A 72089-nucleotide genomic window follows, 5' to 3' on the forward strand; every position below is an offset into this window, starting at 1 on the left:
GATGCATACTGTGGAAAGAAGATCTTCTACACTTTCCACAATATGCATCAGATGAAGTGAGCTGTAGCTCACGAAAGCTTATGCTCAAATAAATGGGTTAGTCTCTAAGGTGCCACAAGTCCTCCTTTTCTTTCAACCTTAGAAAAGCGATACTTAGCATGTAATGTGGTTTCCTTCATTTCAGTTACCTAAATGAACCTGGGGGTTCAAAGTCATCCCAGCCCCCTGATGTGCATTAAATATTAATATTAATAAGTCAACTGCATTGTGTATTTGGAAAACAAACTTAGCACCAACTTCTGCCCTGATTGGGACTCAGTGGGGTTTTCCAGGGTATAAGTTAAGGCAGAAACTGGCTCTGTACAGGTTGCTTATTGGCTCCTCTTATTAGCCAATCACTGCACAGTTAACCCAGCTCTTACCCCAGCCCATCTATCATCCCCAGTAAAACCTCTGACCCAGGTTTGACGGTGTTGTAAGCATGGGCCACCTTGCCTGGCTGGAGCTGCAGGTTACAGCCTAGGCTCTGCTTTAACGTGGACTGGAACTTGGGTGAAATTACTTGAGTTCTGACAATCCTCTAAAGCCCTTCCCACAATTCCCCCCAAAGGACAGACAAGATCTACCACAATTGAGAGCATCTCAGCACAAAGAACCATAGGCTATGTCCTCAGAACATCGAGAGAGTGTAGAAATGGTGAGGACACAACAAAATGAGAAAGGCTTTGCAGTGAGGATGTTCACACACAGGATAACTCTGCAGTGAAGACAGACCCTCAGTCCCTAACCATACAACACCCCTTTACTTTATATAGATTCTTTTTGTGCTTGTCTTTTCCTTTTTATTTTCCGGATAGCTTCATCTCACTGCATCCTACATCTTGTTATGATACTGGATTTATATAGATAGGTATTTCTGTGGTTTCCTATCACCATAATATCATTGTGCCTCATGAACTTATCCTCAGAACATTGTGCCTCAGAACTTCCCTCAGGGTAAGGGAAGTTTTAGCTTCACCATTTTACAGATGGTTACACTAAGTGATTTGCCCATAGTCACACAGGAAGTCTGTGGCAGAGGCAGGAATTAAACCCACATCTCCTAAATCCCAATCCAGTGCCTTAACAACATTACCATTCTGTTTGTATGAACTGACCATCCTTTCACTAGGTGCTTTTGGGATATCATAGCATAGGTATATTATAGTTGAATCATTGTCAGCTAAAAGACCAATAACTTCTGCAATGCCTCAGGAAGATCGTACTGAAGATTACTTGTATTGTTTAATATTATTTGTTCTGTAGAATGAGGTTTGGGGCTCCATTGTCCTATACAAATACATAAGCTGACACTGTCCCTGTTGTGAAGAGTTTACAGTCTCAGACAAGATACAACATGTGAGTGTAACAAGTAATAGGTAGAAGGGAGAGGAAGGAGGATAAAGGGTAACAGTAATAAGAAAGGTTTCAGAGTAGCAGCCGTGTTAGTCTGTATGTAGCTCACGAAAGCTTATGCTTCAGTAATAAGAAAGTTTCTTTTCAGAGATTAGCTGTCTGCACAGGATTTGCAGAAAGCATGAGCATGCATGGCACAGACCTGATTCTAAAGAGTTTTGTTTGTCCAGTATGGGGGCAAAAACATATAATATGATCAAAGTGTCCAATCAAAACCTCTCAAATCTCTCAAGTTTTAATACAATACTTATCACTGGTATCTAAGTGCTGGACACAACTGAAAGGTTGTGCAAATCAAAAAAGTAAACCTCTCTCATGTCCTAACAAGACAGTGGGACTTGTACATTTTGCTAGAGTTAGTCAATTAAAAACTGATTAAAATAAGACTATCAAACACTCACAGTGAACAGCTCATGGCAAAGCTACAGCTCTTGGATTATTTAAAGAAACTGTCCAGTGAATAACATTTCATAAAATCATGATCTGTTTGTGGATCATTCCCGATCAGTCTAAGCAGTGAAATTCACCAGGTACATTATGTGTTAATTATTCACCCAGCTCTCAGTGTAAACTTTTTATTTTTAACAAATAGTTAAAACGCTCAAAAAGCTGATCACAGTCCAACAGTTTATACAGCCTCCTGCCTTGGTTTTTTTCCACTTCTTATTTCTAGCCACTGGTTTTTTGCAAATAAACCTTTCTGGCTCAGTAATTTAGCAAACCAGTGAAAATGTTACTTGCAATGAGATAACTGCTGCAAGGCATTCCAGTCAGCAGGAATGCATCCAGAAGATTCATGGCTGCAAAAATGCATAAACAGCAGCTATTCCCTACCAAAGTGGTTTTTATTGGGGAAGCTGCAGTCCGCCGATGATCTGAAAACGTTGATGTATTGGAGCAAGGAGCAGTGTGAAAACACCGTTAGGCTTCTGGAACTCTGGAGATAGTTAGACTGCTCATCTACATCATCGTTATGACAGGTGCTGGAAAGGGCTAGATTGTAAATTAGATGATCAGGTGGAGGGGAGGAGCTGTGTCTTTTTTAAACGGAGCGTTTTATTAACTTTAAATAAAAATTCATCCTGATCCTGAGAAACGTGAAACAACATTTCACCACTTCCAGCTCACGTTTCTGCCATGTCCCTTTGTGTCTTACCATCGAACGGGATGTGGAGCCTGCCCTCTTGCTGTGAATGGCTAAAAGCCAACGGGGTATGAGGGCCCATGGGCCTCAAACCTGACCCCATTGGTCCCCAGGCAGCGTGCAGGTCACACGTGCCACTGGAGAAGAGAACCAGTGAAGCTCCACCTCACAAAGGGCCCCGACCCCAAAGCTCCTGACTGGGGGCAGCATCCAGCAACCCCATTGGGCTCTATTTAAACCAGGAAGAAGCACAGGAAGTTGTCTGAACTTCTAGTGGAATCCCTGGCTGGCTGCTACCATGGGCCCCTTCTGCTTCCCTGACTCATGAGCCCTGCCTCCCCGCCAGCTCCTGTCCTCCTTATGCCAGACCCCCACCTGCTCCCAGGTCCTGCTTTCCTGCCTCACTCCAGGTCCCTGCTCCTAAGCCTTGCCCCTGACACAGTCCCCGGTTCTGACCCCTGGCTTGGTACCACACTCTAATCATTAGGCATGACTGCTCACACCCTGGTTATTCCACATGTCCATCACGTCCTTCTTGCCCTACTAATCGTGTTTCTCCTTTTCTTTTTTGTTTGCTGTGTCATCTTTAGAATTCATTAAGATGTTATAATTTATTTAGTTTTAAACCTTGAGTGAATTCCTTGCTTGTAAAAGGTACTGGCTTGAACTGCTCTGGATAACACAAGGTCCTCTCTCTCTATCTATTCATACAGTACTATTCTGCTCAGTTCATCCACCTGACTCCCACATTTGGACCTCAACTCTGTTTTGGAGGGGCCTCTTCTAGGCCTGAGAGGGGGTCTAGTCTCTATGCTCATTTCATCCTTAAGAATGGCCATGTTGGATCAGATCAATGGTCCATCACGCCCAGTATCCTGTCTTCTGACAGTGGCCAGTGCCCCATGCTTCAGAGGGAATGAAAAAAATAGGGCATTTATTGAGTGATCTATCCCCTGTCATCCAGTCCTAGTTTCTGGCAGTCAGGGATTTAGGGGATACAGAGCATGGGGTTGTGTCCCTGATCATCTTGGCTAATAGTATTGATGAACCTATCCTCTGTTAACTATCTAATTATCTTTTGAACCCAGTTCTACTTTTGGCCTTCACAACATCCCCTGGTATGGGTTCCACTGGTTGACTGTACTGCTTCCTTGTGTTTGTTTTAGGCCTACCAGTCAAGTAATAGCATTAGGATGGCAGATTTTTACTGTGCTTTAAACTAGTGGGAACTGCTCTGAAACCACCAAATTCACACTAGATAAATTGCCAAACATGAGACAGTGTCAGCTCTTGATCATTAATGACCTTGGTTGGATCTGAACCCTTGATCTAAACCTGTATAAATGCTTTTTCAGTCCTCAAGCCCTCCTGGTGCCCTATAGTTTCTATTGAGGCCTATATCATTCTCTGTATTTGTGTGTGTGACTTACCTGTAATATAATTAGCTTAAACTCTGATGCTGTTTGCATGTGACTTGCTTCATTGAAATTAGATCAAATAGGAGTTTGTCCTTATTTTTTTCATGCTGTGCACACAAAAAGTGTAATCTTTAAATTCCCCTGCCTCCAGCAAATCAATTTTAGAAACTGCTGAAGAAATTCACGTTTGCCCGCTAAATGGTCAGGAACTCAGCAGTTCTGTTTGCAGCAATACTGAAAGCTGCATATTGTAGAAGGAGCAAAAGTTACATTTTAAACTGATTGTGCTGTGTTATGGTGGCTGCTTAGACAGACCATGAATCTTAGACAGCAGCAGTGGCTTTAGAAAGAGGCAAAATAATACTGGTATCAGCAAAGTGCTGTTTTCCTTGCAAGTTGTTTTACAGATTTTTGGTAAATGTTATTCACTTTTGCTTCCTGATTTTAATAGTAGAGAATTGCACAAATATCAGAATTTCTATAATTTTCCTCTTTTTTATATATATCTGTTTCTTTATACTAATATCAGTATTTGTACTCTCTGCTCATCAGACTCTTCTTCTATTGAGTTACAATCTCTATACATTCTGTAGAGAGTGATATACAGTAATAACCCACACTGAGAGCCCCTCCCTTATGTGTCAATCTTTATTCTATTAACTCTCCCTACAGCAGTGTTGCCCTTTTGTGGGAGCTTTTTCCCAGCTTGCTTTTCTGTGAGCTGGCCCTTTAAATTTGGCAGAGGCAAACAACTGCTACCATAAATTGGCCATTTTGCAGCCAGCTCCTGCTTGGTATGGTTCTCTCTTCCAGCTAGTTAAATAGGCTCAATTCCTGATCTATTTTCACGGTCTTATTCCTAAAGGAGATAATACTTATTCTCAAAAAGAAAAGGAGGACTTGTGGCACCTTAGAGACTAACCAATTTATTTGAGCATGAGCTTTCATGAGCTACAGCTCACTTCATCGGATTCTGTAGCTCACGAAAGCTTATGCTCAAATAAATTGGTTAGTCTCTAAGGTGCCACAAGTCCTCCTTTTCTTTTTGCGAAAACAGATTAACACGGCTGCTACTCTGAAACCTACTTATTCTCAGTATATCACATATCCACAGACAACTAAATTCTGCCCTCAGATATCCACTGAACTCACAGAGTTCCCTAGAATTTGTGAGGACTATCAGAGGAAGGAATTTGGCCCCGTGTACTATCTATGCCACATGCTAGTCATTAAAATAATCACCAACGCCTGTGTTTCATGAACCAGGATGTAAATTCCAAGCCATTATAGAAACTGACTTTATGGTGCATTTGCAGAGGCCAAGCGTTTGTTACTCTGCACCAGAACTAGAGTGAGATCTTCTGAAACAGGAACTCCACGCTCTTCCTTCCTGTAGCAGGACCGGTCCTATTGGGAGATGTATTATAAGCAAAGCCACCTGTGCGCTGCAGACAGCTTGACCTTATTCTGAAGATTGATTTCTGCATTGTGTGTCATCCCAGTGCAGCAGACTGTTGATCCTCCAGCAGCTGCAGATAAAATACAAAAGGTGATTGCCTTCAGAGGAAGGATGCTCCAGTGCTTAGGGTACTAGCCTGGGACTCAGAAACTGAGGTACACCACAGACTTTCTGTGGGCCTCATGTTCTTCTGTGGTCTCTGTTCTCACAGTATCTTTAACCTCAGAACACCCGTGTGAGGTAGGAAAGTATTATCCCCATTTTACAGATGGGAAAATATCAAATTAAATAAGAAAATGAATCATTCACTAGAGCAACCCTTCTGCAAGTTGACTATTACATTCATTTTATTTTACACTACTCCAAAATTTTAATTTTCAACCTGCTGCAGAATATTGTATTGAAAATGCACAGCTGTCTTATAGAGAAGTTGTCAGGGGGAAGCTAGCATTTCTGTAGCTGGATAGGAAACAGGGTTTGTGAAACCTGCAGAAAAGGTATGGGGAGACAGCTAGGGTCAGTGAATGAAGCTCACTAGCTGGATGTTAAAATGATCAGCAGTGAAATGTTGACAGTGAAATTTACTTCATTAGATTTCAGAGTGAACACCCAGTTGAAATAACCGAAGGTAATTTGCACTTCCTTTAGGACTATCGTTCCAAGGTAGCTCCAGACCCAGACTAATCACACTGCACGGCTTTGCACTCTGGTCACATTTGAAAGGTTTCCTTTTGAGTGAAAACCAAATGTCAGCTCTGGCCAAAGCCATAGGTGTTAGCTAAGAACAGACAAACTCATAGCTGGAAATCAAATCAGTTCACCTGTATGTTAGTCTTGTTCAAAATAGTATGAGTCTTATAAGAAAGTATTTAGTGTTTAGATTCTGTGGAATGCTTGTGAGCTGCTACATGCATGAATTTCAGTTGCAATGACTGTATCCCATGCAATAAGGAAATATGTAAGTTTTCCTTTATAGCTTTAAAAATGTCTGCTCTGAACTTGTGAACCCAGGCACATGAATGGCTGGAGCAGGGAGGATGATTCAGGACACCTATCAAGATTAAACAGGCCATGAAGAAATATCACAATACAAAGGATTGGTGAATGGCCCTATCACACCTTGGAAATGCTACATGCAAGGAAGCTTGTCTCATAGACTGAAGGCCAAACAGGGTCACAAGAAAATTTGTCATCTCTTTGCTGTTTGAACTCTCACAGGGACAGAGTGAAGCCAGAGATCTCCAGAGGCTACCCCAGAATCCTCCCTGAAAGACGTTTTGAATTGACAGGTTTCAGAGTAACAGCCGTGTTAGTCTGTATTTGCAAAAAGAAAAGGAGTACTTGTGGCACCTTAGAGACTAACCAATTTATTTGAGCATAAGCTTTCATGAGCTACAGCTCACTTCATTGGATGCATACTGTGGAAAGTATAGAAGATCTTTTTATACACACAAACCATGAAAAAATGGGTGTTTACCACTACAAAAGGTTTTCTCTCCTCCCACCCCACTCTCCTGCTGGTAATAGCTTATGTAAAGTGATCACTCTCCTTACAATGTGTATGATAATCAAGTTGGGCCATTTCCAGCACAAATCCAGGTTTTCTTCCCCCCTCCCCCCATACACACAAACCCACTCTCCTGTTGGTAATAGCTTATCTAAAGTGATCACTCTCCTTACAATGTGTATGATAATCAAGGTGGGCCATTTCCAGCACAAATCCAGGGTTTAACAAGAACGTCTGAGGGGGGTGGGGGGGTAGGAAAAAACAAGGGGAAATAGGTTACCTTGCATAATGACTTAGCCACTCCCAGTCTCTATTCACGCCTAAGTTAATTGTATCCAATTTGCAAATGAATTCCAATTCAACAGTCTCTCGCTGGAGTCTGGTTTTGAAATTTTTTTGTTGTAATATCGCAACTTTCATGTCTGTAATCGCGTGACCAGAGAGATTGAAGTATTCTCCGACTGGTTTATGAATATTATAATTCTTGACATCTGATTTGTGTCCATTTATTGTTTTACGTAGAGACTGTCCAGTTTGACCAGTGTACATGGCAGAGGGGCATTGCTGGCACATGATGGCCTATATCACATTGGTGGATGTGCAGGTGAACGAGCCTCTGATAGTGTGGCTGATGTGATTAGGCCCTGTGATGGTGTCCCCTGAATAGATATGTGGGCACAGTTGGCAACGGGCTTTGTTGCAAGGATAGGTTCCTGGGTTAGTGGTTCTGTTGTGTGGTATGTGGTTGCTGGTGAGTATTTGCGTCAGGTTGGGGGGCTGTCTGTAGGCAGCCTGTGTCCCAAGATTTGTGAGAGTGTTGGGTCATCCTTCAGGATAGGTTGTAGATCCTTAATAATGTGTTGGAGGGGTTTTAGTTGGGGGCTGAAGGTGATGGCTAGTGTCGTTCTGTTATTTTCTTTGTTAGGTCTGTCCTGTAGTAGGTGACTTCTGGGAACTCTTCTGGCTCTATCAATCTGTTTCTTCACTTCTGCAGGTGGGTATTGTAGTTGTAAGAATGCTTGATAGAGATCTTGTAGGTGTTTGTCTCTGTCTGAGGGGTTGGAGCAAATGCGGTTGTATCGCAGAGCTTGGCTGTAGACAATGTAGACCTATTTCCCCTTGTTTTTTTCCTCTCCCCCCCCCCCCCCCCCCCCCGACGTTCTTGTTAAACCCTGGATTTGTGCTGGAAATGGCCCACCTTGATTATCATACACATTGTAAGGAGAGTGATCACTTTAGATAAGCTATTACCAACAAGAGAGTGGGTTTGTGTGGGGGGGGGAGGGGGGAAGAAAACTTGGATTTGTGCTGGAAATGGCCCAACTTGATTATCATACACATTGTAAGGAGAGTGATCACTTTACATAAGCTATTACCAGCAGGAGAGTGGGGTGGGGGGAGAGAAAACCTTTTGTAGTGGTAAACACCCATTTTTTCATGCTTTGTGTGTATAAAAACGTCTTCTGTATTTTCCACAGTATGCATCCGATGAAGTGAGCTGTAGCTCACGAAAGCTTATGCTCAAATAAATTGGTTAGTCTCTAAGGTGCCACAAGTACTCCTTTTTTTTTTTTTGAATTGACAGATCACTACAATTCTGTCACTTAGGAGTTAGATTGCAACTCATTTGTGTGTATATGTTTGCATGCTTTGACTTGTAAATAACTCTCTTATTTCTTTTTCCTAGTTAATAAACCTTAGATAGTTTATTACAGGACTAGTTATAGGCTTTGTCTTTGGTGTAATATATAGGGTACCAATTGATCTGGGGTAAGTGACTGGTCTCGGGACTTGAAGCAACCTGCATATTTTGTGATTTTTGGTGTAAGTAATAAATGGTCACTTACACCAAACTGCAGCTTGCCTGGGTGACAAGATAGACTAGAGAATCTAAGGGGACTATTTGTGACTCCATGGTAAGACTGTTACAGTGATCCAAGAGTTCACATTTGTCAGTGGTTTAGTGAATTCTAATAATCGAAAATACCACTAGTTTGGGGGGCGGGCTGGTGTCTGCCCTGAGCTCAGCACTCACAGTCTTGAGCCACTCCAGACAGCGTAACACACACATGGAGGAAAGAACTGAACAATATACAAGATATGCATTGAACTGGAATCCCCAGGTCAAGACGCCAGGGACAACTTAGAAACACATAATAGAAGCAGAACTGAAAGCATCAAAATGACACGGGAAGAAGGTAAGACTGGAGCAAAAGACAGCCAAAGATGGAAGGCAATGGGGAAGGCCCTATGTTCCACAGGCATAAATCAGTAAGTCAAATTTGCAACCCTTTGGGCTTAGAAATTTAGGGTCAGAAACTGAGATGGTGGAAGCTGGCATGGCCCTGCTCAGTGAAACTACACGGACTTATATCAGTTGAGGATCTGGTCTGTAATTTTTTTTTAATGGATGCTGGAGATCACTTCTGTTGCAAAGGTGGATTCTGCAAAAAAGTCTGTGGCTCCCACTTTTCAGTGTACATGGAACTCTCCTTACTTCAGGGTATAAACTGATCACTAGGTAGATTGGGAAGAAATGTTCTCATGGGATCGTACTGCACAATGTTCTCCCTTTAGTACCACGTGTGCATCACAAACAGCTGAAAAATACATTTCATACGTGAATGTTCTTTCCACCATGGGTTGGTGGCTCTCTGGAGATCTTTCATTACCAGAGCTGTAAATAATGCAAAGGTTCACAAATAGTTAACAACTCGTGCAAGCTTAGATTTGACACCTTTTCCCCAAGATTAAATAGGATACTTGCAGAGAAAGACAACTCACCAACTTCAAAGCTTCCTGTCTTAGTAAAAAGAAACAAATTGCTTCCCCAGTGACTTTTCTGAAGGGAGCAACTGAAGGATAAAACTGTGATATTTGCATTAATTCCTCTTTAAACATAAATCTTAGGAGATTTCTTTAAAATATTTTCACATTATTTAAAAAAACAGTAATATATTTGCTATGGGGATATTTTTCATTTTGTATTTACTTTTGGGCAGGCCATTCATTCTTATAAAAAAACAGCTGAATGTAGGTGATTAAGGATTACAAAGATTTTAGAAAGGATTTCCACCTAAATCCACCTTCTTCCTGACTTTCAGTAGGGCTAATTTCCAAGGTTTAGTGACATCTGCAGTACTGCCAACTTCAAGAGATGAAAAATCAAGAGATTTTTTTAAAAAAAAGATGATCTTGTGTTTTTCGGTCGGTCTCTTGATTTTTGACCTCCCCCTACCCATCCACAGGGTGTGGGCATGTGACAATTACTGTTGCCCACTCTCCCGTGTGTCCTGGATAAGGTGATTTTGGCCCGTGCTGCAGGAGTTCACTCCCATATTTGCACATCTCTTGCCCAGCAATTAATCCTGTCCCCCATCAGTTCCGTCCCCACCCAACCCCCCTCAATTCAGGTCCCCCTCGGTTCACCTTCCCAGCACTCACCCAATCTGCTCAGAACCCACCATCAATACAGTCCTCCCACCCCGACAGCACCCAGCCTCCTCACGTCAGTCCCCCTGCAGACCCCAATCTACCAACACCTCTGCTCCCCCTAGGGTTCTTCACCCTCCCCAAGTCTGGGGCGGGGGGGGGCTGCAATGGGGTCCCCTCTCCCACTTCCCAGGCTGGCAGGGGAAACCTGGCCACCTGGAGCTGACAGCAATTTCTAAGTCAAATTAAGCCTCACTCATGATCTCAGGATAGAACTCTCAAAAGTCAGGATTTTTTTTTCACCAGTCTCTTTCAGGCTCAACGGAAAGAGCAATCCAACTCCTTTACGTAGTCAAGTCAGCTGTAAACAAAGGAGGCTACCACACAGAGACTAGACAGGTCAAAGTTAAGCTGTGTGGACTGATGGGTTTCCCTGGTAACCAACCTAGGGGCTAGGATATTTGGTTGTGTGTGCTGAGGGAGAAAGCCTTGAGAAGAAGTTGTGAGCATTATCCTGAGAGGAAGCAGAGGGAAAGGGCTGCTTGAGCACAGAGTTCGCCGAGCGCTTCCCATGCAAGGAAACAGGACTTTGGCCCGAGTAACCTTGCAGGGTTGTATCCGTCAGGATGAGACAGGTATATTCTTGGCGTAATCTTGCACAGATACAAAGAACAAACACAAAGAGGCAACAGGGTCTCACTGGTTGGGATCAAAAACGCCTTCACCTTGGTACCATCCTGAGCACTTGGTGCTCGTGTTCTGATTTGAACGGTGATGGTACCCTCAATGGTAATATTTATCATTCTCTACACAGCGCCGCGGATGGATCAGCACTCATGGGTGGATGCATTGTTGAAGCGCCAGCCCTTCATTTTCTTTAAGACAATCATGAGACACCAGCTATCAGACAGAAATCAGACTGTATGTATGCTAGGATCAAACCGTTCAGCATGAGTCAAAGAGGCTGTTCATGTATATTAGGATCTCTGCATTGTACTCAGAGAAGGTGGCTTGGTGATTGCTTATTGTGAAGTGTCAGAAAACAAATAGTGCCTTGATCACTGAGCCCTGGTCTACACTGGGGTGGGGGTGCGAATTGATCTGAGTTACACAACTTCAGCTGTGTGAATAACGTAGCTGAAGTCAACGTACTTAGATCGACTTACCGTGGTGTCTTCTCTGCGGCGAGTCGACTGCCGCCGCTCCCCCCCGTCGACTCTGCCTGCGCCTCTCATGGCAGTGGAGTACAGGAGTCGACGGGAGAGCGCTCTGGGGTAGATTTATCGTGTCTGGGCCAGACACGATAAATTGATCCCTGCTGGATCAATCACTGTCCGCCAATCCGGTAAGTAGTGTAGACATACCCTGAGTAAAAGCCTTGAGTTCTCTATTGTCTTTCAGATTTCCTGTTTAGCCACTTTGATTCCTACCATGTGCAAATGTTTCCAGTATTAACTAGAGAAGAGTGATTTGTAGGCAGGGAACTGGAAACATTACATCAATTTAACTGGGCCATTTGGGGTTAGTGCAAAATGACAGAACAGCAGGAAGCAGTTAAAAGCTTCCCCTCAGCAATCAAAGCGTTGCAATTTTGTGACTTTCCTCCAATCAAGTGCTGTATTGACAAGAAACCATTTCTGATAATGATCTTTGAAAGACCTCTTGTTCTGGTCTTCTGGGGTAATTTGTTTTTCTCACTAGGGTGCCATAGCAGAAGCACGGGGAAAGCATGTTTCATGTGTTCACTCACTCGATGCAGCAAGACACACAGCACGGACCTGGTTTATTAGATTCCCCCCACCCTCAACTGTCCAAATCCATTTTTAAAATTTATTTTTATGTGCCCTTATTTGGTCCTAGACATATGATGTTGCTTTTTCTGCATGTATCTCCCATAAGTGATACACTTAACTCTCTGTACTGGGTCACAGAAAGTAGAGATGGAATAGACTTATGAATTCCTCATTTCTGCTATGCCATTCCCCCATCTCCCATGCATGGTTGTTCCCTGCTGTATATTTTTTTTTATTTTAGTTCTCTAGGTATTATTACTACAGGACTGTTTCCCAGATCAACTCGTGCTCATGTCAGCATTTCATTCCAAAATTCATTTCAACTAATCCAATTTTCAGGATTTTTTTTTTTTAAATCAGATTGAGTTACTGAACAAGGATGTTGCAGACACACTGTTGTTAAAACAGGGATCCCTTAATATCCACCCCACTTTCTTTTACCAACAAAGCAAAAACTTTGGATCATGAATGTCTGAGCTAGCTTTTCTCTTGGTGGAAGGTGGTAGGTATTTGCTATTAATCTCAGGGATGCTGGCATTCAGGATTTTCTTCACACACCACATTAATGGAAATCAATATTCACCCAATGATAGCACCAATTCATTCTGTAGCTTCAGACATGCAAAGAACTAGAAAGGGTTAAATAATCCAGTGTAATAATCTCTCACCTGATTATTAAGCACACCCCAATCAGCTTTCTAAAGCCACGTTTTTCAGGATGTGCCTTGTCATAATACACTGGAGCTGATGGCATCAGTGCTTAGCATGACCACAGAGCAAATGCAAAGGCCAGCATCTCCCTAGATGTTGGACGCTGATGCCCACTGCTAGGCCAGGCTGAGAACTGCAGATGCTATGTGTGTTAATGCAACATCTGTGCCAGGAAGAGCAAAGTGTATTATTTCTTGGCTGACAGAGACGGGAAACAGGAGCCAGCAGGGTGCATGAGACTGTGGCTGCTGAAATTGCCTACTCAGGGTCTGCTCCTGCATCATGTCACTGAGGCCTTCAAGTCCAGGATGCTGTTCCTATTGACTAAGGGAGGAAAAACTGTCCTGGCGTGGAAGGCAACAAACCAGCCAACCAGCACCCTCAAAAGAGGAACCAAAGCTGTTCCTGAAGAGTGAGGTGTAGAGCCCTCCCAGGCAGGGGAAGGACCATTATTTCAATGAGCTTCACCCTTCCAATTCTTGGGCCTTCTCAATGTCCTCATCAGATACCAGTCTCCAGGAGAGAGACTCAGAGACTGCAGTACCATCCTATGGGGTGGCCAGGTTGCACTTGGCTCTGCAGAGGGGTTTCTTTTTAAATTAAAACAAAATCCATCCCTGGGTGAAAGGAGGGCGGTGTCCTACCATTGAACGTCTGAGACGGAGGAAGGGAAAGGTTCCTCCTTCAGTTGCTGCTACATGACTCCACCCTGCCATCCTCTTCTGGGGACCTTCTTCACTGAGGGCCACAGTGGTTGTGTCTGGACAGGGAGGGTGGATGCTTGGAGTTGCAGTTGTTCTGCCAGCAGCAGCCTGACAAATTCAGGTTACAGCGTCTTTAAAATTATTTCCCAGCAGGCTGAATCTACTGGGCAACAATTCTGGCAAAGAGACCTGCTCAGTAAATCCACCCCACATGGTTTCAAAGAGCTCATTTGCCACATTTTGGGAAGGAGCAGCTAGGAGAGAGAGGGGGAGAGAATATGCTGTTTATTTTAAGAGGCAAAACCAATCTCCACGAAGGTCTCTGTGTCCCATCAAGCATGAGAAACAGGGCCAAAATGATCAATGGTCATGCCTTTGTAGTCTTTACCTTACGTCAGGTTATTGGCTCCTGAAACGCCTGAACGGCTCCTCTGAAGCCAGTGTTTTGTCTATTGTTTATTGTCTGTAACTGACAAGAGCTGCCGTTAACTGGTGGGATACATTTTTTCTTATTTCTCAGTTTCCTCCTCCTTCCAGCTCTCTGACCTTCCTTTCTCTCCAGCACTTTACCCAAAGCACTAATGTTGTTGGACACAAGTAATGCTGCTGGCTCTGTCCCCTGATAAAGAGAGTGCACCAGGTTGTTTCAGGAAGAGGGGAGGAGGAAACATAAATAAATAAAAAAAAGCACACATTGGCTCAACCTTGCATGCCAAGGGTCCCAATCCTGCAACCTTGCATCTTTGTAATGTGAGAATTGAACCCCTGAAGAATATCATTCAACACCCAGATGAACAAAAACTAATCTGAACCCCTTAATTATAGTTCCCTTTAAAAAAAAAAAAAAAACAAACAAACATTCTTTTAATTTACTAGAGTTTAAATTCCTGTGAGATGACATTTGGCTTTAGGCTGGGAGTGGATATTTTCCCCCCACATTTGAAAAAAACCTTGTAAATTCAGTTTACTGCATTGTAAAGTCCTAAAATCAAGGTGCTAGAGAGGAAGGCCCTGATCCTGAAAAGACAACTTTAAACATGTGTCACCCTGTTGAACCCATTGAGTTTATTCATGGGCTTAATGGTAAGGCATGCATAAGTCTTTGTAGGATCAGGGCCCTCACACCCTATAAAACTTTTGTCCTGGACAGTATTGTAAGAGAGAATCAATTGTGGATCAGTTCCTCAGCTGATGGAAACTGGTCCCAATGGAGCTATGCTGATTTTTTTTCTTTTTTTTACATGAGCTGAGGATTTGGCCTTGTGCCTAAGTGTACAAAGCTAAATTATTTTATTGAGGACTGTTGCATCTTTCAAACAAACGGCAAGAACTCTGCATCCAAGGACAGGCCCGGCTCTGTGGAAGTGAGGTGATGAGTAATCCCATAAAATTCACTTAGATAGCAGACATCTTATGTGGTTGGCTGGAGCCTGAGGAAATTAGTCCTATGTCTCATTTGCATAGTAAAATAAATGCGAATGAGCTCTGTAGGAGATAAGCGCTCTAGCCAGGAAAAAATCCTGACGGAAGCCCCAGAAAAGACATGTACTGAAGCGAAGCTTATTTTCTTTGTTTTTACAGTAGTGAAACATTAACAGAGCTGTGAGAGTCCTTTCTCTTCCACTGGACTGTTCATGGGAATCCGCCATACCAGTCTTCTCTGCCTGAGGTGACGATCTGGGAACATGAGGCCTATCTCACTAGGTTTTCATCACTACCTTCATTTAGAACCTCTCTTTCTGCTGCTTAAGTCCCGTAACACTGCCCCTGTACTACTGCTGTACCATATATGTGACTTTCAGCCTGCTGCTGAAATTAACCATGGGATGGTGTGAAGGGCCACGCCCTCACACTGGTATGGAGGAGACTAAGGAGCTTTTCTGGCCTGTTCACCCCTAACGAGGTGCATCGGCAACGCTTGGTCAGCCTGGAGTGGGAGGAGCGTAAAAGAAGAAACTTACCCCAGGAAGAGGCAGAGAAAACGAAGAAGGCTGCCCCACTCAAAAACTGCTTGTAATAGAGGCAATCCACACAAGGAGGAGACAGCCGCAGGCTCCCAAAACTGCCCTGAATGGTGGCAAAACAGTACCCCCCAGGAGGAGGGACAGAAGGAGAACCCCACAAATTCCACAAAGGGCCAGAGACTCTGATAGACTAAGCCCATAGGGCTAAATCCCCTGGGACTGCCTGAGAGACTGGCCATCTTTCCAGATTCTCCTCTCTTGCCAGGGGAGAAGCCAATCCTTTGCTGTGCGTTTGCCTCAGAGTTCCCCAAGTGCTGCCAACTGGGGGAGGGGGCAAAGAGGGTAAACAATGGACAATGGGACTGGGGTGGGGGAGGAGGATCCAGGAAGCCCCTGCTTCCCCTGCACCAGGTGGTGGATAAGACAACACAATAAGGAGTGTCCACCCTAAGGGGGACAAAATACCTTGTCCACAGCATTTCCTTGTGGCATTGCTGCTGAACTCATCCCCCTCTTCCAAGTTCTAGCTTGTTTAGTCTAAAAGCCAGCCCGTGCTCTTCTTGAACCGCTGGCTCTCCCAGAGCGGCAGCTGAAGTAGCTAGAAAGCTTTAAAGTTAGATCTAGAAAACACCACCGCAGCAAAACATAGGATCCCCTGATGGCCAACTACACTATTGCTGTCTCTAGCAACCAATTAAAAAGTGAATGTTAAAATATTGTTGTTAAAGGATTAATATAAATGCATTCCTGACGCTGTTGACAAACTAAACGGACTTTAAGAGATTCTTTTAAAAGGACTGAACCTTGGAGCAAAGTAGCTAAAGCCTTTCTATGTTTTTCCTTCACTTTGAACAGGTCTTTTGAGTGCATGAAGCTTTGCAATTCAAACATCTTCTAATGGGAAAATTACTATACCCAGGCTAAACCTTGTGTGCTATGAATTCTAAGTACTGCTTGTAAAAATGTACATAAAAACATATGCGAATATCACTGTGGTTTAGGATAAATTATTTCATGTTATTGTTTGCCATATGCCCTGGAGGGTTATTTTAAGATTTATTATGGGATTTCTATCCTATCACCTGTGTTATACAGGGAGCCAAACTAGATGATCACAGTGGTACCTTTTGTCTTTAGAATCTATGAAGTTTTGATGGACTTCTAGATAATCAGTTTACAATGTGGATTTTAAAATTTTCTATTCCCTCAGCAATGGTACTGATGTTATTGATGTTAACTGAATGCTGTGGGTGAAATCCTGGCCTCACTGAAGAAGAGGCAAAACTCCCATTGGCTGGGATTTCACATTATGTATTTATAAGGGGAAGTCTTGGGAAAAGGAGGTCCATCTGAGGCAGAAACAATGCAAGGAGAGAATACCTCTCTGGGCGAAAGGATAGCTTATTCTTCACACTCATTCAATGCCGAGTCTCAACAGAGAGGCTGAAGGTGCTGGTTTTCTGATGCAGTCAGTTAGTCCAGTTAAAACTGGACTGACACTAATTTATACTTTTTGTAGTTGATAACATAGATACCGTATGGTATGTGTCTCTAAGTACTGATGCAGTTAGCATAGAACAAGGCATAGACAGACCCTACTGGAAGAGCTTACAACACAGCTAATGGGATGCAATGGGATCACCAGCAGAGGAATAAATTTGAAATCATTTAGGGTTTTTTTTGTGGTTTTGCATCTCAATGTGCACATCGTATGTTTGTGGATTAACAGTAGTAAACGATTTTAGAAAACCCATCACAAGTGATACTAGATGGAATGTTTAAAATGTATTTTAGTTTGCATTTTAGGATCAAGTTAAGAATTCTCTCTTTTTCATGAGGGTGGACTTCTCCAGTTCTCTTTAAATGTCGCTTTCTTGAGTCTTTCCTAACCCTCTCTTTAGCTGGTTTGTTATTAGATCCAAAATTCACAGAAAGGATCATAGAAGGGTAGATTCATCTTCTTTGATGATTTTCTGTGAAGAAATATAATGAACTGATATTCAACTCTGTTGGGAAAGAAATGGTTGAATGAGAAGACTCAAATTTCCAACAGGGAACAACCTCTTTCCACTAAGCCTGCATCATAAATCTTTCTGAATTCTATCAGTGTATCCTGTTCCAGAATCTTAAGGACTGACAGCGACGGTCACTTTCAGTACCTACTATCTTTTAGAATAAACAGAATGACACACCAGCCCCCCCACCCAGCTTGGTAATAGTAATAGAAAATATTAAAATGCTAGTAGACAAGAAATTTCATAAAGCATATAAATTAATTCATTCACTCCATCTCATTAGCTTAATCGTCACTCTTAACAATGTAACTGATTAACATATTCATTGTTCTTCCTTGGTTTTGCCTCAGACTTTTACTTCTTTTGGGTTCAAAAGATCCCAGAATACCTAAGCTTAACAAATACTCTCGCACAATTATGTGGAACAATGGAAAACACTAAAAAGAATAGCCAAAGTAAGGATTTCACTATTTATTCCATGGATGCTTCAAAAGTATCACAGGAAACAACTATATAAGAACCAGTTTTATTTATGTGTTTAATGTGATTATACACATTCATGTGTCTAACAAGATCTGCACTGTTACATTAAAGATACAGTACAATAACATTCAACATGAGGTACTTCATATTTATATATCTGTCCTTCATAAATAATGCTGTAAGCCTAAGGTCAAGCATAACAGGCTGCTGTGACCTGAAATTAGCTGACTTTATTACAACAATTAAAAAAAAACAGTTCAGTGCAATAAGTATGTAGAAATTAGAACATTAAATACTATTTCATATCTGCTTAAAGCATATTACATGACAATGCCCTATCTTAGTTCCCCTTACTAGCAAAATCAATATACAAGTAGTAAAGACTGCCATAAAATTCCATTCACATAATGTTCTTTTTGCTGAAGTTGTATTTATGTTGCAGCTTGATACATTGGGTGCTTCCAAAATATAGATCAATATTTTCGAACTTGGATACCTCAAGTTAGTTGACCAGACCTAGATCCATATTTAGGCACCTAATTAAGTGGCCTGACGTACAAAAGTATTTGGCAACAGCAGATTCTATTTACTGCAATAGGCTTGCTGGTGTCAAGCACCTCTCAAAATCAAGCCACTTACTTAGGTGTCTATATTTACTGATCCAAGCTTAAATAGTTTGACCGTAGGCAACAACTTTAATTTATACCTAGAACAGATTAAGAGGAATTAAGCAAGAAGCAGAGCTTTCATTCCACTTTGTCAAAAATATTCAAGGGATAACAAGTAAAAAAAAAAAAAAGCTAATTTTCTACATATCACAGCTGTACATTAATTTGATCCCATAACTATCTGTTCCAGCCAGTCAGTTTAATAGATGCTAAGCCTTTATTTGTAGATAAATTAAAAGCACCAAAAAACTAGAGCCAATCAGAGACTGGCTTGTCCATACTAATAGAGTACACTTTTTGTCCCACTGTGAGGCACGTAAGTCTGTTCTAAACGAATCAGAATGCAGCTATTTAACAATGTTACAGCAAGTAACTGTCACTCTACCCCGTAGCATCATTCAGACAGGGCCATTATGTTCGTGTCAACCATTTCATATACAGTAACATGGCCAGTCTTTGCTTCAAAGTTTATTTTAAATAAATTCAACTACTGTTCAGATAATGTCTAAAAGTAGATGACTATTATCCCATGACAATCTTACATTCCTTCGTTGTCTCTTCAATAAATATTTCCCCAATCCATAAAATTATACTGCACGTATATTTTTGGTTGCAGAGAGATCTAAATATAATTAACTGGAGCTTTAAAAAAAAAACCCTTCAGTTTTCCAGGGAGCATACTGTCCAAATCTCGCTAACAGTCTGGTTTAGGTACATCTGTTATAAAAAGCATTCTCTATATATTCTGAGGGTATTTAATACTTCAGAAAGAACGTATTTGCTCATATATGTAAAATTGTAACCATTACAGTGAATAAAGAACATGGTACTTGCAGAATAGTCTTCCCCTCGCTCTTCTTTTCATCATCCACGGGACAGGGAAGAGACTGGCTTTGGCCTTTGAGTTTTTGATGCCTACTCCAATCCAGTTATCATTACTCCAGGTCATGTTTTGGCCACTGCAGAAACATACCAGCACTTTGAGATGGCCAGAGGCCAAGATTCCAACAGTCAAGAAGTAGGTGGAACAATAATATTAACTGATAAGTAACCATACGGGAAAAGGTTTCAGAGGAACAGCCGTGTTAGTCTGTATTTGCAAAAAGAAAAGGAGTACTTGTGGCACCTTAGAGACTAACCAATTTATTTGAGCATGAGCTTTCGTGAGCTACAGCTCACTTCATCAGATGTTTACCGTGGAAACTGCAGCAGACTTTATATACACACAGAAATCATGAAACAATACCTCCTCCCACCCCACTGTCCTGCTGGTAATAGCTTATCTAAAGTGATCAACAGGTGGGCCATTTCCAGCACAAATCCAGGTTTTCTCACCCTCCACCCCCCCACACAAATTCACTCTCCTGCTGGTGCTAGCCCATCCAAAGTGACAACTCTTAACATAATCAAGTCGGGCTATTTCCTGCATAGATCAAGGTTTTCTCACATCCCCCCCGCCCCCATACACACACAAACTCACTCTCCTGCTGGTAATAGCTCATCTAAACTGACCATTCTCCAGGTTTAAATCCAAGTTAAACCAGAGCATCGGGGGGGGGGGTAGGAAAAAACAAGAGGAAACAGGCTACCTTGCATAATGACTTAGCCACTCCCAGTCTCTATTTAAGCCTAAATTAATAGTATCCAATTTGCAAATGAATTCCAATTCAGCAGTTTCTCGCTGGAGTCTGGATTTGAAGTTTTTTTGTTTTAAGATAGCGACCTTCATGTCTGTGATTGCGTGACCAGAGAGATTGAAGTGTTCTCCGACTGGTTTATGAATGTTATAATTCTTGACATCTGATTTGTGTCCATTTATTCTTTTACGTAGAGACTGTCCAGTTTGACCAATGTACATGGCAGAGGGGCATTGCTGGCACATGATGGCATAGATCACATTGGTGGATGTGCAGGTGAACGAGCCTCTGATAGTGTGGCTGATGTTATTAGGCCCTGTGATGGTGTCCCCTGAATAGATATGTGGGCACAATTGGCAACGGGCTTTGTTGCAAGGATAAGTTCCTGGGTTAGTGGTTCTGTTGTGTATGTGGTTGTTGGTGAGTATTTGCTTCAGGTTGCGGGGCTGTCTGTAGGCAAGGACTGGCCTGTCTCCCAAGACTTGTGAGAGTGTTGGGTCATCCTTTAGGATAGGTTGTAGATCCTTAATAATGCGTTGGAGGGGTTTTAGTTGGGGGCTGAAGGTGACGGCTAGTGGCGTTCTGTTATTTTCTTTGTTAGGCCTGTCCTGTAGTAGGTAACTTCTGGGAACTCTTCTGGCTCTATCAATCTGTTTCTTTACTTCTGCAGGTGGGTATTGTAGTTGTAAGAAAGCTTGACAGAGATCTTGTAGGTGTTTGTCTCTGTCTGAGGGGTTGGAGCAAATGCGGTTGTATCGCAGAGCTTGGCTGTAGACGATGGATCGTGTGGTGTGGTCAGGGTGAAAGCTGGAGGCATGCAGGTAGGAATAGCGGTCAGTAGGTTTACGGTATAGGGTGGTGTTTATGTGGCCATTGTTTATTAGCACTGTAGTGTCCAGGAAGTGGATCTCTTGTGTGGACTGGACCAGGCTGAGGTTGGTGGTGGGATGGAAATTGTTGAAATCATGGTGGAATTCCTCAAGGGCTTCTTTTCCATGGGTCCAGATGATGAAGATGTCATCAATATAGCGCAAGTAGAGTAGGGGCTTTAGGGGACGAGAGCTGAGGAAGCGTTGTTCTAAATCAGCCATAAAAATGTTGGCATACTGTGGGGCCATGCGGGTACCCATAGCAGTGCCGCTGATCTGAAGGTATACATTGTCCCCAAATGTGAAATAGTTATGGGTTAAGATCTCTGTCAAGCTTTCTTACAACTACAATACCCACCTGCAGAAGTAAAGAAACAGATTGATAGAGCCAGAAGAGTTCCCAGAAGTTACCTACTACAGGACAGGCCTAACAAAGAAAATAACAGAACGCCACTAGCCGTCACCTTCAGCCCCCAACTAAAACCCCTCCAACGCATTATTAAGGATCTACAACCTATCCTAAAGGATGACCCAACACTCTCACAAGTCTTGGGAGACAGGCCAGTCCTTGCCTACAGACAGCCCCGCAACCTGAAGCAAATACTCACCAACAACCACATACACAACAGAACCACTAACCCAGGAACTTATCCTTGCAACAAAGCCCGTTGCCAATTGTGCCCACATATCTATTCAGGGGACACCATCACAGGGCCTAATAACATCAGCCACACTATCAGAGGCTCGTTCACCTGCACATCCACCAATGTGATCTATGCCATCATGTGCCAGCAATGCCCCTCTGCCATGTACATTGGTCAAACTGGACAGTCTCTACGTAAAAGAATAAATGGACACAAATCAGATGTCAAGAATTATAACATTCATAAACCAGTCGGAGAACACTTCAATCTCTCTGGTCACGCAATCACAGACATGAAGGTCGCTATCTTAAAACAAAAAAACTTCAAATCCAGACTCCAGCGAGAAACTGCTGAATTGGAATTCATTTGCAAATTGGATACTATTAATTTAGGCTTAAATAGAGACTGGGAGTGGCTAAGTCATTATGCAAGGTAGCCTGTTTCCTCTTGTTTTTTCCTACCCCCCCCCCCCCGATGCTCTGGTTTAACTTGGATTTAAACCTGGAGAATGGTCAGTTTAGATGAGCTATTACCAGCAGGAGAGTGAGTTTGTGTGTGTATGGGGGCGGGGGGGATGTGAGAAAACCTTGATCTATGCAGGAAATAGCCCGACTTGATTATGTTAAGAGTTGTCACTTTGGATGGGCTAGCACCAGCAGGAGAGTGAATTTGTGTGGGGGGGTGGAGGGTGAGAAAACCTGGATTTGTGCTGGAAATGGCCCACCTGTTGATCACTTTAGATAAGCTATTACCAGCAGGACAGTGGGGTGGGAGGAGGTATTGTTTCATGATTTCTGTGTGTATATAAAGTCTGCTGCAGTTTCCACGGTAAACATCTGATGAAGTGAGCTGTAGCTCACGAAAGCTCATGCTCAAATAAATTGGTTAGTCTCTAAGGTGCCACAAGTACTCCTTTTCTTTTTGCACATACGGGAAAAGCGGTTCCCTTGTAAAACTGATGATTACATTTAGTGTAGCACAGACATTAGTCTTTAGCCTGGCCAAAGACTCATTTGGTCCTCTATTTTAGCTTAAAATATGGAAAGCAAGTATAACCACTTCAGAGATATTATAAAGGAGAGACAAATTACCTCGGTAGTGTCCTCTTTGTAAGCAAATGTTCATAATCTAGTGACTAAGGATTTTCTTTTCCAAAGAGTGGATTTTATAAAGTTTAAATGGTACTTGGATCTTTAGTTACACCGATTTCCTTCCCTCTTAAACAGCAATGAGTCTGTAGTCCCTTCCTGCTAAAAATAGACAGGGCTACAGAAAGCTTGAAAAGTAATTCAGAAAAAAAAAATAGCTTTTGGACCACACAATCCTCCATTCCACATTTAAATTAAAACTAATTGCAACAGATTAGACATAAGTTTCCCCTCACTGTATTACATTTGGTGCTCACCACCAGACATAATCCACTCTTGGGAATTTCCTTGTTATCATCTATTTAATTATCTGCTGAGTCAGAGTGTGTGGCAATAATATAATAAAGCTCACATTCCAGAGAAAGAAAATGTAAATCAGGACTAGTACGTTACTCTGCAGTGATATTTATTTTCATTTTTACAGGGGGAACCCCCGCCCCCCTCCAAATGCTGTAGGACTATATTGGATAAAGAAATGTAAATTAACCTATCCTTTGTCTCATGCTGGATATCATCACCCAGCTATTTAGTAGTGGGCCAAATGAGAGCAATTTTAAAAGCATCTCAGTATAAGTATTGCAACATTTGGTTAAATGGGCAAATGCTTCAAAGCCACCTACACAGTTTGTGTGTACACAAGTATGTCCCAGTCTTAAGGGAACGAGTCAAAGGAGCTCAAGAGGGTGCTGATGGGAAAAGCTGCATGAGCCCAGTTCATCCTGGCTGCAAGTATGATCCTGCAACTGTATAAAGCAGTGTGTAGCTCCTTGAATGTTGCCTGCCAACCCTCACTCTCTTCTCTTTCAGCCATCCCCAATACAGCTGGCCACATACAGGACTGGCTTGCCTCTATGGGGCTTCCTGCTCACACACAAGCTTCTCTTCTCTTCTCTGCCTCATAACACTTGGCTCGGCTGTAACAATTAAAGCAGCCCAGCCTTGTGGAGCCCCTTCCCTGACTGAGCAGCACGGAGCCTTCTGGAGAGTTGGGGAGCAAAAAATAATGAGAAGCAGAGAGAAAAAGACATGAGACGGAAAGAGAAAATGGACCAAAAGAGGCAGCATCCAGTGTATTGGGGGGCACAGTCCGTAGGAGATATGAGGGAGAGCATCCATCTGCTGATCCATTGCAAGTAAGCGCATACCAACAAGACAGGCTGGGAATCATGGACGTAGGTATATCTGACTCAAACAAAGCTTTAGGAACTTCCTTGCTCTTAAGAGATTCCAGTTAAAGTTGAATATTACATTTAAATTTCATCACCAACAAGGCTACAAGTCCAGCAAGCAGTAACTATCCACAACTTTTAATTACATATTCTCTGTACTGATCACAGCTGCAGATAACAAGCTAAGCAGCAGTGGGTCTGAACCAGATGTGTACTTCAGGTCAAACTCTTCCTCTGGAAACATTTTTGCTCAGGCGTAAAATATGAGTTCTGGAATCTGCCCTCCCTGCACTCCCGTGCCATTAGTACTGTCTGAAGAGCACTGGAATTGAACAGTTACCTTCCCACACTGAACTTCAGTCATTCCTTCTTGTCCAAAATAGCTTAGTTCATTGCCATCCAGTATCACACTAGCTGTATAAAAGGTATCGGGCTCAATCTGCACTGGATACTCAAACCACACTGGGAAAGTGTTGCTCGATCCATCTGAGAAATACTTGCTCAAGTTCTGGCCTAGGATAACACCTTGGCGCTTAAGTTCGATCTTTGCACTGTATTCTGCTGATCCACAACTAGAACCATACAGCCCAAAGCCGGCAATGAAAACTCTCTTATCAACAGCAAACTGGATGCTGTCACATCGACCCCTGTAACGCCACTGGTTGCTGCGGTAGGCGCAAGACTGGAATCGGTGGCAACGCTGGGGGACAAGGCCTTTTCTGGCATTGCTCACAAACTCTAATTCTGGCTTTTTGGCAGCTGTATACCAAAGGAAGATATCATTGGTTTCATTGAGCGTCAGCACCCCAGACTGAGCAGCACCATTTGCAAAGTCGTCGAGTGCCATCGTAGGGATGCGAATCAGGTAGAGAGCTTTCCCTAGAACCTTGCGTTTATTTTCTATGCTAACAGGTAAATCTTGCCGTTGACACTCAACTTCAGCCCAGTTAAGTGCAGCTTCGAAAACAACAATTTCTTTGGCATTCAGCGTCTCCCTTCGGAGGATGCTTTCAAGCGTCTGAAAATCAATATCACAGAACCCCTCAGATTTCAAAGCCAGCTCTGCTTGGGCATCAATCACTTCCCAGCAGCGCTGGGTCAGGTCAGGTTCCTCAAATAAGCAGCTCTGGGATAGCAGCACACAGGCATTCTTTGCACTTAGGCTCGTCTCTAGGAAGTTGACACACGCTCGGGCAAGATGAGGAACGATGTACTTCTTGGCAGCATAAAGAGTGGCCAGCACGGTATCAGCAGCTAAGTCAATTTCATCACAATAGATGTATCTGAAATAAAATATGCACATGTAACACTGCTCTTTAGCAAAAAGACATTGACTGTCAATAACACATGAAAACTCGAAGCACAGGGCACTTGAATGGTGCAGTGCAGTCTTAAAACTAAGAAATACCTTCTGGAAAAATCAAATCCTGCTTCAAATTACACGATAAAGAAACTACAGGCCAAAGTCATCCATGGGTTAAACTCATCAAAGTCAGTGGGCTTATGCTAACGATGAATTGGGCCTTTCATTTGGGTCACAAAAAAACTGATAAAACTATGAAGTGCTACCCCTTCAGTCCCATTTTCTTCCAAGTTCAATAACAGCTGCTTTCAATAATGAGGTAGATAGTGCACTCTAAACAGTCAATCAGCAATTGCAATATGGTAGTGACTCTAATGTATCCATATCCTAGCAAACTTGGGTGAACAAATTCCAAATAAATGACTTGATTAATAAGATTTTTTCACCCCCAAAAAGGGTTCATGTCAATCAAGGTGCTTGAAGAAGGGTTGGTTTATATGGCTATAACAACAGTTAATACTGTCTAAGAACTTCAAGTGGGCATACATTGAACTTCCTTTTGTGGTGAACTATATGGTGACTTTATTCAGACACATGTGCAAAGGAAAAGAAAAGTGAAGTTTTCAGCAGTAACACACACTTCACATCAGACATGGGTGCCAAGACAAACTGGTTGAATATCTAGGCTCTCAGAAGTGTAACACTGTCTAAATACATCAAATACCATGCATCATCATGCCATAGCCTCTAAGAGTTGCAATCAATTGATGAAACCTCTTAAGACTAACTAACCTCAAATGGTAAAGGGAAGGATTTCATGTGTTTATTGATGCTACAACATGCTAGCTTCCCCAGAAAAAATGTATTCTCACACTTTCCTAGGGAAGAAAACTTGTTAAGACCCACTGCCATGTCAAAACAGAAGAGATTCAGCTAAAATCTGTTTACATGATAAAATTCCTGAGGTCCACTACTATTGGGGAAGTAATGAATTAGGCACTTTGTTTTTAATCTCTCACACATGAGGTCCGATCTATTCAGGGTAAATGCATTCTGTTAGAAACAATGTTAAACATAAGTTTGCCTTTATAGTGAACAAGGGAGTTATGTTTAAAAATATGCTTGTTGGTTGTGGCTGATGAAAGTCCTTGTCCACACTAAAGGGAAATTGCATTTCATGCTAATGAAAATGTGTTAGTTAACTGGTTTTCTAAAAAGATGCATTTTCCCAGGATATACAAGGCCTAGGAGAATAAATGATAAAATGACATTTACTGGATTAGTATCAACCCTGATCTCATTATGGCTGTTTTTGTTTTTACTGTAAATATGTATAAATCTTGTTTTGTTGTTTGGTTTTCATGAATCAGGATATGGCAGACTCAACCTGCCTGGGCAGATTTCCAGTTAATGATGGAAAACTAGTAATGTACAACATGTAACGGGGCAGAGAATTATGAACTCAATTATGAGTTCTAGAGAAATTGGGGTCAAATAAAAATTAGATACATTTTTCACAGTAATGTGCCTCTAAAAACTCTAAGTCACACTTGAAAAATTCTATTTAGAGTATATAAACACCAAGGTGATGCAATGAAATGTAGGAAGTAATGAAGAAAAATATTAATATAGGACTGAATCTTGCGACCTTTAGTTCTTGACTTCAATGAGACTACTTGCAGGAGTAAGAATTACTCATGCAAACATAAATTTCAGGTTTGCATCCCTAAGGGTCTATATATTTTCTTGTTTTTTCTACCATAGTCTCTCCAAATTTGTTCCATTTTATAATTCTCCTCCTCAATTTCCAACTTCTTCTCCTTTCTATTCTCCTTCTCTGCTTGTTAATACAAAAAAGTAGGGCAGCATCTGTTTTAAATTTAAACAGTACAAAAACTGCGAGTTTAATATTCATGGAAGTGGAGAACTAATATCACTGGTTTAAAGCAGCCATAGCACAGATAGGCTGTCTGTAGCATTCCACATTTCTCATCCTGTCAACACATCTCTATCCTGATCTGCAACTGCAGATATTCCAGTCCTAGCCTATTCCTCAGCAAAGTACGTTACAGCTGTATAAATTGTGTGATGTGCACAGGCTGAGATTAGAATGAGACCGTGAGTCTAATTTTAATTTATTATTTGAATCCTGGTCTTCAGTGTTAAAGACACTAACTGAGTGTGCCAACCAGGATATGCATTTAACAACATGTAATTGTTTTGCATTTGTAAAACTACAGTGAACAGCTAATCGATTTTGCTGGGGGCATAATTACTACATGCCAATAATAGACACTACTGAAGATTCTGCATCTAATAATAGGTTTACTGGTGTTTGTCTTCCATGTGTCCACTACAAAATTAACCAACTAAACACTATTAACAACTAATACACTAATCTGTATTTGTGTGTATCACATAATAAGAGTTCGTCTTAGAAAAAGATGAGTATTTCTAACTCTTTCTTTTCTTACAAAAGATTACACTGTACTCCTCCTGATTGTTGAAAAGGGGACCTGGTGAGAAGAGGGCTCAACTAAATGCTCCTCTCATTCCTGCTTTGCACGGACAGGTGCAAATTCTCTTCTACTCTTCTTCCTGTAGCCTAAGTGTTTTGGGTCTTCAGTCTCAGGCTGCTGCTTGGAAACGTTTTGAACATCAGTAGAGATACTAGAGCTTTCTCCAGATTCAGGGAGACAGCGCCACATCAAATTCTCATTTGGAAGGTAATCTGCACGACCATAATAACTAGATCTTTTTTTTTTTTAATGAAAGCTTGGATTCTGAAGAAGTTGATGATGGAGTCCTCCCACTGTTCAGAGAAAGTTTCCTAATTTGCTATTGTCAAGAGAATTCATCAGGCATTGGATTTCGGTATTAAAGTTCTCGTTTTTTGTTGTACAGTTTGCCCCGCTGTACAAATCTCTTCAAGCAGATTTCAAAATCCATTTGTTCTTTAAATGATAGGGTTAATGTAGCAGTAATAAAATTATGTAGAAAAGGTTGGTGTTCCAATAGAAAAGAAAAATTCAAGTACCTTATATTCGCCCCTTGCAGAGAGAAAGTCTAACTACATCTCATTCTGTAAAGTTAAAGTATTAGCTGTATGAAAAACATGTTTTAAATAGCAATGTGGAAAATAAAGATTGTAATGTATCTATTCACATGTGGTGGTATATCATAACTTTGTCTCAATTCCATATTAAAATTGCTGAGTGACCTTTGAGCTTCATGGAGAAGCTTTTGTCAACATGCAGCCCAAATATTTCTGATGTGTTCCTGCTGACAAATTGAAAAGTCTGCATCTGCATGCAACTTTGTTACATTTCAATGGTATGATAGATATAGTGTTCAAAGTAATTGTTTGCAATCACAAGCTAATTGAGGCAATCCATGAAGTATATTTATAAAGTTGGTAACTAGCAATTTCACGAGTGCATGCAACAAAACCAGTAGCATATTAAAAAGGCCTGGATATTGATCTCAATTAAAATGAGAAACAACAGGGTCCAGAAGTAACCAATGACAGTGTTAAATACTGGAGGAAAAACCTCCAAATTATAGAGTTTGATTTTCAAATGGAAATTACATCATGCAAAGTTTATAGTCACAGTCCAAGGATAATTCAGCAGGGGAACAATTAGTATTTCATTCCGTTCCCTTTCATCCAGTGAAAAAGCAACCAAGTTCTGATTCACGCTGACAGAAAGAAACCAGATATAGAGGGAAGGAATAAGTTCATTTAAACAGCCCTTTTATTTTTAATAGTTTCCAAATGCCCCAATAATAAATAAAATAAAGAAAGCTTTTACTTTTCAGGGCTGCATTCAGTAACTCAGAGGTGTTTTGAACAGACAAGAACTCTGTACAGTAAGCGTACAAAAGAGCTAACACAATGTCAGTGTATGAACCCAGAAATTCCAATTTTTTACTTTTCACTATACTTTAACAAAAAAACCTATTTTACGCTGAGAGCTGACAATTCTTTTTAGTAACTCCCTTCCTTTGTGTAGCAAGTGTAGGGACAAATCAAATCAATAGGCATTACGATATACAATGTGCTCACAGATCTCCTGTCAGTCATTATTTATACAACTGCCTGTATTAGCCTAACGTTTCCACGTCTAGAAATAGAGGGTGGGAGAAGAGTTCAGTGAAAATAAAAGTTTTAAACAACAAAAATATAGCTGAAGGCATACTTTTGAACAATTACTTCATTTCTAGTTTTATGCCTCTGTTTAGACGGCTATCCGGTATTTTAACTGTGACACTATTGCTGTGCATACACAGCATAAACAAATACATTTCCAGCAGAAGAATGATGCTTACTTCAGCATAGCGAGAAAAGCAGCAGGCTCAACATCTGGTATACGAATTTCATCTTTGTCCTCAGCAAGCTCTCCGTAAAACATTGCATGGAATACAGAGCTCCCAACAGCTAAGACATACTGTTGAGAAAGGGAAATCTTATTTCATGCTATAAACTGCAAGCATTGCCAACAAAAACAACGAGAGACAGCCACTACCACTACGAGGATACTAGCTTCATGGGCACAGAAATTCAATACTATTATGTGAGAACGAAGACAAACTTACTAACAAAATTACATGTTTTCCTACCATTTACCTCGTACAATTAGATGTTTTATCTTCAAAGAAACAAGTGAATTCCTGAACTTTATTACTTCTAGAAAATCTTCACAATGCTAACCATAAAAAGTTACAAAAAACAGTCTTCCCAACTTTACATAAAGCCTCTTTTGTCACAACACAATGTTTAATTGGAAATACAAAGAAAAGTAAAGTATTTCACGGGACAAAGGCATTTCAAAATTTATGACTGTCACAAAGAATTGGAGTCTCCCACAGTAAGTTACAATGTTACAGTTGAAGTTACTCTTCCTATTCCCACATCTGAACTGATAATGCAGCTGTTGCTTACTTTGTGTCCTGGCAACCGCTGGGTCCCACCTGGTGGCCCAACCACAAAATGAACATCTGCCATCAAGTCATTGTTGAACATCACTGCATTTCTACAGACAGAGGCAAAGTTGTTAATTTATGTAATCTGGCATCCGATTCCCACCCCAGACCCATGAGATCAAACTGCTTAACATCTTAAAGTAGCATTTCAGTAACAAACCCGCTAAAGAACAAGAGAACAAACAAAAAAACATGTCACACAATTTGCGATCACTTTGCACATGATCACACACAAATATACCAGGGGAAAACAGATCCAAGAAAAACTTGTGAAAACTTTTCAAAAAGTGAACATTAAAATCAAGAACATGTATTACTAAAACAAACAAACATGTAAGTCTGCATGCAAATACCTATCAGTTTAAAGTACTGCAGCTTACAACAACATTTGTACTACTTCAGGAAAACAGCTGCACTGTCCGGAAAGAGATACGAAAATTTTTCCATGACCAAATACTTGCTTTGGGGAAAGGAGTAGCATGTTTTATTCAATGTGTATAAATGAGAAACTAAATTTAACATTGCAAACCCCTTTCGCTACAATTCAACGCTTCATTTAAACATTAAAAATAAATTCTCCTCAACTTACCTCTCTCGGATGGTGGGATAAAGCCCTTGCCAATTGGGGGCAGGGATAGTGTTGTTGTTGTTGAGGTTTTGTTGGTGGTATTGCTGGACAGCAGTTGTATTAGGGTTGGCTGGTTTCTTTCTGGGAAAAATATCAGCAGCCATCTTCTTCTTCTTTTTGGTCTTCAAGGTAATGATTTCATAGCAAACTGGAGGCAACTTACTGCTGCTGCTGCTGCTGCTGCTATTTCCTTTCTTAGAGCTTTTCTTGGACCTGTTCTTGACTGTCTCTGGAAGCATCAAGAAGAAGGTGAGACATTTCATGTTCTTTCCCTTGTCATCTACCATGAGTATCCTTGTTTGTATAGCTAGATAGCCTAACTAGGTAAGAACATGAAGAAAATTTAAGTGGGAGGCAAGCTGTTAAATAAAAAAGCAGCAAAGCTGAGATTTTGCTTCTTTTCCAGCAAGACAAGGTGACCTTTTCAGTGTACTGAGTAAGAAATTGGCTTTAAGTTTGATCCAGGATTTGACTTGTTAAATACATCTCCATCATGACTCCCAGTTTTATTTACTTGCAAGCTCTTTTCCAGATTCCCTGAAACTGAATCACCTCAAAGTGCTACACTGTGCAAAGAGAGTATGCATCTAGCTATCGCACTGGCTTTTTGAATTAGGCTAGCAAGATGTGCCGTAGCACTGCTAGGCTGTTCAGCTGGCTGAACTTGTGTGTTGAATGGATCTGAACAGAGTAGGTATTACAGCCCTGCAGATGGAGTCAGACAGCCAGTGTTTTGAGCCAATAGCTGAAGTCACCGATAACGATTGGACCCAGCAGCACAGTGACACCTATTGTAATGTGCATAGCTCTAATATTAAAGGGAAAGCATTTCATGTGTAGTCTATGTAATAAGGGAAATTGCACAGTTACATCAGGGCATGACTAGACAGGAATGTATAAATTCTATGTATCTTTTAGTTGTCCTTGATGGTACTCAGATTTTCACAATTATAAGAAGAGCCCCACATTAAGTAAAAAGATGAATAGCTTTCTATTTAAATATTTCTGTTCGAGAGACACTTTGTGAAGTAGTGAATATTCCATGGAGCTCTACTATGTATTTCTGTTGAATTCTCCCAACCCATTATTACAAAAATATAATGGTTAATCAGAGAATGATATTAATATCAGAAGTAAATTAAAGCAAATTAATTTGCAGCATAAAAGAGAAAGATGAAGTTAAACAGTGCCTTTTGGTACAGTTTATACTCTGGTCCAACATGAATAGAGAGGAGGTCACAGCTTTAGCTTTAACTCACTATGTTTTTGCTAACATAAGAGTCTTTGATACCAGTCCCAAATCACTGAGCAGAACTAATTAAGCCAAGTTACACCAGACATGGTTGCACTGCATCAGAAGAAAACTTCTAGATGTGCAAATCAGATTCAAACAGTATCCATACATTTAATCATTGTTTCAAAGCTTTAGATAAAAAACTTTGCCTTATCTAAGGAGTCTGTCAAAATCATAGTTTTAGGTGTGAATAAATGCAGATTTCATTAATAAACACATTCTGAAATAACAGGAGAATTACATAACTAAGCCTACCTAAGCCAACCAGTTTTATTATGAAAGAATTGTACTTTTCAGCTACCGACTTGCTCAACAATCTAAATGTAGAGTTGGGCGGCCTTAGTGTTGAGCTGAGCATCATGAAAGTTGACAGACATAACTAAAATTGTTTTTTTCCCCCAAACAGAAGGATCCCAAAATATCACATTAAGCTATTTATTTTTTAAATGATCCACTACTCATAGACAATTTCACTATTTTCTTCACGATTTTTTAGAAAATTAAATCTAGTGATTTTTAGGCCAAACCAGTTTCCCAAGACAATAGTACAGCTGTGGAAGAGGGAGCTAAAAAATAGAAAGTGAGATCCTGGCCCCATTGTAGTCAATGGAAGTTTTACCATTGGACTTCAATGGGGCCAGGATTTCACTCAAGGTATTTAATGGAACCTGGTTACAACCCCAATTCTTGGAGTCATCACCATGATTCTATAACAAACATGTTCAAAATGTCTTTAATTCCCATTAATTACAAGAACTAGCTGCAGGTTGTTCATTGACTGTATGTTCTCCCTGTCCCACTCCCTTCTCCAAAAGAGTATAGGCTGCATTAATAGAATGGCTCTGTGTTTGCCTTAGGCCAACAACAGGATTGCATCCCAGCAAAATGACAGAAATGTAGCAAACTCATGGAAAGTATCACAGATGCTAAGCCTTTTCTCTTTAGTAGGATAATACTACTACTTCACACTTACATAGTGTCTTGCATCTTAAAAGCACTGTACAAACATTGAGAAACAGGTTACGCAACCTCAAATGACAGATATATCCTAGCAATATGGTTATAGTCTGCCACAGATGGAAGATTGTCAACAGAAAGATTGGGGGGGGGTGGAGTTGATCGTCTAGGTCATGTTAGTCGTCAATGAAAAAAAAATACACTCTGCAGAAATTTCTCACTATAACCCAGATTTAGGGAATTTATAACACGGGATAAGGGGCAGTGACTTTTGCAAAATTTGAGATTTTTTTTTTTTTAAACAAAATCTTCTAGCCTTTCTGGTTGTGAAGATAACCGTCTGGATGTGCACTGTTTTCTTCCAAAGTCTCCCTGGGAAAGACATTTCACAGGAAGAAGGTTTCAAGCTTTTACAGATACAACTAAATGAATGTTCTAGCAAATATTGCAATGATCTGGTCTTCAATGTATCAGTCTGGCAGAAAGGGAAAGAGAAAATAACATGCATGGGAGTCAGAAGATCTATAGAGGAGATTAGGTGTGAAAAGGTCCCTTTTATAAAACAATATTCAAATACACTATAATTGAAAAAAAAAAAACACCCATGAAAATCCTAATTTATTTGCCAAAGGTAATCCAGAAGTTATGCCCAGAATTATTTCCAGTACATTTCCAGCGGCCCTGTCTTGTAACTGTTTATGTATTTCTTAAGGCAAATAGAACAGGCAGATCTAATGAACTCAGTCTTGGAAAAAGAAACATTAAACGCAAACTGGCCGGAGTCAACCATACTTCAAACTTCTGGAAAATATAATGCATGTATAGTAAGTCTAGGTGCAGTCCTATGCCACACTTTCTTGGGAAAAGAGGAAGAAGAAAGAGCTGATGTATATTCAATCTAAATAAATAAACTATCAGACAAAACCCTATTAAACAAGAAGATAATATCTAGATAATAGCAGAAAGCCCTATCACAATATATAGAAAATATGCCTACTTTGACTACTTTCCTGCCATACAGCAAAAGCCGTCATGTGGTGGCTGGAAGAACTGATGGTACAATAGAGACCAAGAGCTATGACAGATTATGGAGCTATGACATTTCTTTGTTTTTCCAGCTGCCATAAAACTGGTTTTATTTACTTAAGCATATAAAAGTCACATGAGGGTCACTCTTGTGTAAGATAGGAAACCATAGCAAAGTTATGAACAAGAGTACGTGATCTAGGAACAGGAAAAACTAACATTTAATTTTGGGATTTGCAACCATTGGCCTCCAATGCCAGTGGAACAGAACAATTCCAGTCTGTCCAAGTACAGAAATACGATCTGTGCACAAATTACTAAGGTAAACATCATTAGCATTCTGTATAACGCTAACTGTTCTTTCCCTCTTCTGGGGCTGTTTTAAACCATGTTCTTCTGCAAAGCTGTACTTTTCTAGCCCACATACATGTTAGTAACCTCACAAAGTAGTACTTTGACCATAATTAATACAAGTTACCTCTCAACTGCTCACTGTTGAAAGACTAGTGGAGATCATCACAACAAATCAAGAAGTCTGCCTCTGGTGACAACATCAAGCAAACAAACTGATTATCTTCCACACTCTTCTCTGCAGAATCTAAGATGGTTTTCTAATGTTCTAATAGCTTTTCTTTCTTCGTTAATTCCCTATTTTGTATTACCAGAGTGGAACATTTGTTTTAAAAACAGATTTATCTTCGTTTCGGGAGCAAAGCATTATAACTAGATATAATTTTAAAGTTAAAATATGTAGGAAATTCACACTTAATTCTTCAAGCACAGGCAGGCAGAGTCCAAAACACCAGATGTTAGAAATAAGGAAGAAAACGTTTCAAGACTGAGATATTGCGCATTACACAATTCCCTTACAAACTGTTAAAGGAGAGTTATAAATCTATGGATATCAGCTTCTGGTCACAAGTCAAAAAACTAAAGGCTATTTTAAATTCAAATTTAAGTAATATATGTGCAATGCTTTTTTTAAAATTAGCTTTTTAAGATTATAAAGTGCCTTGTGATTATTGAGAAGGATGCCAGAGGGGCGTACTACGCTGCAAATGTTAATACAACTTTAACTATGTTGGTGCCATTATAATGACATCATTCAAAAGTCTACACATGCTATTAAAAAAATATTTTCAGGGACTGATGGCATTTTTCCCGAAAATCTGTCATGCTGTGGTAGCAGTGATAACTAAGATTTCTAAATCACCCTCTCTTATTAGGCTGTAGTTTTATCTCTGTTTTAATAAGCAGGACCCTGAATCAGAAGTAAAAACAATATTTCATCAGATTTCGCAGCTCTCTATCACCACAAGATCATGGTCACGGGAAGATAATTCTAAGTGAGTAATGAGAAAATTCATACTTCTCTTTTGTAAAGTAGCCAAGCATCTCCTCATTTGGTGAAGTAATTATTGCTATGCATTATTAAAATTATTTGTTCAAATTCTACATTTCCCCTCACAGACAGCATGCCCACATTAAAAGGTGCATCTTGATCTATACCGTGAATGAATACTCAACATCAGTGCTTAACAAAATCTGCCCACTGCTACTTTTCGCACAATGCTGAATTTAAGCTTTGATTTTAAAACAATGTGTAAAATTTGCCAAAGTACCTAAGTGGCTTAGGATCCTAAAATCCATTGATTTTGTCTATACGACAGCAGCTGCAGCGGCATGGTTATGGCACTGCATCTGTGCCACTGCAGTGAAGACCCTTCTTACATCTACGGAAGGGGGTTTTCCCACTGATGCAGTTAACCCGCCTCTCCCAGAGGTGGTAGTTAGATCAGCAGAAGAACTCTTCTATCCACCGAGCTGCATATTTATGTTGACCTAACTACAGCACTCAGGCAATATGCTTCACAGTCCTGAATGATGTACCCAGGCTGATCTCATTTTTAAGTGTAGACCAGACAATAGACTCCTGAACCACGTATCCAGTTACCTTTCCCACCCTTTTTATCGTGAAGACCACGTTTGAAGATACCTCCTGCAGTGTCACCTTTTTGAATCTGAAGAGAGAGATGCTTGACTTCCCCCAAGTAGCAAATTGTCAAAAACCTTTCAATTCCACAGTTCTGAACGGCCGCATGGAAACTGTCCAGAATCACGCAATTTCAGTCTGGTGTTGTACTGGAGAAGTGGCTCTGAAGCTGTATTCACAAAGGACCCTCCAGAAAGAGAGGCTACAGAAAAGGCAGAGTAGTGAAGATTTCTGACACCAGCCAGGAATGTGGGGTAAAATAGCAGAGACCATTCCTATCTTAGAAAGGTCAAAAAGTTGGGGGAAAGGTAAAGTAGCACAGGAAAATGAATGGCAATATCAGACCAGCACAATGGTCCATCTAGTGCAGTAGTTCATCTTATGGGGGCCAATACTAATAATATATCTACTGGGAAAAATTCTTCCTAACTCTAGTTAGCAGCTGTCTTATGTCATCAAGTAGGAGAGCTGATACCCCCTTATAAATTCTATCCTGGCTAGTCTAATTGCAGAAGATATCTTCTCTGAATCCTCCTAAGATCTTTTCTTCAGTAGTAGCCTGTTGAACTCACTGCTCAGCGTAACACAAAGTTGTGCTAAAAAATTATCAGTTTTCAATTAGTTGCCCTTGATTTTCCCATTTTTTTGTCCTCTTGTACATGTATAGGGAGGGTGTGTGATATATTTCTCCATGCCGTCTCTTACAGGTCTCCTCACTAAACCAGGGTTAATATTTTTAACCTGCCCTCATACAAAACTTTTCCCAAGCCTCTAGTATTTTTCACCACCCTTCTCTGGATCTTCTCTCAGATATCCTTTTTGAGATGGAGTGACCAAAACAGAACACAATATTTAAAATGAGGGAATAGCATCGATTTCTATAATGACAGGATATTTTAAGTATCTTCTGGTTTGATTTCAATCAGATTTGAAATGCGATGCAAGTGTAAGGTAATAAAATGGGGGGCATATGAGTTTATCAGTTTAATCACATACCTACTAGTCAGAGGCTGATATGAGTCCCCAGTAGGTTCAAGGGACATGATGAATCTGGTAGGGATGGTAACACCCAGGTGGAGGAGAAGTCATTGTAATGCACCCCCTCCCGATGCTTTCTATATTAGCTTCCGGCTAGCAGGTTTAAAGTTCTCTAGCTAGTAGTCCCCTACATTTTCAAAGCCCCTCTGTACATGTTAAAGAAGACCATTACAAATGGAGGGCTGGATTGTGCAACTACGGTTGACTTCACTGGGAATTACTCCTATTCAGTGGCTGCATAATCGAGCCCAGAATGTGACATCGCGCCCCCCCCCCTTTTTTTTGTAGCTTTTTTTTTTAGTTGTAGCTGACAGTACACAGTGGAGCAATTGTTTTACCATTAAATTAAGAGCTATGGACCCATTATAGGTATTATGCTTCGAATCAGACCAGATAGTTGACTACCTAGCCACATTAAATCTACACGATGAATGTTTAAAGCTAGCCTTGTGTGCTGATTTTAATAGAATTTGCTGCATGAATGTAGTCTGTCTGGACCATAGCTATAATGAGCAAGGTTTCTGATATCATGTGCTACAGGGATGCGGTCCTCAAAGTTGAAAATACTGTTAAGACTTCTTAGCCCACAAACATTTTGTTCCATCTGCATGTTGTAAATGGCATAGAAGAATATTAAAAGTTTTATCGCTACGCCACGTACAGTTTTCCAGTGTGTTGATACATATCATCTACTGCCAGTCAGCCTGGGGAAGATAGGTAAGGAATATCCCAAATACAGTATTTAGAATTCAATCTATAAACACTAGTTTGTTTCTTAATGGATCCAGGCAAAAATGAGTGACTAAAGACTACAGTTAATCTTAGACAAATTCTTGGATGAGTAAATCTGCAACTACACAACCTCATGATGAAAATTTACTTCAAGGTCTATAGAAGCTATAAAAAAAGATACAGTAATTTAAAATACTTAATTTCCAAATTGAGCAGAAAAAAATAATTCCTCTTTATGCATCCCCAACCCCCTCAGTCACTGGAGTGTAAAGATTTTGGTTTCATTTAACCTCAAATTTTGCATAGTACCTTGAAAAACTGTAATTTTCCTCCACCAAATCTGTTGGGTCAAAAAGTAAGTTCTCTTCCTTAGTGATCGTCATTTTTGTTTCTAAAAACAGACCTGATAACATTCAACCCTTTTTGTAGTAAGTGACAAACAGATCAACTTTAATTCTATCCTGCCTCTTACAAAACGGATGTATAAAAGAGAGACTGGATAGCTCAGGAAATTGGTAATGAGATACAGAGCTTTTCATCTCTAGGTCACAAATTCTAAATTGACAGAGGTCAGTAGTAATCAAAAGTCATTAGCATTTAATGATTATTCAGTGCCCTATAAGAAAGGAGCTAGTGATCACAGCGTACTTCAGTAACTCCACCATTACAATTAGCACCCTTTCTAGAGTCTCAGTGGAGAGGCTGAGTACTGAATGTCTATTCAGACTGAACTTCCCTTCTTTTCTTAAAGATAGGTCTCATCAACACAGTTTTATATTGATTTAGCAATTTCAGTTAGCGGTGTGATTTTTTTTAAACAAAATAGTTACATGTATATAATTCAAATAAAGGTGCCTTATACTGATATAGCTTATCCCTTCCCAATGGGAATAGCTACACAACTCTAAGGCAGCTTTATATCAACATAATGGTGTCCAGGAGATCGTTCCACTTTAACTATACTGATATAGCTAAAGTATTGCAATGTTTGCACGTAGAGTAGATCTGTAGTTTCATCAGGTTTCAGCAGGGTTAAGGTGCACTGGCAGAGTAGATTGGGGAAGCTCACATTACCATTGCCTGCATTGTACCTGTTCTGTGGATGGAAGACATCAACTCCCTGGACTGTCAGTTTGCCAGCCCTTACAATTGGTAAAGAAAAACATAAAGGGAACCTTCAAAAAAGTCCTGTGTTAGGTCCTGTAATGTAAATGTAATTGTTCCGTCATGGGTAAACTAGATAATGTTAATTTTGTTTTAAATTACAATTCCCGAAACATTACTACAAATAAAAAGTGCAGTTTAAAAACCTAAATCAAATCAGTAACTTGGCAGACTTGTGTTTATAGTGGGAGATTATACCTGGCAGCATTCAGTGAAAGACATTTTAAATGAGTTTAAAACCAGAAAAAATTGGCAATGTCTGTTATTTTCGATGAATTTTAAAAGGACAGAAAAGGAAAGCAAACATTAATCCAAACAAAAAAGAGCATGTAGCTCCATGGGCATAACCGTCAGTTCACAGCTGTTGCAATCAAAGTGTGATGGAAATTTTTTGTTTTGTTTTACTGACTCTTACTTTTCACAAAAATGAAGTTCAGGGTGCATAAATGGTCAGCTGGTAATATATATATATAGATATATAGATATATAGATATAGAATACTATATACACTTTTCATCTGAGGTGATAATTTCTGGTCACTGCCAACCTGAGCTGGATCTGAAACATTCAAGTTATTAGAGGTTTCAGAGTAACAGCCGTGTTAGTCTGTATTCGCAAAAAGAAAAGGAGGACTTGTGGCACCTTAGAGACTAACCAATTTATTTGAGCATGAGCTTTCGTGAGCTACAGGATGACCCAACACTCTCACAAATCTTGGGAGACAGGCCAGTCCTTGCCTACAGACAGCCCCGCAACCTGAAGCAAATACTCACCAACAACCACATACCACACAACAGAACCACTAACCCAGGAACCTATCCTTGCAACAAAGCCCGTTGCCAACTGTGCCCACATATCTATTCAGGGGACACCATCACAGGGCCTAATCACATCAGCCACACTATCAGAGGCTCGTTCACCTGCATATCCACCAATGTGATATACGCCATCATGTGCCAGCAATGCCCCTCTGCCATTTACATTGGTCAAACTGGACAGTCTCTACGTAAAAGAATAAATGGACACAAATCAGATGTCAAGAATTATAACATTCATAAACCAGTCGGAGAACACTTCAATCTCTCTGGTCAGGCAAACACAGACATGAAGGTCGCTATCTTAAAACAAAAAAACTTCAAATCCAGACTCCAGCGAGAAACTGCTGAATTGGAATTCATTTGCAAATTGGATACTATTAATTTAGGCTTAAATAGAGACTGGGAGTGGCTAAGTCATTATGCAAGGTAGCCTATTTCCCCTTGTTTTTTCCTACCCTCCCCCCCCCCAGACGTTCTGGTTAAACTTGGATTTAAACTTGGAGAGTGGTCAGTTTGGATGAGCTATTGCCAGCAGGAGAGTGAGTTTGTGTGTGTGTGTGTGTCCCCGGGGAAAAAGGGGGGGGGGGTGAGAAAGCCTGGATTTGTGCTGGACATGGCCCACCTTGATTACCATGCACATTGTAGGGAGAGTGGTCACTTTGGATGAGCTATTACCAGCAGGAGAGTGAGTTTGTGTGTGTGTTTTTTGGAGGGGGGTGAGGGGGTGAGAGAAGCTGGATTTGTGCAGGAAACGGCTCACCTTGATTGTCATGCACATTGTGAAGAGAGTTGTCCCTTTGGATAGGCTATTACCAGCAGGAGAGTGAGTTTGTGTGTGGGGGGGTGGAGGGTGAGAAAACCTGGATTTGTGCTGGAAATGGCTCAACTTGATGATCACTTTAGATAAGCTATTACCAGCAGGACAGTGGGGTGGGAGGAGGTATTGTTTCATGATCTCTGTGTGTATATAATGTCTGCTGCAGTTTCCACGGTATGCATCCGATGAAGTGAGCTGTAGCTCATGAAAGCTCATGCTCAAATAAATTGGTTAGTCTCTAAGGTGCCACAAGTACTCCTTTTCTTTTTATTCAAGTTATTAGAAACCTAAATTTAAATGGCCCTTGGTCACATCACAGTGAGCTGAATTAATCTTTGGCATCCAGGTGAAAGACTTAGTATCCTATTACCTGTTCATAATTTTAAAAGCTTCCCGCAAGAGCTTTGTTATGTGGATTTTTTGCTAATTCAAGTTCAGAATGAGAGTTCCAAAGGTGAGATGAAAATTAAGCAGTATTTTCCTTTGAAACTACTATTTTAGAAAGTTACATTTATTTTCCCATGATCTAAATATTTCAGTCACATTTTACCTAATAGATCAGTCATGCTCCAGTATTTTTATTTCAATATTTTCCCCTCCTTCTCACAATTTAGTGGCATGTGCTTCATTTTAATGAATTTTCACGATAAACAACAGAATTAGTTTTCTGAATACACTGTTTCAAACTAAAGATTTTTTAAAACCATTTTAGGGGTAGTTGTCCAGCAATGATTACCTAAATGCAGGTTTAATTTCCCTCCATGGTAACTCTGCCTAAGAGACCCCTGGAAATTCCATGGGCCTTGACTTCATAATGAGACAGAAATGGAAATAATGATAAGCTAGGAAGGAACAAATCCTTGTTTAAACAACTAATCAAACATGAGACGTTAAGCTATTTTAAGAGACCATGTGAGGTGAATGGATTTCTGTGTTAGCTTGAAATATTAGAAAGTTTTATCTAGTATGAAAAATCTTTATTTAAATTGTGAAATACTTTCCTCAAGTACAACTTCGTCTGACAGGACAGCAAGTGTAAAACAAGACAAGTAGTACTAAAAATGGAATGTATATTTCGTGCCTGGGTATACTTTTTTTAGCACACGTTAAGTGAATGGAGCAATTTTACTATAATCCTAATGATAGTAACACCCTTTTTTTTTTTTTTAAAGTGATGTTTCTTAGTAAGAGCTGAGCAAACTGGTTGATAGTGGCGGTGATTTTATAGCTATTCTAAATCCTTGAATTGCATTATATACAGAGGATTTTACAGAAGTGTTATACTCTGTGCTAAAGATTCACAAAATGAGTCAAAATTCAGCACTAGTTTAAATGGTCTCAGTTCCACTGAAATCAACTTGACACTGAAATCTACTGGTCTTTGTGCTTACACTGTTAGTTCTGCAATTGCAAAGAGTTACTTCAGTAACACTTATGAAATGCCTAATGTGACATTGTTACTGTGTATTTAATTATGTACACAAAACGGACACCACAATGATGGGCACCTTATACATTTGTTATGAATAATATGTGGCTGCCAACAACTCCACTCTGATGCTGCAGAATAGACTCTGTGCATCCTCCACCATACTATCATGTGGGCTAGGTGAGTCACTGGTTAACTGATATTCAGCCGACAGAGGAAAGATTTAGAAAGGGGTCCTGGCCCTGAAAACATTACAAACCCAAGGATAAGAGATTCATGGCTATTAGACAGAGAAAAGCAGTTGGCCCAGTGGACTGAAAACTTGCTTGGCTTTCACACCCTTGAAGAAAAAGTCTTTGGGTCAAAGTGGAAAGCACAAAACTGTCGTCTTCGGGAATAAGAAAAGGAGGACTTGTGGCACCTTAGAGACCAACAAATTTATTTGAGCAAAAGCTTTCGTGAGCTATATCCAATGAAGTGAGCTGTAGCTCACGAAAGCTTATGCTCAAATAAATTTGTTAGTCTCTAAGGTGCCACAAGTACTCCTTTTCTTTTTCAGATACAGACTAACATGGCTGCTACTCTGAAACCTGTCATAGGGAATGTAATGTTTTCAAACAAAATTACTCATATACATTTTTTTCCACCAATTGAGTGAATATTGGTCCAATGAACTGTCTGACCGGCGAGCCTCCTGGGTTATGCAGCTGTGTAGGCTGCTTCACTTTATGAAGGAGTACTTTCATCTCAGTATCAACTCCAAAATGTTTGCCATAGCATTTTGTGACTGCATGAGTGCTCTGTAATGGAGGATGTGCTCAGTAAATAATTAAAAATTCTACTGATTTGAAAGGTGATTCTATCATGCACTGAGGTAGAGGTAGTCCTTCAGAATGTGAAGTAGCCCACAAGGCCCATACAGACCGTTCATGGGTCAGCAGCACCCACTGTCCCCCTCACCGTTTAAAAAAAATATCGATAGCTTATTGGCTGGCAAAAACACCAGACTCCTTTGTTCTTCTTTCATAATAATTTCCATAGGCTACAGAGTTCCAGCAAGTGGAGGGTGAAGAAAGGAAGACAGGCCCAAAATACAGAGTTTGAAAAGACTGGAGCCAGGTGTACATGTGCCTAAACTTTTCTCCTCAGGTTTATAATAGGATGGTTTTGTGGTTAAGGCATTGGATTGGGGGATTCGTAGCTGGGTTCAATTCTGTGCTTTGCCATGGACTTTTTGAGTGACCATGGGCAAGTCCCTTAATCTCTTTGTACTTTGGTTCCTCATCTGTAAAGTGAGGATAATAATAATATTTTGTTCCTTCATCTCTACACTTTTAGCAGCATTAATGGTCTCTTAATATGTATATATTCAGTGCCTGCCACAATAGTGCTTCAATGCCAGCAGGAGCCCAAATCAGGGGTAGGCAACCTATGGCGTGCGAGCTGATTTTCAGTGGCGCTCACACTGCCCGGGTCCTGGCCACCGATCCGGGGGGGCTCTACATTTAATTTTAAATGAAGCTTCTTAAACATTTTAAAAACCTTATTTACTTTACATACAACAATAATTTAGTTATATATTATAGACTTACAGAAAGAGACCTTCTAAAACGTTAACATGTATTACTGGCACGTGAAACCTTTAAATTAGAGTGAATCAATGAAGACTCAGTACACCACTTCTGAAAAAAGAAAAGGAGGACTTGTGGCACCTTAGAGACTAACAAATTTATTTGAGCATAAGTTTTCGTGAACTACAGCTCACTTCATCGGATGCATTCACTTCTGAAAGGTTGCCAACCCCCGCTCTAGATGCTTCTGTAATACAAATAATAATATGCATGTTTGTTTGAGGGTTTTTTGGGTGGGGAGGGAGGAGTGTGTGGGGTTATTTTGATCTACCACAGAAAACTAGCTTTTGTCCTGAATAGATCACCTTGCTACAGAACCAGTATTACATTTACACAAGTTCACAAAACAGAAACAACCCAATTTCTCATAACAGAATATGAGCCTGTCACCACTAGATCTCCATCTTTAACTCGCCAAGAAGTAATTCCATGTCAACATCATCGATAGCTGTTTGGTGACATATCAGAAATGTTGGTTGTATGCAGGGTTTAATGGGCAAGTGTCCACACAATAAAAATCACCATCACAATTAGTATCTCTGCTGTCAGCCTCAGCAAATAAGCTGAGGAGTCAGAATTACGCTCACTTCTGCAGATGTTTCCTGCAGGTTGGAGTGGAGACATATTGGAAGAGCAACATAAGACAATGTAAAGTGCTTTTGGCTGTACTGAACTGCAGAGGATAAACAGAGGACTTCAACCTCCAAAGTTGTCTATTGCTCATCTTTCACAAACACAGCAACATTGAATGAAGTTAAAAGTTTTGAAACTAAAGAATTAATTTGGAGAATTCATTTCTATAATTAAACCAGAGATGTCATGTTTCAAGACAGAAACACCACTCTTCATAGAAAATAGTGAGACTAGTTCTTGTCTGCTTAAAACAAGCGCCTTGACATAGGTGGTGTGTAATGGAGGCCAGGGGAGGCTAAGCTTCCCCAAACCTTGTGCTGCCAGAGGTGGGGAAACAGTGGATTTGGGGGCCCTGAAGAATCTCCCCCTGCCATGGCCCCTGATCTGGAGAAGCTCTCGCTCCATGCCAAGCTCCAGGGTCACAGTAGGGACACAAAGCTTTTCTGGTCTAGGGACAGCGGGGCTGTGGGGGAGCCTCACGGGGAAGAGCCAGAGTGGGGGCAGGGCGGTGGATGGGGCGGGGCCGCGGGTGACAGGCCAAACAGGGGGGGGGCTCTGGGCTTGGCTCTCCAGCCAGGGCAGAGAGCTCCATCACAATCTCGGCCGATCTCTCAGCCCCCCCTTCTGCCCCCAGTGGGCCTGACTGAGCTTTCAGCCCTCCCATCCCCAGAGGGGGAGGGGTTGAGCACTGAGTGGGGGCGAGGTCTCAGCCAGAAGAAGCGGGCTGGGGCTAGCCTCCCTAAGGAGAAGCTTCACTTACCACCCATGCGCCCTGCATCTATGAGTCTCAAATTAAAAAAAGATGAAGTTAGGCCACATATAGCATTATATACAATTAGCCCACCAACACCACCTTTCTCTACAAAGCCCTAAATGTTAATGTTTGAGACTACACAACTGCTAATAAGGTATGGTAAGACTACTAACAGAGCAAACCAGCTCTGTCACTCAGACAGAATACCTCAATGTACATGGACAATATTTCTTATTTTGATTTAGATGCATTAACAATTAATATTTAAACACGCTTAAATATCAACATAATATCAAATCAAAGACTTCATCATTAGAGGAAAAACAGATCTTCATTTGTTCAACTCATCCCCACTCAGGAAACAGCCTGTTGTGAAGATCAACAACTTTGCTTCTTCCCATCCCTTTTGGTGAAACAGAGTTCAAATTCCAAAGTTACTGGCTCTCAAATTACTAAAAATGCCCAGCCCCCCCCCAACATACATATCTAAGGACTCTCAGCTGATTAGAACTTCTGGGGTAGCAGAACACATGAAGAAAAGTGGTCTTTAAGATAAACAGGATCCAAATCCCTTACTACAAACAGCATGAAAATTACTCTAAATTAACTTTTCTACTAAACTTGTAAATCAGTACCTTGGCTTGCCTTAGGTGCTCCAGTTGCGTTCTCTGCATTTTTCTTTTAAAAGGAACATGGTCCCAGGTCAAACAGTATTTTAAGTTACTATAGTTAGCATCACCATTTTGGAAACTTACAAATAATATTTGTTTTCCAAATCAAGGGTGTAACCTTGCAAACACTTACGTGCAGGAGTAACTTTATTCTCCTGAATTTATCTTCAAAAGGACTACCCTGCTGAGCAAAGTTACTTGTGTGTTCGCAGGATCAGGACACAAATTTATATTACTCCCACTTGTTATTTGACTGCAGAGTGATGAGCAAGTTAAAGTCGTTTATTTCTTGGTTCAGTCATACAGTATTGTGACAACAGCTACCTGAATTGTTGCCTAAAAAGTTGCACAGGTTTAGCTAAATGCAAGTTTTAAACCCATTAAATTAAACTGGGGCAAGCCCATCCAGACACTTCTATTTCAATTTAGTAAACTTAAATAAATCCCCCCCGCCCAGACGTTTGTATCAGTTTAGCTAAAGTGGTTTAAAAACTGGCCCAACTTTCTCAAGTAGACAAGGCCTCAGATTCTCCTTTGGGAGCTTTTGTCCACTTCCATTTCCTTCCACTTTTAAAGAGACCCAAAATACCTCCTGGAACACATTACAAAAAGAAGGCATTTAATTTTGGAATAACGCAATCTATAGCTAACCACTTACTTTCTTATTAGAGACATTGGCAACAAGCTTTTTTTAAAAACAAACAAACAAAAAAAACCCCAGGAATTCATTTGCCCAGGCCCCGCTGTGTGACATCTGAGGACTTCCACAACTCAGACGCGTTTTCATAAACAACCAGCACAAGAAGTTGTGACAACCCCCATCGCCACCCCCACCCGTTATTTGAGCTTTGCAAGAGGAGGTTTTGCTTTGCCCTTTGGCAGCTCCTTTCCAAGCATGCAGGAATGAAGCTGCAGGATCACAACACAGGGGGAAACTTCACCCAGCCCAGCCATTGCTGGGTGCAAGCAGGGGAAGAGGAGAATGCAGAACCAGCCCCCCACCCCCGACCCTTCCCCAGCAAGAAAACACCCCCCTCCAAATAGCCTTCCTACCCCAGCAACCACCTGGGCCTCAGCCAGCCCCCTCCCCACAACCAAGAACCCCCTCGCCCCCCTTAGCCCGCTCCCCGGGGCCCAGCCCCTTCTCCCCCCTCCCCGGCCCCTTCTCCCCCCTCCCCGGCCCCTTCTCCCGCACGGCGCCCGGGCGCTACCCTTGTCCTCCCCGCCGATGCCCGCGGGAGGGAGGGTCGCCGCGCGGCCCCGCTCCCTGCACTGACCTCTCTCTCTCTGCGGGGCGGCAAGTCGCAGGCAGGCGCCAGGGCACCTCGGCACCTCGGCGCGCGCCCGGCCCGGCGCTCGCTCTTGCGGCGCGCACGCGGGGCACGGTCACTCGGGCGCGAGCCCGCCGCCAGCCGCTTGCGCGGTGCCGGTCCGCTGGGGTGCGGGGTGGGAGGCAGGGATGTGGGCGGGGGGAGGAGAATCAGTGGCCGGGCGGGGGAGGGGGTCTGAGGCTGAAGGGAAGGGGGGGGTGCTGGCGGGGGGGAGGTGGGGGCGGTGCAGGGGGGGGCGTCTGTCTTGGGGGAGGGAGAGGAGGTGGTGGGTCTGTGGCTGGGAGAGGAGGAGGGAAGGGGTCACTGGTGGGGGAGGGAAGAAGGCCGGGGATGTGAGCTGGGGGGTCTGTATGGTGGAGGAGGGGGAGGATCTGTGGCTGGAGGAGGGGGTGATAGTGGGGGGAGGTGGGGGCTGTGCTGCAGGGGGAGGTGGAGGGTCTGTGGCTGGGAGAGGAGGAGGGAAGGGGGTCACTGGTGGGGGAGGGGAAGAAGGCCGGGGATGTGAGCTGGGGGGTCTGTATGGTGGAGGAGGGGGAGGATCTGTGGCTGGAGGAGGGGGTGATAGTGGGGGGAGGTGGGGGCTGTGCTGCAGGGGGAGGTGGTGGGTCTGTGGCTGGGAGAGGAGGAGGGAAGGGGTCACTGGTGGGGGAGGGAAGAAGGCGGGGGATGTGAGCTGGGGGGTCTGTATGGTGGAGGAGGGGGAGGATCTGTGGCTGGAGGAGGGGGTGATAGTGGGGGGAGGTGGGGGCTGTGCTGCAGGGGGAGGTGGCGGGTCTGTGGCTGGGAGAGGAGGAGGGAAGGGGGTCACTGGCGGGGGAGGGGAAGAAGGCGGGGGATGTGAGCTGGGGGGTCTGTATGGTGGAGGAGGGGGAGGATCTGTGGCTGGAGGAGGGGGTGATAGTGGGGGGAGGTGGGGGCTGTGCTGCAGGGGGAGGTGGCGGGTCTGTGGCTGGGAGAGGAGGAGGGAAGGGGTCACTGGCGGGGGAGGGGAAGAAGGCGGGGGATGTGAGCTGGGGGGTCTGTATGGTGGAGGAGGGGGAGGATCTGTGGCTGGAGGAGGGGGTGATAGTGGGGGGAGGTGGGGGCTGTGCTGCAGGGGGAGGTGGCGGGTCTGTGGCTGGGAGAGGAGGAGGGAAGGGGTCACTGGCGGGGGAGGGGAAGAAGGCGGGGGATGTGAGCTGGGGGGTCTGTATGGTGGAGGAGGGGGAGGATCTGTGGCTGGAGGAGGGGGTGATAGTGGGGGGAGGTGGGGGCTGTGCTGCAGGGGGAGGTGGAGGGTCTGTGGCTGGGAGAGGAGGAGGGAAGGGGTCACTGGTGGGGGAGGGAAGAAGGCGGGGGATGTGAGCTGGGGGGTCTGTATGGTGGAGGAGGGGGAGGATCTGTGGCTGGAGGAGGGGGTGATATTGGGGGAGGTGGGGGCTGTGCTGCAGGGGGAGGTGGCGGGGCTGTGGCTGGGAGAGGAGGAGGGAAGGGGTCACTGGTGGGGGAGGGGAAGAAGGCGGGGGATGTGAGCTGGGGGGTCTGTATGGTGGAGGAGGGGGAGGATCTGTGGCTGGAGGAGGGGGTGATATTGGGGGAGGTGGGGGCTGTGCTGCGGGGGGAGGTGGCGGGGCTGTGGCTGGGAGAGGAGGAGGGAAGGGGAGGATCTGTGGCTGGAGGAGGGGACAGGGCTGGGCTGGAGGGAAGGTAAGGTTGTGGCTTGGGGGTAGGAATAGGGGAAGGGGGGCTGAGGCAGGGGAGTGAATGAGTGATGGGAGGGTCTCTGGTCAGCAATGATGCTCTTAGATGTGAATATTGTGGGATGTCACTCCCCAGTCCCAGCTATCCATGCCCCTCTAGATCTGCAACTCCTGACAGGTTAATGGGGAAAGCGGATGGTTTTGAGGGGTTTATCGTTTAATTATACCTGGGATGATAAATGGAACCATCCTCTGCTCTGAGTGGGTAAGGGACCAAAGTCAGCATTTTTGCATTGGTCAATAGGAAGCAGCAATAATAGGAAAAAGCAGCATCTCAGTGTAGAGAAAAAGATTGTGCCAAGAAACACGAGAGATTCACTGGGGAAAAAAACCAAAAAAGTACCCATTGACTTTAGTGGCAGCAGAGTTAGGCCAACACTGAGAGCTTCTTGAAATCCTGCCAGTCAATCTTCCGTATGCCCAACTTGAAATCAGTGCATAAAATTGTGTGTGTAAGAAACTACAAGAATAACAGAAGTTGAATATCTCCACAATATATGATGGAGCTGACACAGAACAATTTAAAAACTTGAGTACCTCTGTGAAAATTATTGATCTTCCACGCTGGTCATTCAAATTGGTACTTTAGTGTCTAAAATGGATAGCTATGGAATTAAGTGTCAATATGAACACACAAGTGATAGAATTAAGGCATCTAATTGATCAGAAAGATTAGAGAGACATTAGGTTCTAAAGTCTGAAAACAAGGCCTGAATTTAAATATAGAATCGTAGCAATAAAAGGCTGGAAGGGATCTAAGTCAGGACCATGTACATCTGCACCTTCCCCAAGAGATGTTTATCCAACCTGTTCTTAAAAACCTCCAATGACAGGGATTCCACAACCTCCCTTGGAAGCCTATTCCAGTGTTTAACTGTTCCTATGGTTAGAAAGATATTCCTAATATCTAATCTAAATCTCCCTTACTGCAGATTAAGCTCTTTACTTCTTGTCTTGCCTTCAGTGGACATTCAGAACAATTCATCACAGGCTTGCTCTGTGCTATAGTTAGTCGACATACAGCACCTTACGTTGACCTAATTATGTCAGCGTACACAGTACAGCCTTGCTTCCACAAGTGGAGGTGCCCTACTACAGTGGCGTAATAACTCCACCTCCATGAGAGGCATAAGGCTTATGCTGATTTAGTTAGGGCGATGCAGTGTCTGTGTAGAAATTGTTACTTACATGGGCTGTTGGCTGTCATTCTTGTCAATCTCAAGACTCCATGTTGGAGCCATGAAATTGACAAGAAAGCCAGCCTATCCACCGGAGCAGGTGGAGGTGTGACAGGTTCCCCCCAGGGTGTCACCTGGAACTGGGGTACCACTGAGCCCCTCTGACTGATCAACCTGGGCTCCCTTTTACACTACCGTGACAAGCTGCCAAACCCTCTGCAGGCTAGAGCCCGCACTTTCACCAGCACACATATAGGTAAGGACACACCCAGCTGCAGTAACATGCAGATACTCTGACCAGCCCCTGCATGGGAAGGCTCCAGCTGGGGCACCTCCCAGTTCCTAAGGCACCCACCCCCCAATCTGGAGTGTAAACCCAAAATTATACCATCTTGCGCTGCACAGTGTAAGCTTATGAAATTCACCCCCTCCCTCAATGTGGAGACGAATATACAACACCTTCCTGCTCCAAGCTATGACTCCCACACGTTGGTTTTAGATAAAGCAAAAACACATTTATTAACTATAAAAGATAGCTTTTAAGTGATTATAAGGGATAGCAAACAAAAAGACGCAAACTAAGCTTAATATACTACATAGATTGGATATGAATAGCCAGTTCTCAACCTAAGTGATAATACAAGCAGGCTGCAGATTCTTAAGGGGCCAGCTGCAGCTTAGAATCCCCAGGTGTTCCATTCACAGGCTAAAAATCCCTTTAGCCTGGGTCCAGCACTCTCCTCCCACCCCCGGTCAGTCTTTGTTCCTCAGGTGTTTCCAGGAGTCTTCTTGGGTGGGGGAGTCAGTAAGGAACCACGATGATGTCACTCCCCTGCCTATGCATATGGCAGGAATCCTTTGTTTCAAAGCTTGGGTCCCACACCAGTCAGTGGAAAAATACTGACATCCCAAGATGGAGTCCAGCACCAGGTAACCTGGTCACATGTCCCTGTAGTGTAACAGCTGCCATTACTCAGAGGCTGTTTGTAGCATCCTCAGGAATGCTCCCCAGGAGGGAGATAAGCTTCTCCTAAGGCCTGTTCTTCTCTAAACTGGCTCATTCACTTGAATGGACCCTTCCCAGCCAGCCATCTAAACTGAGAGCCTTTTGCCTAGTGGGCATTGCCCAGGAATAGCTACATGTGAAATAGATACATAGTCAATATTCATAACTTCAGATACAAAAATAATACATGCATAGAAATAGGACAGTCATATTCAGCACATAATAGCCTTTCCAGTGACACCTTGTGATTTATCTTGCATAAAATACACCATAACTATGTCATAGTCATATCATCATATCACTGTGAAGAATAAGGGGTGCAGTGTCACAGGGGGCTCCAGCTAGAGCCCAACTTCCCCCAGGCTTCCCACTCCCAGCTGAGCTGCACCCACCTCTGTCAGAGCCTGGCTGCCCCAGATCCCTGTTCTCAGCCCAGCTGCTGCTCCGGCTCCCCACTCCCAGCCAGGCTGCTGCCTGGGCTCCCAGCTTCCCCATAGGGAGCACGGCTGTATGGAGGCTCTCCAATCCCTGTATGGAGTCCGGCTGCTGCATGCAGCTTTCAGTTCCCCTTTGCCAATGAGCCCCTGTGCATCCAGATCCACCACTGAGCCTCCCGCACCCAGATTGCCCCCTGCAGAACTCTCTCACCCCACACCTGGATCCCTCCACACTAAGCCCCTCCACACTTGGATCCTGCTGGGCTGAGCTTGTCTGCCCACACCTGATGCATCTGTTGTGGAAAGGGAGACCCTTGGGGTGTTTCTGAGGCAGGCCCAGCCCTTGTGCTGGGACAGGGGCGGGTGCAGCCTCCCTTTTGAGTCCCTGTCCCAGGGTGTGGGGATGCTGCAGGGTGATCTCCCACTTCTGTGTAGCCTGGCCTGGCCCCACTGCCATGTTAGAGCCTCCACATTTAAATGCCTTTAAAACTCTGGCCCCAAGTGACCTGTCCAAAATCACACAGGAAGCCAGTGGCAGAGACAGAAACAGATCCCAGGAGTCCTAGTCCTGCACCTTACCACAGAAACGCCTTCTCCTTTCTGTTAAGGATTCAGCATCTCCACCCCTTAAAGGCTGAGAGAGCTTTCAGCTCATGTATCTGAGCCAGGGACTCCTGCAGAAAAACAAGGAAGACCTGACATTTGTACAACAAGAAAACATGGAGCTTTTTCCCTTATAAAAATCAACCAACCAGCCAAGCTTTCTGTCTAGAACAGGGGCAGGCAAACTTTTGGCCTGAGGGCCACATTGGGTTTCCAAAATTGTATGGAGGGCCAGATAGGGGATAACTGGCATAATAATGCCTATGTGCATCTATCCCCTCCAAAGTGGTAAAAAGCACATTGCACAAATTAATGCTGCTTTAACTAGGCTTAAGTTCCCTTGCCTTTTCCAGCAGCAATTGGATGAGTTTCATATTGGAGAATACAAAGTAATGCTTCTTCCCACCACTCTTACCTCCCCGCCCCTCCCCCCCGCCTCTCAACCCATGTCTCCCTCAGGGGCAAAATTTTGCACAGCCCCAGCAGTACAGTATTTGCATGGTATGAAAACAAACTGGGTTTTTTGAGGCTCTTTAAAATAAAAAGTATGTTAAACAGTTATCATCTAATAAATAAGGTAGCATGTCTTAGAAAAACAAATTAGACCTGAAGTGCTGCAGGGTTCTGAGGCTCACTCCAAGAACAAAATAAGAACTGGAGCAGGTAATTCAGACTGTTTTTAATATATAGTTTTAAATGTTTGCTTGGTGTTTGTGAAATGATTTGTTCTATCCTCAAATACTCAGTTTATCTACGGAACCTATATTGTACAGGCATAAATAGTTTACAAAAACAGTTTAACAACAGTGGTTAAATTCTGAGGACTATCTAGGTTATAATCTTTGGTCCCATCTACAGTCCAGTTACAACCAAGTCAGGAGACGCAGTTACAGTATATTTCCATTTTGTAGAGCAGATGAGGTCTTAACAGTGTTTTGTGACCAACCTAAAACTGATTACAGGTTTACCCCAGATATGGAATATGAGTATAGTCCTAATGCACACTATAAAATTTGGTTTTATTTGGAATCCAGACAGACTCTTTGTGGACAGAGATCAATTGTGTTACAGCTAGGTTAAAAAAACTCTCCTTTGCCCAAGTCTCTACCAAAGCTAACACATAGATTTTTCAGCCTGGTTGTAACATAGTTTTGCCCTGTCCACAATTGCTAGGCCAATCTGTAGCATAACTTGAATAAGCCACAAGAAAGTCCAAACCACTGGTAAAGTTCTCATTGTGTGAAGAGACCTAAGTTTCCCTGTACTACATCACTCAGATACCTTGACCTGGAAGAACCACTCCTAGATGTGAGAGAGAGAGTTCACTCTCCAGGCTGTCTATGGTACGACTAACAAAGGCTCCAATTAGTGCTAATTGTGGTGGTCTTTTTGTACTATGGATTTCTGTTTAGTAGATCCTTAACTGAGCCCAAATTCATTCACATAGACCAGCAAATGGTCACCAGATGGTGATATCTTTCATTAAGTATTGACCTGGGCAGTATTAAAATAGAAATAGAACCTAGAAATGAAAGGCTCTGTATCCCATTACCTGTCTCCCTGACTCATTCAGGCCCTTAGACTGGTGAATAAATGGCAGCATAGTCCAGGCAGCCATGCTTTTGTGAGGGAGAAGGGGGCATGTGGGAGGGCTGCCATTTTGTGTGGCTGGGGCCAGTATCCTGTACGGATCCCCTGGCTCACTTAGGTAATCATAAGGAGTTTTCCAAAGCTTGGAAGCTTATTAACTAACATACTTCCCCTTCCACACACTTTAGTATGTTTTTGTGGAAGAGAGTATGATTCAGTCCTTTGCCTACAATGATATCTAGGGCCTGATGGTTCAGGATTGGGTGCATGCAGTTACACCCTCCCATATGATAGTGTAATTGTCCATCTAATTTGGGTGTGTAAATGGCCACTGTGAAGTTACACTCCATATGATTTTATGAAAATATGCTAATGAGTGTAAATATAATGTAACTGGAATATGCTTCATGCAAAGGTCTCTTGTAAGATATCATTACAAAGCTTATAATCTACTGAGTGTGGTCATCCTATTTGTATAAACGTATCATTCTTGTATCTGAAACTAGAAATATGAAATATAACTCTGAGGTCCTATTGTAATTATGCAAAGTGTGGGCCATTAATGATGGTTTGGAAACTTGATGGCTCCCATCAACTAGGACAACTGGTTGGAAATGGCTCTGTTTACTTGCAAGCCTTCCTGTGAGTCAGGCCAGGAAGAATGAAGGCTTGGGGTCTCACAGGACATATGACCATGTCACCTGGTCCTAGAATCCATCTTAAACCTGGTGCTTTTCCATTTAGAAGTGGGGTGCGGACTCAGAGAAACAAAAGATTCCCAGCTTGTGCCAAAGCTATACAAGGGGGTGAAACAGAATAAAGGGGGCTCCAGTCATGACAAATCCCCTAGCTACCACCTGAGCTGGAACAAGGACTGTACCAGGGGAAAGGATTGGGCCCAGACAAGAAAGAAGTCTAATCTGTGAAAGAAACTTATTGGAACATCTCTGAGGGTGAGATTTATCTGTGATCAGTTTCTTAAGGTATTAGGCTTAGACTTGTGTGTTTTGTTTTATTTTGCTTAGTAACTTACTTTCTTCTGTCTGTTATTACTTGGAACCACTTAAATCCTGCTTTTTATACTTAACAAAATCACTTTAGTTTCTTAATTAATCCAGAGTAAGTAATTAATACTTGGGGGAGCAAACAGCTGTGCATCTCTCTCTATCAGTGTTATAGAGGTCTGACAATTTATGAGTTTACCCTGTATAAGCTTTATACAGAGTAAAATGGATTAATTTGGGGTTTGGATCTCCTTGGGGTCTGGGTGCTGGAGGTAGGTGACCTGCTGAGCAGTTTTTGGTTGAAGTCTGCAGCTCTGGGGGCGTGGACCGTTGCAGCAGGCAAGTGTGTCTGGCTCAACAAGGGCAGGGTTCTGGAGTCCCAGGCGGGCAGGGAAAATGGGCTCAGAGGTAACTTCACCACATCAGGTGACAGTCCCAAGGGGGTCTCTGTGACCCACACAGCCAGTTATGCATCCAACTGGCTATTTGTATCTGCAACACAAAAAGGTAACTACTCACACATATTAGGTGGGGAATTGCATGGGCAACCTTTGCACACATTCATGCATGCCTAAGTTGATAAACTGCACGTTACATGGCCTTCAGCGTGTGATCTGAGTTGTACTGAGTATGTTGTGGTAACAATGAGTGATTGCTTTCCACCCTGGCACTCTCACAACAACAAGAGGTGAATCACATGTCCAGTGAGCAAATTAAATGTTATCAGACTTTCTTTCTATTTCCCTCCAGGAGGATTGTGTATTGCTATTTGGCAGGGTGTTTGCTTCCCTGCCTTTTTTGCATAATGATACGTTGTTTGTGTTTGAAACTATTTTAATGTTATAGCATCTGAGCAGAATGGGTTATATCCTTGTTGGGAGAGAAAAGAGTTGATGCAGATGCAAGATGCTGCCTGCTACTGTAATTTACTCACAAGTACAATATGTACCAGAACAAGTATATTAGACAGGAGAAGGAAAGGACCGTGTTTGCACAAATTTAGCACAGCATTTTCAGAACTGCAGCATATCAGTGCTGTGTTCAGATTTTCCGTGGTATAAAAGTCATTCGCCATGAGCCCTGAATCTCCTGACATTTAGTCCATGCTGCATGCCCATCTCTTCTCCTTAGCTTTTGTGGCTGGTAGGGAGGTTGTTAAGAGGTTACAGTGAGGAGTGATTTTCAGGAGTGCTGTACCTCCATAGCCCCCATTAACTTCAGTGTGTGCTCAGCACTTCTGTCCCCCCAGCAGGTCGAAGACTGGATGAATGGAAAGGGGGCATGTAGCCACTTCTTCAGCAGTGCTGAGCTTAAACTGAAGATCCGGCTTGCAAATGATTAAAAATATATTTTCCTTTAGACAGCACAGCACATGCTATTCGGGGCTAGCTTTTACTGCTTTGAGGCACAGGGAAAATAAGAAGGGTCTTATTTTTAGAACAGTCACATTAAGACACATCTGTTCTTGCTTGACAAAGACATATTCTCAGGTAAAAGCAAGCGATGCTCTCCTCAGAGCTTGAAGAGCTATTGATTGATTGATTTATTTTCCAAGGAAGCTTGCGTGCTGGGCAGGTTTTTTCCGAGTGCTCTGGGGTGTAATTAGGACACCTTTGCAGGCATCTTCCCATTAAACATTGTGCTAGCACTGACCTTTTTGGTTTTGGGTTTTGTTTCTCCTTTATTTTTTTTAAAGCTTCAGTGAATTGTATTCACAGCATAGGCTTCCTGGAAAGGCTGCCATCCTATGTTTAATAGGGGAGGGCAAGACAGAAGGAGAGATTTACTGCAAATGGAAGCCATAACTGGCGCAGTTAGCAAATGAAAGAACAATATAATAATGTCTAGTACTAAAGATAGGAAAAGTTGCCTGCCTGCCGGCCACAAACACCTGAGCTATTGTAAAATTAACCTTTGCAGCTGCTGCTCTCTCTTCTGTTGTGTCAGGCAAAGTGAGTGCCACATATGGGCTATCATGCAAGCCCTAGGGGTAAAAGCCAAGTGTTTAGAAACCATCAGCCTTAAACGCAAGCATCCAGACTTGGTCCCACATAAGGGACATGCATTGGCAACTATCCCTGAGCCCCCCCGACTGCAAGTGATTTGCACAAAATGGAGCAGATTGCAGCCGCTGTCGCTGTAAGCCATAATCCTTTGGGGTGCTGGATGCCCCTGATGTGGTGCTGAATACCCACAGTTTTATAAGGACCCCAAGAGGAGCTGAGTACACTCACCATCTCACAGGACTGGGCCCATTATCTTAAACAGAGAGGTGTAGCCCATCAAGGCTACAGGTCCTAACATGTAAAGCTCTCGAACCATGTAACTAGTTGCAGGCCAAACAGTAAAGTTCTTTGGGGCTGTAGTTTTGGCCATCCCTGATCCCGTATACTAAAAGATGGAAGGTCAAACCCACAAGCCAGGAAGTTACAGCCAAAGATAGTGATTTCCCATGCAGTGTTTTGGTGCAGATTGGTCTTTTCTTACACCCCCCCTGCTTTTTTTTTTTTTTTTTTTTTTGTCTTCTAGCAGGTTGCATAGCAATTCTCTCAGGTTCAATTGCAGTAGTATTAACTGCTCTGGAAAATACAGACTAATAGATATTTGAGTCTGTTACAAGGCAATAATTCATTTGACAGGTTCTGCTGACATTATAAAATGTGAAAGGCAGTTTCATTCAGTAGCATGGAACTATCCCCCAAAGTGAATTACCGCCTGTTAGCCGGGACTGGTGCATTTGTGACCAGACTACTTTCATATGAAGCAACCCGAACTTGCTTTGAAGAAAAGGCTTGGGATAAAAAGGGACCTTTAAGTAGCAACTATAAATCTTTGTCTTCAGAGATGGTCATTTTTCCTCCTGGCATTTAATGTCTGAACTCAAAGAACATTAACTCCTTTTGCTTCCTCCAGGCCTGTCTCTCTAAAGGTAGGTGATAGGGCCAATGGAGACTGCATAAGCAGTAAGCCAGAATACTGTGCACTACTTCATGGTCAAACAAATGGAGGCACTAGAGGGTCAACCGCATCGGCAGAGCCATCCCTGATGGGGAGCCATGTCTTCTGTACTGCACAAGATGCAAAGGATATAGGACTTGGGTGGAGAATGACCTGCTCTTTATTCTTCAGTCCCATCCTTACCATAGAGTTTATGTGTGCAGGGGACAATCTGACCCAGGGATGCTACTCCATGCTCTTACCTAGATCAAGAGACAGCAGCAGCAAGACCAGGGACCCAACCTACTTACATGGCCCCATTGCCTTAAACATTAATGGATATATCCTCACAACACCTGTGTAAAATAAGGAAATATTCCCGTTTCACAGATAGGGAACTGCAGCACTGGTCATGCAAAATGTGTACACATGCTTAATTTTGCTCACCTGACTTGGATTCAGAGGCACTACTCTTGTGGGTGAAGTTACACAGCATAAGGATCTGGGTTTAAGTGACTTGCCCAAGGTCACATAGAAAGTCTGTGGCAGAGCTAGAAACTGAACATAGGTCTCTGAAGTCCTGGTTTAATAGCTTAACTCCAAAACCATCCTTGTTCACCCTGGAGGAGATACCTGTACACATTATCTACATCTCACCCAGCAAAGTCATTGGACTTTAAATGCACACTCCCTTATTTAGCAAGAACCTATGGAGAATATTCTCACACTCTCTGAAGTGGCTCTTGACTATGAGTGCTGACCTCAGGGCAGACTGTCAAAAACAAGGCAGACTCTCCAAGCTGGTGGTGTGTTCTAAAATTAGTTTTCACCAAACCAATAACAAATGTGAACTCCTGGATCACTAACAGTTTCATCATGGAGTCACAGACAGTCTCCTTAGATTCTCTAGTTTATCTTGCCACATCACACTAAAGATGCCTGTAGCCAATTCTGTAATGAACTAACTTACATGTTTATTAACTAGGGAAATAAATAAGAGAGTTATTTATGTTTAAAGCAAGCAAACATATACACAGATGAGTTAAATCTAAATCCTAAGAGTGATGGAATTGTAATGATCTATCTAGTCAGAATGTCTTTCTGGATGGACCCAGAAGTAACACCGGAGGATCTCTGGCTTTGGCTCAGTGTCTCCGGCCCTCTGAGAGTTTAAACAGGAAAGAGATGGAAAATTTTCCTGTGTCTTTGTTTTTATTTCCTTCATTCAGCCTCCAAGTCCAGAGGACAAACTTCCTTGAATGTAGCATTTCCAAGGTGTGATAGGGCCATTCCTTTGTATTCTGATGTTCCCTGTTGGCCCATTTGATTTTGATTGTCCTTCTGGCTGGGGGAGGAGGAAACACTGTTCCCATCTGAGTTCACAGGTTTAGACCAAACATTTTCAATGTTATAAAGCAAAACTTGCTTTTTCCCTTATAGCACTGAATACAGACATTACAAACAAGATTAATGTCTGCAGCCAGCAATTTACCAGTGTTCGACAGAGTGAAGTGAGCTGTAGCTCACGAAAGCTCATGCTCAAATAAATTGGTTAGTCTCTAAGGTGCCACAAGTCCTCCTTTTCTTTTTGCGAATACAGACTAACACAGCTGTTACTCTGAAACCTACAGAGTCTAAACACTAAATACATTCTTATAAGACTAACACCTATTTTGAGCAACACTAACACATAAGAGAACTGGTCTGGTTGCCAGCCATGAGTTTGTCAGTTCATAGCTAATGCCTGCAGCCTTGGCAAGAGCAGCCACCTGGCCTGCCAGTGTCACAAATACCATTCATACAAGTCATAGAATCATAGAATATCAGGGTTGGAAGGGACCTCAGGAGGTCATCTAGTCCAACCCCCTGCTCAAAGCAGGACCAATCCCCAATTGTTGCCCCAGATCCCTAAATGGCCCCCTCAAGGTTTTACTTTTAATGCTGTGGTCCCCAAATTGTGGGGTGCGGCCAGCTGGGGGTTATAGAGGTACATTCAAGGGAACGTGGCAGGCCTGGGCCCACCCAGCCCTCACCGGGGGTGGGAAGGGAGTGCCATCCGGCCCAGCTCTGGCCCTAGCTCTGCCCCTAGCTGCAGCCCTGGCTCTGAGCCGTGGCTCCAACCTCAGCTTCAGCCCTGGCCTCGGTCCCTGACTCCAGGCCTCAGCCCTGGCCACCAGCCCCAGCTGCAGCCTGTCCCCAGCTCCACTCCCAGCCCCAGCCCCGACTGCAGCCCGGCCACTGCTCTGCTCCGCTCCTGGCTGCGGCCCCAACCCCGACCACAGCCCAGCCGCGGCTTTGCTCCTGGCCCCAAATCTGCCCCCAGCAGCGGCCCCAGCCTCGACCCCTGGCTCCTGGCCTGCCTGCGGCTCTGGCCCCAGCCTCAGCCCCCATCCCCAACCATGGCCCCACTCCTGGCCCTGGACCATGGCTCCAGGAGGCGGGGGGCATGATGTAAAAGTTTGGGACCACTGTTTTAATGAAATGCAGTTACAGTCATTCCAACACTTCTGAAGGTACAGAAACACTTAAATAGGGATGTGGGGGTTACTGCATGAAACAAATAAATACCACCCAAATACTTTTACTAACCATTCTGATCCTGGTCGCACAGGCTCTGCAGGGAGGGTTTCCAACCCTCTACATCTATGGCGCTAACTCCTGATTCAGAAGGCAGAAACGTCTTTGATTCATGGCCATTGAACCCTGCCTATTAGCATCAGTTCCGCTCCTTCCCCCTAGTCATGTGGATTCCGTAGAGGTGCCTCCTCCCTTTGTAAGTGAAAAGGACCTTCCTCTAATGCCCTCCCCATGAAATGGCTGGGTGAGGTCAGCTGTCAGTGTGAGATGGTGAGCGGTTGTCAGAGGGGATTGAACTTAGAAGTTGGACTTTTAACTGAAAGGTCAGTCTCTTACCACTTGAATTAAAGGTCTAAGGTTTGGTCTCCTCCAATGATACATAGTGGGAATTGTTACATCAAGAACCCCTAAAAGGACAGAGCAAAAGTTTCAAACTTGAGTGCCTAAATTTGGACACCTAAATAAGTGGCTTGATATTCAGTGTTCCCAGGAACCCACAATTCCCACTGAAATCAATGGAAGCCAGGGCCACTCGGCACCTTGAACATGAGACCGCTTATTTAAGTGTCTAATAGTTAGGCACCCGCATTTGAAAATGTTGGCCACAAAGACCTTAACCAACATTTTTTCACTCAAACTTTTTTGAGGGCATTATTATCACCCCTGTTTTACAGATATGGAATTCTAGTGACTTGCCCAATGGCACTCATATAAAGTCTGTGGCAGAGCAGGGACCTAAACTCAGGTCTCCCACATCCCAGGCCAATACCCTAACCACTAGGCCATGCTTCCTCTTCTTCAGGACAGGGGTCCAGGAAACAGTCCCTGAAGTTAAAAAAATGTTACAGGTCTTGTTGACCAGAGGAGAAGGAGAAGATTGTGCTAGACAATGGTGGGAGAGAAAGGAAAGTGTTCGTGATCGAGGTGCTCCACCCAGGATAAATAAGGAATCGGACAAGGGTCAGCTGACACATCCTCTCCCTGGCAAACACCATCGGCTGCAGCAAAATTGCCGACCTCCCTTCAGGTTAAACTTCTGATTTTGCTTTTATTTTTGTTTATTAATTAAGGCAATTACAGGCAAGTGTGATATAGTGAGGCTTGTCTTGGAATAGCAAGGTATTGATTTAAGAGCCTGGGGGTGAAGGGACTGGTCCTGCTTTTAAGCTAGGGGGCTCTGTAGCAAAGTGTCTGATTGGAGTCAGTTTGCAGCCAGCCAACATAAGGTAAGGTGGCCTGAGCTGTGGCTCTTCTTTGAGGGAGCAGCCTGCTTTGTGTCTCTCTCTGTTTAGGGGTTTTTGTGCGTTATTGTTCAGGATTCTAGGAAATACAGCAGTGTTACTTTGTAGGCGTATATGTGGGTTTTTATCTAATTCCTTTGTGTGAGTGTAACAGCACTGAGAAAGCACTGTATGGCCTTGAGTCCTAATAGTTACTTTTAGAGAATTGGGGAGTGAGTTAGAGGTTTTGTAGATGAGGGAGTGTCCTCCCTTCAGAAATATTTAAAAATTACCTGCTTTTTGATACAGTGTGGTGGATTTCAGAGACATAAAGGTTGCTCTTCAGATGTGTCTTTTTTAAGGTAGGGTTGACTGTCTTCCAGGCAGGGAGTCTGATTGTTTGTGGAGAGGGGCTGAACATGGGCAGGGGTATCAACCTACCCGGCCCTTTTAGTCTCAACAGTGGCTTAGTTGTCATTCAGATTACAAAAAGAAAAGGAGGACTTGTGGCACCTTAGAGACTAACCCATTTATTTGACCATAAGCTTTCGTGAGCTACAGCTCACTTCATCGGACCTCGTTACTCAAATGTGTATTACCAGCCCTTTGCTGGTGGATCGCCTTTTACCCTTGCCAATAAAGAAACAAAAAGGTCAGTTCTGTGTTTCATTCGCCGATCTCTATGAACAAACATGGGCCACATTGATTTCCTGGCACAGAAATGCCGGGGGGAGGAGGAGCAATGAGAAAGGAGCGGTGGTTTTCCACTAAGGACAGGCAGCAGACTGGTGCAAAGAGATTACCTCCATGAGTTTGTATCCTTTGGGAACACAGACAGCTTAATAAATGATAATACTTAGCTCCAATATAGATTAAACAACCCTTATTGTACCCCCAAAAGGGGTTCTACACAAAGGGTTTGTCTAGAGGTTCCTTTGCACGAGTGTAGCTACATCAGTGACTTACACCACTGGAGGGGAGCGAAACTGGTGAGCTGTCCTGCTGAAGCCACACTGACATATTTGCCTGCACACACCTGAAGTATAGACAGGGCTAGAAGACTGTTTTTGCTACTAGTGAGTTAGGTGGAAAGGTTTTAAGAGGCTCATTATAAACTCACCATGACTTCAAAGCTCTCTGTGGGCCTGCTTCAAAGCCCACTGACATCCATGAAAGACTTCAATTGACTTCAATGGATTTGAATCAGCCCCCAGGGGAGTCACCTGCAGAACTAGCTAAACCTGTTTCCCTAAACCCACTCCTGCTAGATAGCTCAGCCAGGTGCAGAAACAGGCTCCAATTGCTTCAAAGCAAAGGGGGCACAACTCATCAGCTAACCAGGGCCTGGAGCTTTAATGAAAGTAACATGGTGTTTTAATGGAAAATGAGAAAGGAAGATGATTATTGCATTTTATGACAACACCCCAGGGCAGAACAAGAAGTAAGATGTAAAATGTTTAAGGGAATTGAACTGGCAATAAGGAAGGGCAGTGTGTTAACAGCAGGTTTAATTATCATACTTACAATGGGATTACCCTGCAGTAATTTTCAAGTATCATTCAACTGATCACCATAGATTTGACCCAGTACTTCTTAAATAAGCTGCTTTCTTCTTCTTCTTCTCCTTCTCCTCTCTATCTCTCTTTTTAATGACTTGCATTTATCATTAGGAGCTGCCAGGAACAACATCTTGAATCCAGTATTATTGGAGAGATGTTCAGGGTAAAATCCTATCTGTCATGCGCTTACCCGTGTTGGGTAGGAAGAGTGGGGCGGAGGGATCAGGGGCCTGCATAGCATGATCGTGCGGGGAGGAGGGAGCTATACATGTATCCCTAAAGCTTCCTGATGCTTCAAAGAGGTCAAGTGCACTCCAGAGAGGAACAGCTACCCTTCTCCCCCAGCATGTGTTGCTGAGTACTGCACATGAAAGGGAGGAAATTCTGACCATGCCCCAAGCTGGCCAACCCCATCCCACCACCTCAGGACTGGGCTGACCATAACTTCCTTGCATTCTACTGAGTACTGGCTTTTGAATCCTGCCCTACTGCTGAACGGGGAAAGGGAGAAAGCCCCGTACATTCCTTTCCTCCACACAAGAGAGGGCAGGCATTGGCCCTCTGAACATAATCCTGAGAGAGGGACCCTTTGGAGTCATTAGTTCAATTTGATAGAACTGGACCAATGTAACAATTTAGTGAAGCAAAACCTCTTAATTAAAAAAAAAAGAGAACGAAAGAAGACGATGGGTTTTAATTTTGTGCACAAATGAGAGAGCACCATCATTAAAATCTAGGGTTTGTTTATTGGTTATTCTCTTTTTGTAGCACACCACTCTTAGGTCCCTTAGCTTGGCCGGCAACTTCCCTCATTGGACTGTGACTGTCTTTCAGCCTAGAATTCCCCCTCCCCTTTTCCTGTAGCACTGTGCCATTCTTCCACACACAATAGGGCCACCATTTCCTCCAGAAACAAGTCTTCCCCCAAGATGTGTTATGTCAGGTCCAGGTGGCTCTGTGGGGCTGTTCCTGAAGATCAGTTTGGATGAAATGGAAAGTTTCAGCCCTCATTATGGGGCAAAGAAACAAAGAGCTAGACACACACAATTTTTTTTCTCTCTCTCTCTGTATGTGTGTGTGTGTGTATATATATATATATATATATATATATATAGGGATCTTAGCCCAAGTATTACTAGGCTGGGTAGCCAGTTCTGAATCAAGCCTTCTCTGTCCAATCCCACTTCCCCTGAAGCTTCTTGTTTTCTTTGGCTGCTTTATAGTGAAGCAGGCTCCCCTACTGTGTCTATCACCAACACTTACTCTATTCCTCAGACATTCATACACACTTACACTTCTCTTTATTCTTCACAAAACATACCACAGCTCTGTGGCGTCACTCCACGTTCCCGCTACTTTCCCTCACCCCTCACAATATAGTCTCATAAATTCTTCACAAAGAACCTGTCTTTCTTGGGAACACTACCTACATTCCCACAGCAGGCGATCAACTGTTTCTTTAACCTTACATGTGTTACATCACCCATCTTTGTTTTTATTTGATAAATATAAATTATTCAAACCATAGTCATCTTGCATTCTTTTTTAAAAAATCCTATTTTCTGTGCCTCAGCTTCCCATTTGCTCACCTGCTGCCCCTAGCCTGCAGCAGAGTTAGGCTAATCTGGCTCTGCCAGTCATTAATACCACCACCCCCCGGCCATCCGCACAGGTGTATGCATTTGCCTGCTTGTCCATTCCCTAGGTCTTTGGGTGGGATTGAAATGCTACAGTGATTAACAAAATGAAGAAGTAAACCAGAAGAAGGCGGCACCTCCATTCAAATTTCATTCCTATCATTCACTCGCATACCCAGACCACACAAAACAGGGGACCCAGAGCAGGAAAGAGAGCAGCATCTCCAAGGGGGAAAAAGAAGTAAAGAAGCCAGACATTCTCTTAAAGAGGCAGACCACTCTGGTTACAGCTAGACCAGTGGTTCTCAACCTATTTACCACTGTGGGCCGCATATGCCGATCTCCGTGTGTTATGTGGGCCACATCCACACTATATATACTACCTGTCTGGCCCTGAAGATGTCACATGTGTGCTGATTGGGCCGCAAGAAGCCAATGGGCCGCAGGTTGAGAACCACTCATCTGGACAGTAGCTGGGAGGGGTAATTCCCAGAAGTGCTAGTGTCTAAAAATGGCAGTGTTGCCATGGGAGCTGGGGCTCACCTGCCAACTACAATCCTGCCTGACCCCGAGCGTCCGTACTCAGCCTGAGTCACCATCTGTGCTGCCCCCAACACAGTGCTAACGTTAGGCGCTAGCTTGAATAGAGCTAGTGTGTGTCCATCTACCTGAGCGGGGAATAACACCTCCCAGCTGCTGTGTAGACAGAGCCATTCTGAGTCTTTTAAACATTGAGTGTGATGGCGGGTATTGAAAGATGTATATGTCTATTGATCAACAGGTCGACCTCACTGATTAGAGATCATAGCGGTATAAGAGATGAAATGGACACATTTCAGACACGATGTTCAGTTTTAAGTGTCAAATTTTCTTCAAAACGAGACCTTGCTGGTTAAAATATTCCACATTAATGAATCCAAAGTAGCAGATGAAATGGTGTTAGATGATTAAAAGTTAATTAAGTGCTGCTATAAGTGGGATTTAAATACGATATATTGTAATGTGATTCTGATTTTCACTTCTAGATGTTCAAAGGAAAACCATGGGCTAATGAAGGGTGCAGAGATATAGTAACACCTCACTCTTATAGTGCTTTACAAAGGAGGTCAGGCTCACGATCCCCATGTTAGAGATAAATAATATGCGGCTGTCTTCATATCACAGCAGCAATCACGAAAGTAAATGAATACAAAGGGTAACTTAGAACCACAAGCTACATGATATGACTCTCTGGTGCAATAACCCCTCCCACCCACCGACATTTCATTATACAACAAATCCCTGAGTCCAGATGCTAATTGTTACAAACAGAATCCACGTTATGCTATAATGGGAAAAACCATATGGTCTGTAATTTTAAAATTACAGACCATGGACATTGAATCTCATGGCAGAAATGCATGGATCTTCATCCTAGAGATGGACCCCTTGAAATGAACCTGAACCCAGCCCACATAGCCAGATATCTCTGAACATTGTAGGCATTGGGAGCTAGACCTGGAAATTGTCTTAGGGTTATCTCTAGTCTGAACTTAAAGCAGAGACTAAGGGGCCTGTAACTGCTTCCCCTGAAGTCCGTGAGAGTTTTGCCAATGTCTTCAGTGGGAGCAGCTATAGGCCCAATGGGAGGAAAGCAGTATTGCCAACCCCAAGGATTAAACAATCATGAGCTAGGTCCTCAGAATCATGAGACTCAAAAAATGGACCCACATTCTAGGTTCTTTCCGTTTGCCTTGTGGGTTCTGAGCTTTTAAAGGGCATGTAGTTCACATCTTCGAGCTTTTCTCTGCAACTGGGAGGGCTAGACACTGACTTTATGTTTAAATGGAATATTTTCATGAAATCACTTGCCTCCAGGAGCTGAGGCTTGGGGAAAACCACCAAATATTGCCATACTCATAAAACCACAGAAGGTGGCAACACTGGACTAAAATGAGTATAATAAGTCCCCACAGAGCCTGATTCTTTACCACTGATGTCAACAGGAGTTTTGTCATTGTCTGCTCTGGGAACAGGAGTGGGACAATAATGGACAGGGTCCTGACTAGTAAGGGCTGCATGAACTGACCTTTTATGATAAAGGATATTAACTGTACTATCTCATTTTAAAACCAGTATAAGAGATAGGCATCAAGGTAATATGGGCAGGCCAGGTTCTGAAAGAACTCTATTACTTATCTGGTTTTATTACCAAATGCATGTCAATTTAACAAACCCTTGTGTTTTTGTTCTGTCTCTGTACAGCACCTTGCACAATGGGGTCCTGATCCCTAGGAGCCACAGGCATGGTCCAATATAATAATGAGAGAAGAAAGCTAGTGAGTTGAACACAGATCCAATCCTGCAACCCCGTCTCTCCCAAGCAGTCCTGACACTTCAGCCACACTGAAGACAATGAGACTGGTTGTGTGCATAAGAGTTTCAGGATCAAGTCCCAAGATTGCAAGATCAACCTATTGTCCAAAGGGATGAGAATGACAATATTTCAAATAGGCTTTAAAATCTCAGCTGAATAGGCTTGCAAACAGTAAATCTTGCTTCTGAGATGCTGTTACCCAGGAGGAGGGTTTCTGTTTAGAACTGTAGGCAAAAATTATTTACAGAAGAGGAAATCAAATTTCTATTGAAAAAATTAGCTGGAAGGAATTGGGTACATAAGGGTCCTTTTTAAAAGGCAGTCCTCAGACTACTGCTTTGTTGTAGGGAAACTGTACACAGTACGCTCATGCTAGCACTCCAAGAGTCCAAGGTGTCAGAAAAGTGAACGTTTGAAAGAAAAACAGTGTGAGACAAGTAATGTGCTTATAAGAAAAAACCTCTGAGTAGCATGGGTCATCAAACAGCTCCTGTGTGATCAGAGAGCAGAGTGCTCTCCATCCCTTCCTGACTGACTGATTTCCTAATAGCCAAGAAAAGAATACAAGATCCCTGCCACAGCAGCTGTCAGAACCATGAGATGGGTGTAGGAGGGAAACACACTGACTTTTTCAGGCTTCGTTTCTAATGTTCTCTCTATTTTTTAATGAGCACTCATTTAAGAGAGTAGTGGCTTGATCCAGTTCACGTTGAAATCAATGGGAGTCTTTCTGTTGACTTCAGAGGGAGTTGGATAAGGATGCGAACTGTGTGAGTTGTACTTAAGAATTAAATATAATAGGGACCTGAGCATACTAGGGACATGAACTGGAAGTTTCTAAGCTTATAGAACTCCCCAGTTGATGGTCTCTGCCACAAGGTTTGTGGGATCAGGCCCCAATATCTCAATAAAAAAATATGTTAAGAAACAAAATAAGCCTGTGTATGTAATGTAATGAGAAGATGACTCTATGGTAAATTATCTTGATAAGAGTTGAGGGGTGCTGTTAAGGATACCGGCTTTGAGAACCACTGGTGTAGTGTATGCAAATGAAGAATACAAAGCCTGAACAAAATACTCAGCTCGCGTGAGTTGGGCGCAGGCCCACTGAAGCTGTACCAGTTTACACCAGAAGAAAATTCGGCCTAGGATTTGTCACAGCTGAGCTCCAATGAAGCTACAAGAAATAAAACTAACACTGGTTGTCTTTTCTCTGATTTAAAAATTGATTTCCCCCCCCGCGAACAGACAGACTAATATTGTCTCTTCCCAGCCTGTCTGAACTCGGCTGTTGTCTCTCATCTTATACTTAGATCGGGATGGGGCAGTCTCTTTGTTCTGTGTTTATACAGCACCCTAGCATCATGGGGTCTTGATCCATGACTGGGGCTCCTAGGCACTCTGGGAATTCAAATAATAATACATTTCTCTTAATACGAAGCTGGTCTAATGGCCTGTCACCAGCCTGCAAGGCAATGAGTGCATTTTTATGGAAATAAGTATTTTTAAATTTGTGCTGGCTTCCAGTCAGCACATTGTAATACGGGGCAGGCAACTATCAGAGAAATTACACTGAAGGACCAATCAAGTGACCAACAATTATAGAGGAAAATATGGTATCTGAAGAAAGATGGAGGATATTTATTTGAGGGTCCAGGGAAAATGGGTTTATGTGAAGGGATGTGATAACAACTCTAGATCTTAGTAGATATTTACAAAGGGAAAAGAGGAGTGAGAAGAAAATGCTAATCATATAAGTCCTGATCCTATAAACCTGTAACTTCACTCATGTTAGTAGCAGACATGCCAACCCCCCCAAAAAACCACAGAAATTAGGCTTGTTTTTGGCTTAATTGGCTTGTGAGTTGCTTGTTTGGCTTGTAGCTTTTTACAGCTTGTTGCTTCTTTTTTTTTTTTATTGGCTCCTGACAAGCAGGGGCAAGGTGGGAGAGAGACAGGGGAGCACAGCAGGCCCACCACAGTGCCAGACTGTACATCGAGGGGATCTAGTCACATAGAGTGATGGGTTTCAGAGTAGCAGCCGTGTTAGTCTGTATTCGCAAAAAGAAAAGGAGTACTTGTGGCACCTTAGAAACTAACAAATTTATTTGAGCATAAGCTTTCGAGAGCTACAGTTCACTTCATCGGATACATTCAGCTGTAGCTCACAAAAGCTTATGCTCAGATAAACTTGTTAGACTCTAAGGTGCCACAAATACTCCTTTTCTTTTTATAGAGTGATGGGGTTCTTAAGGACTGGATTGTTTTGGCCTTGTTTTGAAATGGGATTAGCTTGATTTTTTGGCTTATTGTGAAAGTCGGGGTGCTTATTTACTTCGGGAAAGTTGGCAACTGTGGTTAGTAGCCCCTTTGAAGACTGTGGTTTTTCCACCACCTGCAAGGGGGTGGCGGAATCTATTATTAGATCAGAGAAAACATCACTGTCCCTTGAAGATAATGGAGACTACCCCCCTGGATAAAGTTGAGCGTGTGATTAAGTATTTTCCGGGTTAGAGCTATTGATGAGAGAACAAATACAAGAGGTAAAAGTGAATGAGGAATATAGAGACAATGGTCAGGTGAAATGCTGCCTTTTCAGATTATGTACAAACACCACCTTTTATATCTTGCATATGGCGTAGCAATAACAGGAGGTGAATCAAGATGTTTTGGTTACGTTGCTGGGATTCCATTTCAGGCTAATCTGCATGATGCATATACCATACAGGAATATATATAAAATAAGATCTTCCTGCTCTATAAAGTGCTTTCATGTTTATCCAAAAGGACGGAAAAGCGACAGAGCGTATCAACTTCAGCAGAGACAAAAGGCAAAATAAGGACACTGGCTTGGATTCTTCATCTGGAATGTTTTGATCATTTTATTATTCAGAAAGAAGTTTGCTAAATTCACACTCTAAGTGGAAAGACGATGGTTGGGGAGGAGAGACAGTTCCCAGACCAGCTAGCCTGGTCTCTTTGCATTCCATTTCCATATGATTTTCCACTTCACTAACGCCCCCAGAAGACTAACTGGCCTAGTTTTGATCACTTCTAATGATGGGGTCTTGTGTTACTAACTTATTAGAGAGGGAGAAATCATAGTAATCAGGGCAGTTTTACAGCATCTAATGATCACAAATCACTGTAGCAGCACAGGAATCACTTCCATCCGTCAAAGCTGAGGGATACCTTTGGGTTGGATCACATCAGCTGTTTATCAGCCACCCGAGGGTGAAGAAGAATATTGTCCAACTGGTGTTAGGAATTTAGGTAGGCAGACTGTAATTCCCCAAGCCGGAATTCGGACAGAGCAGCAGGATTGAGAGTCCAGTTCGTGCAAGAAGAGCCTTGGGATCTTTAATAAGCAAGAGCAAAATCATTTATGAAAAGCAGTGTTCTCAGCAGCTGGCAGGACCATTGATTTAGTCAGCTTCAAAGGGAAAAATCTGCCACATACTGACAACATGAAAGCCACTCCCTGCAGCACACTAAATTTGCCTTAAAGGACCCCCACCTAAGTACTGACCAAACCCCCATCCTTGTATGATCGAAAAGGAGTGCACCCCTAATTGGTACTGCTGCCTCAGTATTAAAAGACTTCATGCGTACATCTCAAGGATAAATTTGAAACTGACTCTTATTCATATAATCAAAATATCTTTGATCACTTCCCACTGCTGCTGTGCAGTTCTAGGGATATAAATAGCTGTGTTTTATACAAACTAGACTTGCTAAACGGCATCTTGGTAGTTTCCACTATGACAGGACAGCGCCGTCAGGGATGGTAGTCGTTCTATTACTGAGTATGAAGGGAATACTGAGTTTAATGATTTGTTTTTATTCTGAAATCTGCAACACAGATGTGATTTGCAATAGCAGGGCAGTCTGGCTCGTCAAGACAGGTGGGGAAGAATTAGTGGAGTGGGCGCTAATCTTCTTTCTAGATATTTTGCCCTATTTCTTAGGCCAGGTAATACAGATTGCACACTATTCATGCATACAGTGAATAAGCCTGGTTTACTGTAAGCATGTGATAGTAGGAAAGCACTAGATGTTTCAGATGCAGGTCAAGTTTGTTTTGTTTACCAGAGAGATTTTAACTCTTTCAATACAGGCAGCCAGTCTTTTGCTGAATGTCTCATTAAAGACCACAAATGTACTATTCAATGGAAGTATTAATAAGAATCTGGCCATCTCAATGGCTGTTGATATGAGCCAACAAGGTTCTGCTCTGGGTAGAGCAGAGGATTTCTAAGGCTTTGAGTAGGCTGGATTGGTTGGGTTACCCCCAAATCCCTCCATAGCAATGGATGTCACCATATTGGATGTGTCGTTCCTGCAGGCAATGTCCATTTGAGAGGTTCTGGGACAGCTCACAGGTGGCATTAAGACAACATTGCTTCTAAAGGTGGGATCTGTACTTCTGGGAATGGTACAAAACCAAAATTCCCATACCGGTTTAAAGCATCTGCTAGTAGTTACAGGAGGTAGGTAGTTGGGGCCCACTGTCCATTGCGAGGCCCAGCCCACAGTTTATAAAGACAACTGCAATAAAAATTAAGCTGTTCTCTAAAGTGGATGCCATTTTACTTACCAATATTTTAAACCTTATAGCACTAATGTAAAAGCCTTAAGTATGTGACCCTTTTTCTCAGTGAAATCTTGCTATCAAGGGAGTTTGACACACAGATCAAGAATGGAATCTGACATTCAGAGCACTTTTTGTCACCTGGAAGATTTAGAAAAACATTCAGGTCTTGGTTCTTGGGGCCAGTCTGGTTGTTCTGCACCCCTGAAACAGAACAAAGCAGCCACAAAGCC

General features: G+C 42.7%; 1 protein-coding gene across 3 annotated transcripts; it reads right to left on the reverse strand.

Annotated features, from left to right (window-relative positions):
- Positions 1 to 23134: 23134 nt before the first annotated feature.
- BTBD3 (BTB domain containing 3) lies at positions 23135 to 47528 on the reverse strand. Of its 3 annotated transcripts, none has more exons than XM_073339603.2 (5): positions 47369 to 47528; positions 31096 to 31454; positions 30466 to 30556; positions 29853 to 29971; positions 23135 to 25503 (listed from the first exon to the last, which is right to left on the reverse strand). In XM_073339603.2, the coding sequence occupies exons 2-5, from the start codon at positions 31419 to 31421 to the stop codon at positions 24471 to 24473; spliced, it is 1569 nt and encodes a 522-aa protein (XP_073195704.1). In that variant the 5' UTR covers positions 31422 to 31454; positions 47369 to 47528; the 3' UTR covers positions 23135 to 24470. The 3 variants fall into 3 exon arrangements, with proteins under 3 accessions (XP_073195704.1, XP_073195706.1, XP_073195705.1); XM_073339605.2 differs by having other exon boundaries at positions 31096 to 31363; positions 47369 to 47474; XM_073339604.2 differs by lacking the exon at positions 47369 to 47528 and adding an exon at positions 46056 to 47029 and having other exon boundaries at positions 31096 to 31363.
- Positions 47529 to 72089: the final 24561 nt, after the last annotated feature.

Source organism: Lepidochelys kempii, chromosome 3, assembly GCF_965140285.1.
Source record: "Lepidochelys kempii isolate rLepKem1 chromosome 3, rLepKem1.hap1, whole genome shotgun sequence".
NCBI lineage: Eukaryota > Metazoa > Chordata > Testudines > Cheloniidae > Lepidochelys > Lepidochelys kempii.

Bases quoted from the DNA above. Each gene is read 5' to 3' on its own strand.
- BTBD3 (XM_073339603.2), bottom strand. From the start codon at position 31,421: ATGGTAGATGACAAGGGAAAGAACATGAAATGTCTCACCTTCTTCTTG. The intron at 29,972-30,465 runs GTAAGCAACAGC...CTTTCTCAACAG, and splicing joins AGCGGTTGCCAGGACACAAA to TATGTCTTAGCTGTTGGGAG. The intron at 25,504-29,852 runs GTAAGCATCATT...ATTTTATTTCAG, and splicing joins GCTTTTCTCGCTATGCTGAA to ATACATCTATTGTGATGAAA.